Source organism: Lutra lutra, chromosome 15 (assembly GCF_902655055.1).
Source record: "Lutra lutra chromosome 15, mLutLut1.2, whole genome shotgun sequence".
Lineage (NCBI taxonomy): Eukaryota > Metazoa > Chordata > Mammalia > Carnivora > Mustelidae > Lutra > Lutra lutra.
Genome location: NC_062292.1, coordinates 24,550,029 through 24,622,117, shown reverse-complemented (window position 1 = coordinate 24,622,117; position 72,089 = coordinate 24,550,029). Strand labels below are relative to the sequence as shown.

The following is a 72,089-nucleotide window of genomic DNA, read 5'->3' as shown; positions in this document are numbered from 1 at the left end:
ATTGGGGTGCATGTGCCCCTTCAAATCAGCATCTTTGTATCCTTTGGATAAATACCTAGTGGTGCAATTGCTGGGTTGTAAGGTAGTTCTATTTTTAACTTTTTGAGGAATTTCCATACTATTTCCCAGAGTGGCTACACCTGTTTGCATTTCCACCAACAGTTTCTCTTAAACTTCCCCTTTCCTGAGTAGTTAATTTTAGCTATTCTGATAGGTGTGAGGTGGTATCTCGTTGTGGTTTTGATTTGTATTTCCCTGATGCTGAGTGATGTTGAGAATCTTTTCATGCGTCTGTTGGCCATCTGGATGCCTTCTTTGGAAAACTAATCTTCAACAAAGCAGGAAAGAATATCCAATGGAAAAAAGACAGTCTCTTCAACAATTGGGTGTTGGGGAAACTGGACGGAGACATGCAGAAGAATGAAACTGGACCATTTCCTTACACCATACACAAAAATAAACTCAAAAATAGATGAAATACCTAAATATGAGACAAGGAACCATCAAAATCCTAGAGGAGAAAACAAGCAGCAACCTCTGTGACCTCAGCTGTAGCAACTTCTTACTAGACACATCTCAGGAGGAAAGGGAAACAAAAGCAAAACTGAACTATGGGGACCTATCAAGATAAAAAGCTTCTGGACAGTGAAGGAAACAATCAACAAAACAAAAAGGCAGCCTATGGGATGGGAGAAGATATTTGCAAATGGCATATCCAATAAAGGGTTAGTATCCAAAATCTATAAAGAACTTATCAAATCAATGCCCAAAAAACAAATAATCCAGTTTTAAAATGGACAGAAGACATGAATAGACACTTTTCCAAAGAACTATTTGTTGATTTGAGTAGCATTAAACTGAAGTGGATCTGGTTCGATTAGTCTGAAGAAATCGAAAGAAGCTTTGTTCTCACTATACCCCATTCCAGAAGATACCCCTTGCATTCCCCAGCCCGGCAAGTTGGTGACTGACTGAAGCCTTTCCACAAGTCAGGCCTCTACCAGAAATCATGAAACTTACTCCAAAGCTGGCCCAAATACATTGTTTGCCCCAGTGAACCTGGCTTCCTATACTCCCCAGTATAACCCATCTTTAGACATGGGTGTTCTTGATCTTAGTCCCAGCGAGGACCTAGACAGTAGTCCTAAGACCATCACTTAAAACTTTTGACAGACCCAGTGAATGCATGTTTCCCAATTAAATCAGTGAATAAATGTAAATCAGGTTTTGACACATGCCCTATGTATTCTGCAGTGTAAATGAATAAAATTGTTCCCATTCCTTCTAAGCTTATTCCTCACTACTTCAGTGGGGCTGCGGGGAAGATAGAATTCCTCTGTTCTTAGCAAAGTATATGGATGGAATTTGCGATAGCTATTTTATTGACTTTTTTTTCATGTGAGTGATAGTCTATATGGCCAATCTTGCCAGAAGGCAGGTCCTATTGTCTATATATTGTTATATGAAACAGAATCATTAAGATTTCTTGAGTTTTTAAAGGGTCACTTCCCCTTTCTTGTCCATAGCCTTTGGGAAGTTGCACAATGCTGTAGCTTCCCTAACTGGTCACAAGGCTTCGTTTCTCCCTTTATCCAAGCACTTTCCCCTGTGACTTTAGCTCCTCCCATCAAACAGCAGTCTATTTCCCCTTCCCTTGGGTTGGGCTGGCATTGTCATGTGCTTTGCACAACAGAATGCAATGGAAGTGACAGTAAGTTAGTTGAGAACCTAGGCCTGAGAGACCTTTTGCACTTCCGCAGGAACTCTGCTAGCTACCCTGCAAACGAGCCCAATCAAGCCTGCTGAGTGACACCATAACTCCATTCCGGTTATCTATTGCTGCCTAACAAGCCATCTCAAACTCAGTGCCTTAAAACAACCATTATCATTCATTTTCCTTACAAATGAGCACTTGGGGCAGGTCCTGGCAGAGACCGTTTATCTTTGCTTCGCACAGCATTAGCTAGGGCAGCGCTAAGGCTGGGGGTGACTCGTCTGGGATCTGGAATCAGCTAAGTGTTACTCGCATGTCTTCTGGCCTCTGTTGGCTATCAGCTGGGACCTCAGCTGGGTCTGTGGGCTGGACACCCAGCCACAGTCTCTCCTTATGGCTGCTGGACTTCCTCCCAACATTGTAAGTGGGTTCCAAGAGCAAAGTCATGGTGGGAAGAAAATGGAAGCTGCCAGTTTCTCAAGGCTAAGCCCGTCATTACTTCTGATCTATTCTATGGTCAAAGCAGTCACAAAGTTCTTCCCAGATTCAAGGGGAAAGGGAAAGTGCAATGTTCCATTGTAAAAAGAACACGTGAGACAGGATATATTGTGGTGGTCATCTTTGGATAATGCAGTCTTCCACACCCCATAACCTAACCAACAGTTAACCAACTGCCAGACATGTGATGAGGCCATCCTGAACCAGTCAGACACACACACACACACCAGCCAACTGGCCAACCGACTGCAAATGCATAAGCTAACTCAACCAAGATTAGCTGAATCTGACCCAGGTCAGCAGGACTCCCAGCTTCCCTGTCCACCAATACTGGCTATCGACTTAAGAGCATTAATAAATGACTGTATTCATAGGTCATCATGTTTAAGGGTGGTTTGTCCCACAGAAATAACCCTGGCTCTACCATCTATTAGCAAGTTAACCACTTTGAGCCTTAGTTTCCTTGTTTATGGATATACCTATGTCACAGGTTCATAAATTATTAGGACTCAATGACACAACAGGACTTACGTGCCTAGCCAAGTGCTGGCACTGAATTCATATATGACAATTCCCTTCCCTTCCTCACACATTCAAAGCTGTAATGAAGGTCACGTTCTCATCATTCCCTATGCCGCATAAACCAAGGTCGTAGAATCTTGACTGTATGTCAATCTCAGTTCTGCTTTGCAGAGGGTGACTTTCAAAAATGACTCTCCTCACTAATCAATTAAACTAGTGAGAATTTTCAAAATCACTCAACTATTCCAGGAGAAAGGATAAAGGGCAGGACAAGAGGTGAACTGTATGATCCTCTAATGAAAATTTCAAGGAGTCTTGGTTTATAAACACTGCAAAAATCCATTCTAAACAAAAACATCAGCTTTTCACTGTGACTTGGATATTAGCCAGCAATGAAGGAGAGATTGACCTGATTTAGGGTTGGTTGCACAATATGAAAAGTGATTTTTTTTCCCCTTTCCCTAGACCTAGAGCTAATAGCTTTGTTTGTGTCCCTGATCAACAGAACACTGTGCTTGTCCCCTCTAAAACCTGTAAGTGCACAAATGGAACTTTGCTTACAGTTAACTCCACATGTGCTTTGGAGCTGCTGCCGTTGACATAAACTCAACTAAAGCAGGGGGTCCAGAATAAATGCATCACATTCTGGTACTCTGTGCCTAAACTCCTGAGGGGAGGGGACTACAAAATAGAAGAGCAAAAGATGGTTGGTTGTCTCAGCGTTTGCCCCTGACAATAACAACACAGGCTTATATTTGCAGGGAAATTTTCATCTGGCAGAGGACTCTGGGTCCCTGATTTCCTTTTAACCTGGACAACAGCCGTACATGACTGGAGAGTAAGTGCTCATATTCTCCTTCTACAGATGAAGACAGTTCTGTGATTTGACTACTTGTTTAATGGTTGCCAAGCTTTTAATGAACTCTCAAACTGGGGAGTTTGTTAGAAATTCAGGTTATTAAGTTCTATCTCAGATATTTGGACTTAATAAAGTATGGGGTGGGGTTCACAAATTGGTATTTTGAACAATATCCTAGATGGTCCTTCAATAACATTGCCTCAGTCTGATACTCTTCCTTCCATGAAAAATCAAAGGATGATTTTTAAGAACTCCTGCACACAAATAAATCCTATTTTTTTCATGGCTTGTTACTCTTGAGAATTTGGAAATACCATGGGTCACATCATGCCCTCTTGAAACATAACTATTACCTTCAGTGAAAGCCTCATAGAGCACAGTTAATGCATTAGGTCGGTGCTTGATCTGACTGCCAACACCACAGTATTTGGCTTTGGAATGCAGATTTTTTTCCAGTAGATTTGTCTTCCTAATTATGTCTGACTTCAGATAACATTAAAACTAAATTGCTTTTCCTTTTTCTTGGGCAAGGAAGAAGTAAGGAGGGCTAGATGGCAGAAAAAACAAATGATCGACTCAAAGAGCCGTAGTGATTATCTGGATCCTGCTTCTCATTGACTGAGGCAGAGAAACAAAGGAATAAAGATATTAAAGGTCAAGACAATCCAGCCTTGACCAAAATAGTACCAAGCCATACAACATATAGCCCAAACAGCATTTGAAAACTCTATGAGGGCAGTCTTGAGTTCTTCCTTTGAAAGTTAATCAACACTCTACCATATTTGCCCACACTCTCATGGAATTAGTAACTCAAATGAAAAGCCAACAGCCATCTAGCATGATTGTTCCTTTAGCACATTGTCTTGGGCCTTTATAAACTACTCTTATTGAATAGATTGTTTCATGAACTGAAATTTTCTACCCCTTTGTAAAACCACATTAATATCTGAAGATACAACCAAAAAATTATTCTTACTGTCTCTTCCTAGTAGACACTCAACAGCTGATTGATGGAGGAATGAGTGAGTAAGGGCAAGGCAAGAACCATTTTTGATGATCCAGACAGACTCAGATGTAAAAGTTGAAGCATGTTAAGAGAAAATTCTAGAGAAGAGATGGGCAATATCAAGTTAACATCAAGTTGAATTAGATTAGCCGATGAAAGGGGCTTTAATATTCTCTGGAGTGGTCCTGATGTTAGTAGAATATCTAGCAAGCATGAGGTTACTGCCACTTCTTCAGCAACGTGACCTGAGGAAGCAAAAATGAGTTCCTTATACCCCAGTGGATTAGGGTCCACCCTACTCAAAGAGGTCCTCACTGCTGTACATATTAATGTACATATTCACATTCTGAAGTACAAAAGGCTCTTGCCTTGGTCCAATGGCCAAGGTCTCTGAACTTCCCTTGTGTCAAACCACCCTATAAAGCCTTACCCAATACAAAAACTCTTTGATTTCACATCAATGAAAGTCATACATCAGAGGTTAACTAAATGCTTGCCAGTCCCTTTGTCCCATCATGGGAATACAGGAAACCTACATCTCCTAGCTTCCTTTACAGTTGGGTTGGGGCCTTGTGACCAGGTTCTGGCCAGAGGAATATAAGAATAAATGATGACTGCTACTCCCAAGCTAGATATAAAATATCCCACACAATCAACCTCATTCTGTATCTTTGCTCATCAGCTGAGGAAAGCTGAAGTTCTAGTGGAGAACATCGAAAATGTCCAGGAAACCTAGGAATCACAGGACAAAATGGCTCTAGGTCCCCATAACAACATGAGTAGAGCCCTCCAAAGACGTGCCTGATCTCTGGGAGGCTCTGGCACAAGGGAGGAGGGAACTTCTGCCAATATAATCCCCAATGAGGGATGCCTGCATGGCTCAGTTGGTTAAGTGCCTGCATTCAGCTCAGATTATGATTCTGGGGTCTTGGGATCAAGTCCCACATCAGGCTTCTTGCTCAGCAGGGAGCCTGCTTCTCCCTCTTCCTCTACCTGCAGCTCCCTCTGCTTGTGTGCTCTCTCTCTCTCTCTCTCTATCTGAAAAATAAATAAATAAAATCTCTAAAAAAAAATAAACTTTGATGAGAGGTAGGAGATGTTGACTACAGCACATGGTGAATTCTAACTAATACGGATCATATCCTCATAACACAAGAATTGAGTCTATAATGGGCATAGCTATAAACCAACAGAAAACAACAGAATCAGAAGATGAAACAACTTTTGTGGACTTTTATTCTCTCTTCTGGAGAAAAAAAAAAGAGATTTAGTACACCAAACTTTGGGGAAAAAAAAAAAAGAGCAAACTGAATGTCACTCCCTCTATTGGTAGAAGTAAACACTTTCTCTGTCACACTTGTACTTCCCTTATATCTGAAAGTCAGTTATTTATTTTTGTGATTATATAATCAAATCCAGTCAAGAGAAAATCTGAACTGCTGTCTGTTATTAGCTTGCATGAGCTGGTTTTATCTTACAACTTCTCTTTATTTGAAATGCTCATTTTCGTGTCAGACTCTTGGTGCCCTCAGGAGAAAAAAATAAATATATTATTACCAGATTCAGTAACATTTACTGAGCATTTACTGTGTACCAAGGACACTGCTGGCCTTCTCACAAGCACCCTATGAGGTAGGTCCCAATTTACAGATTAGAATACTAAGGCAGAGAAAAGTTCTACTTATTCCAAGGCCACCTAGATCATAGATTATTTAGGCAGGTTCTATCTGTTCACTCACATGATAGAAGCTGCTCTCCTGAGACACCTGGGTGGCTCAGTTGGTGAAGCATCTGCCTTCAGCTCAGGTCATGATCCCGGGGTCCTGGGATCAAGACCCGCATCGAGCTCCAGCCCTGCATTGGGTTCCTTGCTCAATGAAGAGTCTGCTTCTCCATCTCCCTCTGTCCCTGCACCACCCCCCAGCACTCTCTCAAATAAATAAATGAATAAATAAACTCTTCTAAAAAAAAAAAAAAGAAGAAGAAGAATTATCTTTCCTAACCACCTCAGCTTATTTTCTTCCTTGATACAGTTTTGGATGCTCATTTTCTCAGGGTTGTCTGTGACTGTCACATAGTAACCATTTTCCTGGAGACAGAATTCCAAATCAACTATGGAGCCAGTTACTTTAATTATGATCTGGTCATCTTCCTAAATGTACCTCTGCATTGGCCCTTATTTTATTGCTCTAAGCTCTATGTATTTATGAACATAACTAATGTTCTTTTGAGTTAGGAATTCTTCAGACTTGGACCAACTACTTTTCAAAGGCTTGGGGCTACTCCCACTCCTTAATGACTTAAAGGGAAACTTTCTCTCCATTACAAATTTCAAGCCTGCTTACCTTTTAAATATTTAATATTTAGGTATTATAAGAGCAGTTGGATTATTTGATGTCCTAATTGCCTCGGGCCTTGTTTTCAATGCCTTTGTAGCAAAGGGGGATGCCAGCAGTAGCATTCATCCTGCTGCTTAGTTTAAAGAACATCCAGACAGCCTGCCTGATGTGAGACCCAGGGTTGAACTCACAGGAATATGAGGGTATAGACTAACCACCCTCTGGAGAGTCATATCTACGCCCCCCCCCTCCCCACCACACACACACACCTCCTGGTAAAATGAAATCACAGTTCACATCCAGGACTGTATGAAGGAGAAAACAAAGAGGGCCAGTGTGAGGCACAAACGCCTTACCCACTTTTTCTTTGTTACTGGGTGTTCTGCACATTGGTGATGTTTATAGATAAATGTACACCAGCGTGCCCCTTTGTGTGTGTCTGTACAGAACGTGAAAATGGGGCTTTAGGCTAAAATCAGGAAACATAGGTACAATTTTGCTATGGCATCATATTTCAAAGGAGGGAAACAAAAACTATTCAACCCTTAATCCCTTCACTCACATCAAGGGTGTAAGACTGCAAGATTAAGAGATGGGGAAGACACACACACGTGTGTATGTGTGTGTGTGTGTGTGATGCAGATATGTGTGTAAATACATATCCTGTTGGTTCTCATTCTCTGGAAAACCATGATACAAAGGGGAACAACTAATAACTAGGCCCAGGCAACAAGCAACTGTGACCAGCCTGAGGAAACCAGGATGCATGGTCTCCTTCGTCAGAACCCAAGAGTTAGCCAAATGTGGAAGAAGGATTAGAAGTGCCAGGGAGGAGAGGGGAGAGAGGGGAGTCTGAGAACATTCCGTTTCCCCGACTATGGCTTAGGCCCTGGAATAAGCCTCAAGTGAGAGAAAGGGAGAATTTTTTTTTTATTTTAAAACAAAATTTGAGGATTTTCTTTTTTTAGTTTGTTTTTGTTTTTTGTTTTTAATTTAAATTCAATTAGCCAACATAGAGTACATCATTAGTTTCTGATGGAGTGTTCAGTGATTCATCAGTTGCATACAACACCCACTGCTCATTTATTTATTTGAGAGAGAGAGAGACAAATTATGAGTTGGGGGAGGGGCAGAAGGAGAGAATAAAGGATAAGCAGACTCTCTGCTGAGTGGGGATCCTGACACAAGGTTGGATCCCTGGACCCTGAGACCATGACCTGAGCTAAACTCAGATGCTTAACCAACTGAGCCACCTAGACACCTCCAAAATTTGAGTTTTAACTACAACATGGGATCAGATATACCAATTTCCATCCTGAGATGATGCTGGAGGCTTGAAGTGATGGGAGAACCATTTGAGTTACTCTGGCTTGGACAGAAATGTCCTAGGGCACCTGTGTATTTCACTGGCAATAGGAGACAAACACAAGTGACTACCTGCCATTCTTCCCTGGCTACATGTATGTATATATCCTTCACCTTGGTGGGAAGTACACCTGAGGTGTACCCAGCTACCAGCCCCTGCAGCACCAAGGCCCAGCCCTGGGGCCTGGGCAATCACCTCATTCTTCCACACTCAGGGGCAGCTCTGGTATGCTCATGACCCGGGATGAACTCAGCCACGACTCATGTTTTGGCACTCAGCATCTACTCTACTCACACCTCAATGAACAGGATTAACCCACCAGGGCCCCTGGTAACTGCAAAAGCTGTTGAACACATTCATACATACTGTATACGTTCAGTACGTATATACTGAGCATCTCCCTGTGCCTGGTGTTATTGGATAGAAGTACAGATATAGAGCTTCTAGCTTTAAGAAACTTGCAATCACATGTAAACTTTGACATATATACATATATATGTCAAATATATATGTCAAATGTATATATGTCAAATACTATGTGTATATACTATATATATAGTATTCAATGCTAATCCTCTTATGTATCTTAGTCAACATAACTTAAATTTTGAGAGTTCTGAATTTGATTTACTTGTTTTTCCAAACTTATCCCTGTAAGTTCTGTTCCTGGCTATAAAAATCAGAGCATATACTAGTTCTGTGGTTTGAATGAGAAACCTAACAGAAAACACCACAAACTTTAGATTAGGGAGACTTCTCTTTTACTAGAGACTTAGAATGTGTGCAAAACCCTTTTACTGTGTATGGTACACAGAGACACACACACATACAATCATTATTTTTAGGTTTTTCAGGTTGCATTTAAGCAATCTACTCTTTTCTCTTCTAAATGCTGAAAGAGGGCCTGAGGACTAAAATAAATTGCTCTTCCTAAGATATGGAAGTAGCACTGAAATTATCCTTTTGAAAAGCAGAGGGCCAGATGGCCAATCTATACAATTCTTTGGAAAAAACTTAATTCCACAACAGAGAGCTCATGAAATGGCCTCAGATTTTCTTTCAGGAAGTGAGCTTAGATGAAATTTAGTGGCTAACATTCTTAGGCACAAGATCCATGCTCTGACGGAGGGAAATGAGCAGGGGCCAAAGCTTTGTTCTGCGATACAAAGTTCAGATGCCATTCAGTAAGGAGAGAAACAGAAGCAGACAGAGGGGTCCCCAGGGCTTGAGAACATGTTGGAATGAGACCCTCTGGGCTACGCTGGTCAGAAGGACATTGTTCTAAGTGTGGTGTAGGTTCTCAGCACTCACTGACTTATCGCATGGAAGAACGAGGTACTGATACCCAGCTCCCATGCCACCAGCCCCTGCCATGCCCATGAAGGTGACCTTTAGTTCACATTTTAGCCAAAGCCAGCTCCACTGCCAGTGAAGCCTCACTCTGCACCGGTATTTCCAGAACTAAATCGGGGACCATTTGGAGACCCATTTCATAAAGGAATGGGAGGGGCAGTGCTATTGCTTTATCTAAAACCAAATGTATTTCTTTGCTCCCTGTCTGACATTTGGTTATTGTCCATAAAATCAAGCAAATTTCCTTGAACAGACCTTTGCTTGTTTTCTGCGAAGCCCGCCATACCTGCCCCAAATAAACCAAACTGCCCTCAGCCTGCTCAATGCCATAGGCAGCTTGCCTCCCCCTTGTCCCCATCACCATATTTCACGAGAGTCACCCAGCCTTGCTAAGACTTACTCCCCTCGGAATTCAGTTAATTCACCTCTTCCCCTCAAGGATACACCTGGATTCTGCCTCCTGGAGTATCCTTGGCGCATCACTGGCCCACGCCTGTTTTGTAGCACCAGAATCTCCTGAACTTGATCAGAGATGATACAGATGTAATTAAACCTGAATTCCACTCTCTCCTTGTGACAACTCAGCGGACAATTAATGATGATAAAAGAGCCTGCCAGCTGCTGTCTGACATACCAATGTGAGTTTCCAACTCCGATGAAGATGGAGGGTGAAGGGCAGGTCCCTCTGGCGCCATTTCAATCTGTCTTTTATCTCACACTAGCTAAAAATTAACACTCACTTTGGGGAAATTTAGATTCTTCCTTCTTCCTTCTTAAAAGCACCAAGTAGACAATCTGGGGTAATGCAACATCTATGAAATAAAGAACGCTTCCGGGAAGAGTAACTGACACTTTATCACCAGGGACGGTAGATTAGAGCCTTAAACCCAGAGAAGTGGGCTGTTCATCACTGACCCCCCAGGAGAAGAGAGGATGTGCCCACTGCCTTTTGGTCATGGTCCTCGGGATGTATCAGATGGTAGGGAGGGATTTGCATAAGGAAAGCACTGCATGGGTTTTTCCACTAATGCTGTTTTCCTTCAAACTACCTTTGATCTCATTGGTCCCTCTCACTCCCTCTCCCAGATCTCAGGTTCAGCCATGACTGCTGCCTGGTGCAATGAAATGCTTGGAGTGCGACCAAGGCTGGAGGGAGACATGGGCTGTGGAGGGACATGACTAGAGAGAAAAATAATCAAAACAAGGAAGATGAGAGGGAATAAGAGAAGCCTGTTCCCCAATCACACTTCAAAAACACGTGCTAGGGCACCGTGGCAACAGAACCACACTGCTGGATGCCTGCGTTGCTTTCTGTTTAACAGTGTGGTGTTTGGGGGGCGGGGGGGCTTGATAAATTCCCAGGAGAAAAAATGCAAATGACTCATAAACATATGACATAAATGTTCAACATCCCTTATAATCAAAGACATGCAAATATAAAACAACAAGATAACATTTTCACCTATCAAATTAATGGAGATTAAAAGGAATTCTGATGAAAGTCAACAGGGGCAGTGAGGTAGCCTGTCTCGCTGCTGTCGTGCTGATTGGTGCAACCTTTCTCCTGGGCAATTTCGCACTATGTAGCCAAAGTCTTAAAAATATTCCTACTTCTTGGCCCAGTAATTCCCCTGCTAGGTTCTACCCTAAGAACATAAGCAGCAGTCTGAGCAAATATATCATTGGCATGTTGTTTACAACAAGAAAAAGCACTGGAAAAAACTCATACTTCGTTATTAAATACATACTATAAATAGAAAATATATAATAGAGAAAAATAGATTACAATACTCCACTAATATCGTGCAGCAAATGTATATATTTTAAAGACTATTGGTATAATATGAATTTTAAAAGCAATATTGTATATAAATTGTGACCTTAGTTTTTAATATTTAACATATAGGTGTAAGAGAAAGAGAGAGTGAAGTAAAATACATCAAAATGTTAACAGAAATTATTTCTAAGTGATTTCAGTGCATGTGTATTTCTGAAACTTTCAATATTTTCAAAATTCCTCATGATGAACATATGATAATCAGAAAATACGAGCATTTTAAAAATGTGTAAATAAAGAATTAAAAACATATTATACGCCAGGATGGGATTTATAACAATCAAACTCCAAACCTCCGTCATTCCAAACAATAAAGGCTATAAATCCACCAGAGACACATCCCCACATTGTGTCACTTGGGAACAGAACGAACAGAGCCTCCATCATCTGGAGCACCATGGTCACTGTGACAAGGGAAAGGACGTGTGACAAACCCTGACAAAACCTGTGAACTGCCTCTTTCATTCATCCACAGGTGAAGCCTGTCACTTCCACTTATGTTTCATTGGCTGAAGTCAGACATATGATGAGTCTTTTCTAATGCAGATTAGGAAGTTCAATCCTACGATGTGCCTGGAGGGAAGAGAATCAGAAATATTTGTGAACAGAACCAGTATTTACTACCCCAAAAAATGTTCGTTGTTTTCTCAAGAGTTAATTAGTTGTCAGAGCGGAAGTCTTTCCTCTCTGCTTCATTAGCAATCAAGATGGGACATTCTACACCATTCATAAAACACTAAACACTTGGTTCTGCCTCTCCATCCAGGGTATAGAATGTAAACCATTTGGGAGATGTCACTATTGCAAGCAAGAGGCTACTGAAAAAGGTAAAAAAAAAAAAAAATAATCAAAATAAGCAATGTTGGAAATGTCTCTCCTTTTCTTCAATGTTGGAGAATGGGACCTAAGTATATATACAAGGTTATTAACCCTACCACTGAGAACATTTTTCAATTCACGACAGAGGGAGAGACCACAAAAGCAGGGGGAGGGGCAGATGGAGAGGGAGAAGCAGGCTCCCCCTGAGCAGGAAGCTGGACTAGGTGACTTAGGACTCAATCCCAGGACCCTGGGACTATGTCCGAGACCAAAGGCAGAAGCTTAACCAACTGAACCCCCCAGGCGCCCCACCACTGAGTACACTTTTCTAGTCAATATAGCCTGTTTTCTTTTTAAATCTGTATTCTGCAAATGTAAGAGATTAGAACACACCAATTCCAAAATACAATATCAATGTTAAAGAAAATGCCATTATAATCCCCTGCACATTCAAACAATTTATCACACCCTACTAAATACCATTTTAAATGTTTCTGGGTTAACAAAAAAAAGATGTGACTTTATGAATAACAAGAAGGAAAGGCGCCATCATTCGGACACTAATTCACATTGTTTTGTTAAAATATAACTTGAACCACAAAAAAAACAAAAGTTAATTGTATGGAACATTAGCTTGTAGCTTGCATTGGTAGACCTCTCTGAGGGATTCGGGTAATTATAGAAAATTTCATCCAAGCCAGAACCCTTAAGGTTATCATGGAACCTTGTCATCACCCACTCTATCTAACTGGTCTTCAAATCTTACAGATTCTAAACTTCCTAACTATCCTTCTCTCTGATTCTTGTCTCCATTCACAGTTGCTACATTCCCGGCTTCATCGTCCTTCACCTGAGCTGTTGCAATTGCTTGTTTCCTTGTCTTCTTCCCTCAGACTACCCTCCCTCAGCCACCCTCTGCACTGCCACCAAATAGGTAATCCTGACAGTTCTTCCCTTGAAATCCCTCCGTGCCCTTCCACCTGGAGGATAAAGTCCAAACTCCCCAGCAGAGCATGAAAAGTTCTTCGCCTCATGGTCCCAGATTACCTCCCAAACCTGTAGTGGCCTCCTTCAAGATACGTCCAATGGAATATCATTTCCATAGTTACGTAGAGGAATGTGGGTCCCATGGTCAAATAGATTGGAAAAAGACAAGTTCAACCTATTTCGTTTCTTCAGGTATGGTCAGAGTTGAGAATTCAAGTTCAACTCTCAATGCATCCCAAGGCTTAGCCCTGGCGCTCTTCTCTCCCTCGCCTACACGTCACCCAGTCTCCCAGCCTCAACTGCTGATATATGCTGTCAACCCTTCGGTTTATATCTGGAGCTCTCACCTCTGCTCTCAGCCCTAGTCTGCTGATTCCTGATCTCCAGTGAGACATCTGAGTGACATCTGAAACTTGATGTTCTTTCAACCTCCTCCCTCAGTCTTGCTACTCCATGTAACAGCAACTTCATTCCATCAAGTTACTCAGGTCAAAAAGCTTAATGCCATTCTTGATTCCTTGGCTTCTCCCACACCCCACATTTTGTTTATCAGAAAATCCCATCAGCTCAACATTCAAACTATAGCCAGAATTCAACCACTTCTCATAGCCCACTCTGCCATCTCAGTCCAGGCCACCATCATCCTTCACCTGAAGTCTCAGAAGGACCTCCTAACCAGTGTCCCTGCTTCTGCTCTTTCTGATGGCATCTGTTCCCAACACAGTCCCCTGGGTAGTGTGCTTCATTGACTTTAACAGGTCGCCATACCCCTTTCCTTAAAACCCTGAAATGGCCTCTCCTTTTACTCAGAATGGAAGCCAGAGTCCTGACTATGACCCCAAACCCTAAATACTGCTCCTGCATGACCTCTCTGTCCCCATCTCCCATCTTCCCCCTCCCACCCTGCACTGTGGCCACACTGGGCTCGGTGCTCCTTTGTAAAGCCTGGATGCTCACAGCTCCCTCTCCTCTGACTGCTCCTGAACCAGAGATGCACCCTCCTCACTCCCTCTCTTCTTCTGGGTCTCTCCTTAAACCTAACATCTGGTGAGAATGTCCCTGAACTCCCTTTCAAAATTCCAACACTCTCTTCCCCCCACTTCCAACATTCTTTCCCACTTTATTTTTTTCTCTCCGTAGTAGCTAATGCCTTTCTCTAAAATACTATATGCTTCAAGTTCTTATTTCATCAATTGCCTATCACACTAGGTAGAATGTAAGCTCCATGAGGAGAGGGACTTTGATCTCTGCCAGTCACTGCTATGTCTCCTATGCCTACAACGATGCCTGGCACATAGTAGATGTTTAAAACATATTTAGTCAATGAAGGGATGAATAAATAAAAATGAACAGAAAAGAGTAAACAGCATTTCCCCTAAATTCTAACTATTCTAACTATTTTCATTATTTTGTCCAACTATCCTTATTATTATCCTAACACAGATTTCTTTCCCATGGAGCATCTCACAAGACAAGTCATAAACAAGCCACACCTTTCTTTGCCAGAGCTGAAGTTACACACCCTATTTCCAGTAACACTCAGAGTCTGAGTTGGAGAGGAAAATGCCAATGAGGTGCAGCCCTTCCTGATGCTGGCCCCCCCCTCCCCCGCCAATGTGCTCTAATTACATCACCTTCCCAACATCAAGCACACGACACATATGAAATACCTCCCATATGGCATTGAGACAACAATGGGTCCAGTACTAAGTCCTAACACTTTGGCCATGACTCTGCTAACGCAGCACTTAAAATTCCTTAGAGCTGTAGTCCTTCATGGAGTCAGCTTCCCACTCTACTACTTTGTGTATAAGTCAGTCATAAGCTTCTTGAAATCAGGAATCATGTCTTATGCATCTGCAAGTCTATCAGGAACATCCCGTGATGTCTGGCACACAGTGGGTGTTCCATAAACATTTCCTGCATTGCCAGTACTGGTGCAAGGGTGGTCAATCAGAGGTAGCCATCGAGAACGGGCTTCACTAAAACTGTTCAATGGCCCATGTGAGCCTCACACCTGAACTGCGCTGTGACTCCAAAGGGGAACACTGAATCCAAAGGAAATTGGGATTCCCAGACTTCCAATGGAGGGCAGCACATTTATAACATCTAGACATAATCTAATGCCTAATCAGTGGTCTGTGATGGTAGGAAATGTGCCCCAGCCCAACAGACAGAAGGAAAACTGCAAAGAAAGCATTTATGGCTATAAACAATTTTTCTTTATTCCTCATCTGGGTCCTCAGGCCTGTGATTTGGCTTCAATTTTTCATTTGTGGTTGTTTGTTTCAGATAATAAAACTGTTCCTTTAAAATAATGGAGACTATATTGAACCTAAAAATAAATATCAGAAGACCAAAGTCCCTGAGTGGGAGCAATTACTGCAAAAGGACCAGCCAAGCTCAAAACAGCTGTGAAGGGACCTGGGCCCAGGCTGACCTGGCATCAACGTGAGCAGGTTGACAAACCAAGATAGACAACATTTTAACATATTGAAAACAAGCCCACTGACCACTAACTCCTTGCAGTATCGTTAGGACACTTCACAGAGAGAATGAGCATTCGACGTGTGAAGGGAAATGACAACCACCACCACCACCACCAAGAAGACACAGGAAGAGCTACTTGTGAGTTTCCAAGAGAAACAGCACCAGGGTCCAATTTGGCTGTTAGATATAATAAGACCCCACACGTCAGCAAATGAGAAGGGAGCCGGACTGATGCGACTTCATCGCAAGGCTCTGGCTGTGTGCTCTCTGAGGCATTCAGAGAAAAAACAGTGACAAAAATCATTCCGTAAGTTCCACACGCAATAGTTACCAGGAGTCTGCAGCAGGTTTTTTAAGATTGATTGATTGATTGATTGATTGATTTGAGAGAGAGAGCGAGCATGAATGGGGCAAGGAGCAGGGGGAGAGGGACAAGCAGACACCGCACTGAGTGCAGAGCCCGATGCAGGGCCAGATCCCATGACCCTGAGATGGTGACCTGAGCCAAAATCAAGAGTCAACACCTAACACATTGAGCTACCTACGCTCCCCTACGGCAATTTTATTAACTTTTTTTATAAGATTTTATTTATTTATTTGACAGAGAGAGAGAGACAGAGAGAGAGAGAATACAAGCAGGGGGAGAGGGAGAAGCAGGCTTCCGGCTGAGCAGGGAGCCCGATGTGGGGCTCTATCCCAGGACACCAGGATCATGACCTGAGCTGTAGGCAGATGCTTGACAACTGAGCCACCCAGGCAACACCCCCCCCCCCCAGCCATGGCAGTTTTAGAAATGACTTTCTTTACAAGATCTGGGTCTAAACAATTCAAAAGCATAACCTATATTCATTTTTCAAGAAACCTCTATGTAAAGACAACTGTCTTAGAAAGTAGAGCATCTCTAGGAAAACACTGTCCCGTTCTTAAGAGAATGTTTCAATATTTATGTTGTTTAGGGATGTATTCCAACCAGCAATCATTTGATCAGTTATTTTTAATAATAGATTTTCTCATGATTCGTTTCTTTGAGAAACATTTACTGAGCACCTACTAGGTACAGACACTCTACTAAACGATACCAGAAAAAATATGTTTCGCTTCTGTCCTCAAAAAGCTCAGGGTCTGGTAGAAAGAGACATTAAGGGTTAAGCAAGGTAAGTATTGTGATTTGGAAACAGAGGACTGGCACTGAACCCAGCCTGGTGGGCAAGGTCTGGGATCAGAAAGACTTTCTGGAGAAAACAAAAGAGGGATCATAAGAGAGGTCTCCCTTAATCAGGTGGCTTTGCCAGGACCTCTGGAGAAAATAAGAGACTTATTGTCACGTGCTCACCGAAAACAAAAACAGAAGCTAATAATGATCAAGAACTTACTCTATGCCAGGCATTGAGCTCAGTATTTTGAATATTAGATCTCATTGAGCAGACATTATTAATACATATAGAACAACAGGCCATCAACATCTGGTTGTGGTAAGAAGACTAATGCCCCCGAAGATGTCCACGTTCTAATCCCTGGAAGTCGTGACTGTATTACGTTGGCACAATATGGTCATATGCAAAAGGAGCTTTGCAGATGAGTAAGGCTCTGGACTTTTAAGATAGGGCTGTGGATTATCCCAGATTAACCTGGTGGGCCCAATATAATCAAATCCCATTGGCCTTTAAAAAGGGACTAGGGAAGCAGAAAAGGAGATCAAAGTAATGCAGTGTGAGAAGGACTCTGCCAACTGTTGCTGGCTTTGAGGATGGAGGAAGGAGGCCTCCAGCCAACAAGGAGATGGGACCTCAGTCTTACAGCCCCATGGAACTCAATTCTGCCAACATAGTGAATGAGCCTAGAGGCAAATCATCCCCCAGAGCCCACCAACACCTTAAGTTCAGTCTTCCAAGATAGGCAGAGAAACCAGCAGAGCCCACTGGACTTCTGACCTACAGATCTAATAGATAATAAGTGTGTGTTACATAACAAAATTTGTGGTTATTCATTATGACAGCCCAGAAAAGTAATACAATGGCATCATCTGATTAAGTGAAAAAATAAAATAAATAAGAAAATATTCCTACCACACCTATGACGTGTGTAGGGTTTCTCCAATATCATTCCCTTTAATCCTCATGAACAGGCAAAGTTGACGTTATTCTCCCCATTTCACAGATGACAAAACTGAAGCACAGAGATGTTTAAACAACTCAAGTCACAGTTAATAAGTAGCAGAATTGGTATCTGAGCCCAGGCTTGTCGGATTCCAATACTCCTGCTCTTTCCACCCTGCCATGCGGCTCCCAAGTAGTCATTCTTCGTAGGTACAGATGTGGGGTCGGAAGCACTCTCAGTGCATTATCTTAATTGAACCCTGCAGTGGTCTGTGAGACAGACCAGGCAGGAATCATTTACCCCGTTTTCCAAATAAGGACACCCAATGTGAGCATAAATTTCGAGCTGCCTGTAGGTACTCACATGTGAGAACCCAGGCTTTCCAACAGCCAGCCCCGCCCTCTCTCCTCCACCACGGAGTGGCGCCAAGTGTACGTGACTTACACCGTCCTCCACGGTGACCTCAGACTGTTCAGGTTTGCCTGGGATAGGCAGCCTGTTCTCACAAGCAGTGGGAGTGGGTCAGTGCTGGGAGAGAGAGAGTTGACTGGGCCCTGGGTGGGAAGTCAGTACTCTCTGTGAAACTGAAACATAACAGCTCCGTTGCTAGAGTTATATAAGCATTCTCTGTTTCAGCTGGGATGACAATTATCAGCAAATGCTGGAATATGACTTTAGGGCTTAGACCCACGTCTTCAGTGTCCTCCACACCTGTGCTAGGGACAAGTGATGATTCTCTAAATGTCTCATTTTTACTCAGTTATTTAATATATGTATTCCTAGAGTCCTTTTGCATTCTGTGTTTAAAAAAAAAAAATCCTGTTTTTGAGAAGGTTCCAAAGAAATCTGCTTTCTCTGTAGCAGAATCCATTTACCCAAAGGTCTTTCTGGAATGCCTCTATGGGCCAGGCAGGGTGCTAGGCACCAGCAATGCTAGTCCCCACCTTCATGGAGCTTACACTCTATCAGGAAGACAGATAATAAGCAAGTCGGCAAGTGAATAAAAGAATTATATTTGAAAGATACAGGGAAGGCAATAAAAAGGATCTGAAATAGATGGGAGGTGCCAATTTTAAGAGCATATTAGGACAGAGGCTCTGACCATGAGGGTTAGAAGCCTGGAGCAATAGGGCTTCTGCACATAGTAGTAATCTCTGATGGCTGTGCCCTAGGAGAGGCAGGGTCTAAAACAATGGAGAGATCCTTCATAGAGAGACTGGTGTTGCAGGAAGGTAGGGGTAGATGGGCTAAGTAATTCAGTTCCTACAAAATATACCTGATCTGCTTCTCTTTCCTTACCATGTGAAGCTGAGCTCTGTGTTGACCTCTGCTGGGCCTCACTGTCTTCATAGGATGGTGTCAATGCTTGTAAATCACTAAATAGTGTTCAAGACATAGAAAGTGCTCAAGAAATACAAACAGTTCCTGGTACATAGTTATTGCTTGATAAATGGTAGGTGTCGTGAAGGCATGACTGCCATACTGGGTGCACAGTGAACATATATGAACATCTCTCATTATCACCCCCATAAAATGATGCATGCTCTTATGGGTTGAATTGTGTCCCCCAAAAACAATATATTGAAGTCCTAATCTCCAGCAGCCCAGCATGTGACCTCATTTGGAAATAGGGTTATGGTAGATGTAATAAGTTAAAATGAAGTCATACCATAGCAGAGTGGGTCTCTAATCCGATATGTCTGGTGTCCTTATAAAAAAGGGGAAATTTGGACACAGACATAGACATGCATAGAAGAAAGACAATATGAAGAAAACATGAAGACACTGGGAGAAGATAGCTATCAAGAAGCCTAAGAAAGGAGCTTGGAACAGATTCTTCCTTACAGCCCTCAGAAGGAATCAATGTCCCCAAACACTTGATGTCAGAGTTTTAACCTCCAGAACTGCAAGGCAATAAATTTCACCCAGGTTATGGGACTTTGTTAGGCAAGCCCTAGGAAACAAACACACATTCCTTAAAGGTAAGAAGTATATATTGTCACCTAGGAATAAACTTAACCAAGGAGGTGAAAGACCTGTGCTCTGAAAACTACGAAACACTGATGAAAGAAATTGGAGATGACACAAAGAAATGGAAAGTTATTCCACACTCACAGATGGAAAGAAATAATATTGTTAATATGTGCATACTACCCAAAGCAACCTACAGGGTTAATACAATCCCTATCAAAATACCAACCACATTTTTCAAAGAACTAGAAGACAGAATCCTAAAATTTGTATGGAACCGCAAAAGACCCCTAATAGCCAAACCAATATTGGGGGAAAAAGAACAAAGCTGGAGGTATCACCATCCTAAATTTTTGTAGATCTACTACAAAGCTGTAGTAATCAAAATAGTATGTTACTGGCACAAAAATAGACACATAGAACAGACTAGAGAGGCCCAAAATAAACCCACACTTATATGGCAAATTAATCTATGACAAAGAAGGCAACATTATACAATGGGGAAAAGACAGTCTCGTCAACAAATGATGATGGGAAAACTGGATGGCGACATACACAAGAAGGAAACAGGACCACTTTCTTACACCATATACAAGAATAAATTCAAAATGGTTTAAAGGCCTAAACATGAGACCTGAAACCATACAACCCCTAGAAGAAAACATAGGCAGTAATTTCTTTGACATCAGCCATAGAAACATTTTTCTAGTTATGTCTCCTCAGGCAAGGGAAACAAAAGCAAAATTAAACTATTGGGACTACACCAAAATAAAAAGCTTTTGCACAGCAAAGGAAACCATCAATAAAATGAAAAGGCAACCTATAGAATGGGAGAAGATATTTGCAAATGATAAGGCGTTAGTATCCAAAATATAAAAAGAACTTTTACAACTCAAAGCCAAAAAAACAATCTGATTCAAAAATGGACAGAGAACCTGAATAGACATTTTTCCAAAGAAGACATCCAGATGGCCAACAGACACATAAAAAGATGATCAATATCACTCATCATCAGGGAAATGCAAATCAAAACTACAATAAGATATCACCTTACACCTGTTAGAATGGCTAGAATAAAAAAAAAATGAGAGATAACTATTCTTAGGGAGGATGTGAAGAGAAAGCAACCCTTATACAGTGTTGGTAGAAATGCAAATTGGTACAGCCACTATGGAAAACAGTATGGAGTTTTCCCCAAAACTTAAAGACAGAATTATGTATGATCCAATAATTCCACTAATGGGTATCTATCCTAAAAATGAAAACACCAATTTGAAAATATGCATGAATATTTATATTTATTGCATTATTTATAATAACCAAAGTATGGAAGCAACTCAAGTGTCCACTGGTAGATGAATGGATAAAGCGTGCTATATCTGTACAACAGAATATTACTCCATCTGAAAAAGAATGAGATCTCGCTATTTGCAACAGTGTGGATGGACCTAGAGGGTACAATGCTAAGTGAAACAAGGCAGTCAGAGAAAGACAAATGCCATATAATTTCATATATTCCACACATATGTGGAATTTAAGAAACAAAACAAATGAGCAAACAAAGAAAAAAGAGACAAACAGCTCAGGAAACATATTGAGAGTTGTGAGGGAGGAGAATGGCGGGGAGGATAGGGTGGCTGGGTTATGGACGTTTGGGAAGGTATGTGCTATGGTGAGTGCTGTGAATTGTGTAAGACTGATGAATCACAGACCTGTGCCCCCGAGGCAAATAATACACTATATATGTATATATATACATGTATACATATGTGTATATATATGTATATACGTGTGTGTGTGTGTGTGTGTGTATGTTAATGAAAAAAGAGAGACAAACAAAAACCCTGGGGTGGTAGGGGGATGGGGGAGATGGGTGAAATAGGTGATGGGGATTAGGGAGTTCACTTCTTGTAATAGGTGCTGGGTGATACACAGAATAGTTGAATCACTATTCTGTACACCTGAAACTAATATGACACTGTATGCTAATTATACTTCAATTTAAAAAAAAAGGGTAAGAGTGATAAAATGGAGAAAAAAAAGAAATATGTATTATTTAACTTTGAGTCCTCAGCAGCTAAATGAGGAGCTGGCACATACTAGGTGTTCAACAAACATGTATTAAGTGACTGAATACATGAATAAATATCTAAATAAATAAATAGGTAATTATGGCTCATATTCTCAGCAAGACATACCAGAGGAGTGATATTTAAGGCCTCTATCCAGGCTGCTGTTAAGAAGATGTGGCTGAGGGGCGCCTGGGTGGCTCAGTGGGTTAAAGCCTCTGCCTTCGGCTCAGGTCATGATCCCAGAGTCCTGGGATCGAGCCCCGCATCGGGCTCTCTGCTCAGCGGGAAGCCTGCTTCTCCCTCTCTCTCTCTGCCTGCCTCTCTGCCTACTTGTGATTTCTGTCTGTCAAATAAATAAATAAAATCTTTAAAAAAAAAAAAAAAAAAGAAGATGTGGCTGACTCCCAGATACGGGGATCGGCCTCACAGGAGACTGGCCGTCACCAATCAAGAGGCAGACAGGTGCTTGACACTGTGATGAAGAAGAAATCCTTGGAAGCCCCAAACTGGCCCAGAAAAGGCCTGTGAGATCTGCGCCTGAGAGAAGATGTCCTCCTCACAACCAGCTAGGCTGAAGCCCAGGCTCTAGTGAGGGGAGCTGGCAAAAATAAGCAGCATCCCCGAAGGAATAAAGAGCCTGAGGAGTCAACATGGTGTGCAAAGACCATCTTCAGAATGAGGAATGTTCTAGAAGCCCAGGCCCACAGTATGAGACCAATGGGGATGTGGGCTCCCGTCTGGGAAATGAGGTGACCATTCAGGGGTCGGCCTGGCACGAGGGGCTGCTCAATTCTGAGCCCACTGTCCCAGGGGGAGTACGTCCGTGAAGACTCTTCCAGAAAGCAGCGGAGACGGGGGCTGGGAGGGCAGAGGAGCTGCGGCCGTCCAGGCCAGAGTGGTCCGGGGTCAGCAGAGGCAGAAGGATGGGAAGGAGTCTCCGCATAGGGCAGATGGAGTGGGAAGAGTTAAGGTGATAATTCTACAGACCAAAAGAAGAAGGGAGAAAAAAGGATTTTTGTAATTGAACTATTCTAATTGACTGCTGACTCTACACTGTTCGGATTCACCAGGTAATTGCTCAATTCCCCATTTCATTTCGTCGGCGGCGCTGGAGCGGCAGCCACTAGTCGGAGGGGGGAGGGCGGCTTTAGGAACTGATTAGGGGAAATCACTCCTTGCAGGCCTTAGGTTATTCTTGTTAAAAATGATGCCAGGAAAATCATAATTAAAATGGGAACATGGTGAATAACAAGTGCCCCTTTCCTTGAATGTGAAATAAATTTTAACAGCTACCTTAGCTAAGGAACCCAACACATTCGACCTTCCAATAAGGGTAAGCAGAGTTTTCTATCAGAGTGAAATAGAAACTATAAATCAAACGTTTCATATCTAAAGTCCAAGCTGGCTCCAGTGAGTAAAATTCCACTCTCCAATAGTCTTAGTGCTTTTTTCTTTCTTTCTTTCTCTCTCTCTTTTTTTCCCCCTCGCTCTGGCTGGCTATCATACTTCTTGACTCTGGAACTATATGGATACTGTTTCTTCATCTTAAATCTGTGAAAGTACCTTCAAGAGCTATAGTCTTGACTACGTGTAACATACTACCCAAGATAAAGAACTTGGTCAAAATAAATGCGCCTGTGTGCGAGATTCTATCACGTGGGTATGTTGAGATGGAATCATCCTCGGGAGGAGAGCAGGAGAGAGGGAGTGGGGTGGGGAGGGGGAGGGTTGTAGAAGAATTCCAGAGGAGGAGGTAGGCAGCAAGAAGCACAGAGTAAGGGCTCAAATGTGTGTGTTATTTTTTTTTTAAGATTTTTATTTATTTGGCAGAGAGACAGAGAGCGAGCACAAGAAGACAGAGCAGCAGGGAGAGGGAGAAACAGCCTCTCCACTGTGCAGGGAGCCCAACATGGGGCTCGATCCCAGGACCCTGGGATCAGACCTGAGCCAAAGGCAGACGCTTAACCAACTGAGCTACCCAGGTGCCCCTAAAATGCATTTTAGGGAAGAATTTAGAGAAGAATCTGTAATCTAATTCTCCTGCTTCGAGAACAATGATAATTTTCCTTCCCTGAGTCCATGTCTTCCCTGGTCTCCTCAAATTCAGTAAGGGACCCCGAAATACCCTACACTGAGGAAGGGTTTACATCCTGAAGGAAACAGGCTGCCTGCAGAAACTTCAGGTAGCTTTTCTAAGTTGCTATTTGGTAACCAGAAGAGTGCTCAGAGCTGTGTGACCGCTACCCCCACCCTGTTGAAAATACAAGTGAATCATCCCTCAGCGGTTTGGTTCAGGGCGAGATGAAATATGCTCCCATGGTCACAGTCACACTCCACAAACTCTTCAGAGGCTCTCACAACTCTCCAGTGACTCTTTGATCATCTTAATGGACTTGACAGTGAGAGTCCCAGGGTGCGGTGCAGCAGCTGAGGGGAGCCAGATCTCAAGGGAACTTGGGCAGCCTTTGCAAGGGGCACTGGAGCCTTCTGCTGACCCAGCTCAGCGCCTTCAACAAGACCAGATACCTCAGCGCCCTTCCCCTTCCTTACATCTCTCCCACCCCCACACCTAGTCTCAGGCTATGGGAAATCTCGAAATTGTAGCAATGAAGTAGTTGAAAATTCAGTGCCGCTTCCAACAACTAACGCTTACCTCCTTCCTCTGCAGCCAACCTCCCAGTGCCTTCCCTGTCCCTGTGCTGGGCTGTCTTCAATCCAGGCTCAGAGAGTTCTCTTGGAAAGAATCCTGGAAGCCGAAGGGGTAGCCAGCACACTTCTGCACTCACGCAGATGACACCTGCTGCTTATCACCTCTGGCCAACTGCGGACCAAGGCTCCTGCCAGTTGCCACCCACCTTCCCATCGACAGATGCCTTTGTCCGGCCCTTTGCACCCCCAGATCCCATTAGAATTGCCTGGGGAGTCCTTGGAAAGGAAAATTTCAACACCCAGGCCCTGCACCCAGAGATTTTGATTAGATCCGTCTGGAGTGAGGTCCAGCCTGGCAACCGTGTGTTTTCCAAAAACTCCCCAAGAGAGGCTAAGCCACAGCCAGGTTAGGCTTCCAGATACCCACCTCCCCCACCCCCCAAGCCCCTCACACCTCCCCAAACCCCCCACTCCGTCCATGTCCTCTGGGTCATTCTTTACAAGGACAAGTGACCGCTCTAAGGGAATTTCTGACAAAGGTGGTCTCACTTATTCCTTGTTTTCCTGAATAAATGCTCAGAGATTAAACAAATCCAGAATCCGCCAGTCATGGAGGTCATCCTCAGCATATGAATGAGAACATAAATCATCTATTTATCCAGAGTAAGCAAATATTTGGTGAATGCCTGCCACACACCAGACAGATGCAGGGCTGGGAATCAAGGCGGAAGCATCACGTCAGTGTCTCCGCAGACTGTCCTCTCCTTCTGCCCCTTCCAATTCAGAAGCCTAGCTCTCTGTTTTGAAACCCTTCTCTCAACTTTTATACATGACACATCGACACAGACACATCCACTTATAAATCTTCCGGTTCACGCTCACCAATAAAGAGCTAATCCCCAACATATTCCTGAGTTTCCGTGTAATTAGAATCTGAGGAAACCCCCGCCCCCAGAGGATGAACACCCCTCCCACACTCTCCTTTCCCGACTTCATCTCCTGATCCAGTTTCTATTATATTAGCCTAAGGATCGAACCCATGTTTAAATATTCAGGAAGCCCAAATAAAAGACTGTGTCTACTCTCTCTGCCCTGCCCCTTTCAAGTGTGAAAATTGGACGAAGTTGTCAGGAAAAGCACAATCATGAAACTCCCAACCAGATCTCATGATTCTCGTGTATGCTCGAAACCCAGGGGAAAGGAAAGAAAATCCTGCTGCTATAAACACGGTCCTATCCACGCATAAAAGACCAAAGATCTAGGACCACAAGCGTGAATGGCCTTCGTTAATTGCGAGTCCCTCTGCCTCCAAGATGAGGCTCCACCGTCTGCCTGCTTTTGCCTTTGTTTCCCATTTCAGTATGTCTCCATCTGTCTTCTCTACCGGACAGCGGCTCAACCACGAGCTATGACTTATTTTTTGCTGTACTCCCACCCCTCCAGCCCCACGAGAGAACGCATTAATCACAATTCACATGTATTGCACACTCGCTATGTGCAAAGCACCGCCCTGACGCTTCTCACATTACTTCATCTTCAACTCCCTGAGTTTCATACTTTCTCTGTGGACTCCAGAGTTCAAGCAGCTCGCTCACATTTATGCAGGACCCAGGCGACAAAATTCCGATGCAAGTCGAGGCCATCAACCTGCTGTTCTAACTCTCTTAGCCATTACTATATATACAATGCTGGGACTTAGACAAATAAACGAAACAGAACACCAAAACAGTGGTTTCCAAGGTTTTTGTTTCGTCAGAGGTGGCTGCAGTGATTACCAGACACGACCTTGAGAAAATTACTAAGCCGCTGTAAGCTTCAGTGTCCTCTTCTCGAAAATGGGAGTAAGAGTGACACTGAGCTCCTGGGGTTACGTGATGAATAAATTAGATGATGCATGTAAAGTGCTTAGCACAGTGCCACGCATTTTTTTTTAAAGATTTTATTTTATTTACTTGAGAGAGAGAGAGAGCATGAGAGGAGAGAGGTCAGCAGGAAAAGCAGACTCCCTGCTGAACAAGGAGCCCAATGTGGGACTCGATCCCGGGACTCCAGGATCATGACCCAAGCTGAAGGCAGTCGTCCAACCAACTGAGCCACCCAGGTGTCCCGCTGTGCCACACATTTAGTAAGTACTTGAAAGCCGGATGCAGTTGCTGTTACTTGGTTGTGGGCTTCTACGGTCAGGAGGATCTGGGGTCACTCCCCAATCTGAGCAACACTGCCTTTCCACGAGAGCTGCGGACAGTAGCCACTAATTTTCTTATAACTTCATTGAGATGTAATTCACACTCCATACCACGCACCCATTTAAAGTATACAATTCCGTGGTTTTTAGTGTATCCACAGGATTGTACAACCATCATGGCAATCAACTTCGAGACCAATTCTTTTTTAGCACCAAGTTAGAACCAAACTTAGAATCACTTCTGGGGGGGCACCTGGGTGGCTCAGTGGGTTAAAGCCTCTGCCTTCAACTCAGGTCATGATCTCAGAGTCCTGGGATCGAGCCCCGCATCGGGCTCTCTGCTCAGCATGGAGCATGCTTCCTCCTCTCTCTGTGCCTGCTTCTCTGCCTACTTGTGATCTCCGTCTGTCAAATAAATAAATAAAATCTTTTAAAAAAAAAAAAGAATCACTTCTGGGGGACTTTTCATCACCCAAAATGAAGCTCTGTGACCATGAGCAGTCCCTCTCTGTTTCTCCCACATTATCTCCCCACTAGCCCCTGACAACCAGTAATGTATTTTTCTCTATATTCTGCACATTTCATGTAAACGGGCTCGTGCAGTATGTGGTCCCTTATGACGGACTTATTTTACTTAGCACAATGTTTTCAAGGTTCCCCCTGGCTTAGCATGGATCAATATTTTGTTTCTTTTCACCACAAATAATATTCTATCGTGTGGGTAGACCCCACCTTATTTATCCCTTAATTAATTGGTGAATTTTGGAGTTGCTTCCACTTTTTGACTATGATGAACAATGCTGCTATGAACATCAGCGTACAAGTGTTCGTATGGACATGTTTCCATTTCTCTTGGGTCTATCCTTAGGAGTCATATTTCTGGGTCATTTGGTAATTCTGTGTTTAATCTTTGGAGGAACCGCCAGACCGTTTTCCAAAGTGAATAGCCACTAATCTTGCATTTGCTTTGAGGTGACCTGAAACAAATTCCTCAACCTCAACAAGTCTCAGTTTCCTCTTGGGCAAAATAAGGACATCATCTACCAGAGAAGGGATTGTCAGTACAGCGCCATCTACTGTCTGACACAGCATCGGTGCTTAACAGAGGGAGGGTACTCTGCTGCCCCAGCAAATGGTTCCCAGCCTGTTCCTCCCTCTCTGTTTTGGATTCAGATTGGAAGACCTGTACCATGGGAGGCATGAGTACAGCCCGATGCCGGTGTTAGGTGGAAAAATCAGAGACCAAGTCACACTACTTTCCTGGACCATGTCACCCACCTCTAAAATAAAGAAAATAAAGAAAGAAGGGAATGACTCTCCATTCAAGTGTGTGTATGTTCTCTTTGCTTTTGGAAATTGGACTTTTGCCCAGAAACCACAACAAGTAAAGAAGAAATCAATAATCCAAGTTATATATGCTAATGTAATTTGGTGAAAAATGTACTACAATGAACTTGGTTAAAGCAACATTCTCTCGATTGCCAACATTTCTTACCGGCTGCATCTCCAGAAGGACCTACGAAAACAAGATTCAGCAAAACCGTTGTCCACGTGGGCCTAAGCCAAGCATGGAAGTGCCAGTCCTCCATCCCAACATGCTGATGGCCCGATTAGCATTTCTGTTTCTGGCAGAAAAGACTGACATTCCATCAGTCCCGAATAACAATAAGATAGTTCTGCAAAAAGAAGCTCTTCAGTTCTTAGGGGAGTTAGTGTTTTTTCAGGGTAAAAAATATCCCTTGGGCAGATTCACTTCATTGCAGAAGTTGGTTTCAGAGTTCCTTTGCAAAACCTGGGGGGAGAAGAAAGGAAAAAAAAAGCAGAAAAAGTTGTGTGTGCAATATTTCACACTGGGAGGAATCTTTTTTTGCTTTGGGGACAATAGACAGGACATTTAGAGAGAGCCCTCTCCTAGCATAAGGAAAAATAGGAGGAATTTTATCTTTAGCTGTAAAGATAATACTAGGACAGACTTGAAGATTTTGAATCTTCAAGAAGCTGCCAAATTAATGGGTGTGGGGGTCACACACAAGCTGAAGCCATGGTCCCAGGCTTGCTTTCATGGGTTCCAGCTTTTGACTCCCTTTGCTACTGTAATACTAACTATGGGGTGAGAAAAATTCATCTTTCCTTTTTCTAAACACATTAATCAAACCTATCAAAGGAAAAAAAGCAAACAAAAAACCTCAGCTGGGGATTGCAATGAAAGATTTAAGAGAAAAAAATATATAGAGAATTTGCTTACTATTACCCATGTGACGGTTAAGAAGCAACATGATAATTAAGTGAGTAAAAACCACCTGGGATGTTCTTTATGTGTTTTCTACACACACACACACAAAACATGTAAGCTGAGTATCATAGCCTACTTCTGAGCACTCAGTTTTCACTGAGTAAAGATACATGCCAGATAAACAGACTGACAGGCCCACAGGTGGTATTACTCTTTGAAGGCTAAATTCTGTATGAAGCAGGTGTGGCATAGAGCCCATCATTACTAAAGGACTAACCGATCTTATTAGGAGTCAGCATCTGAGAGGCCTGGAAACACTACCCATGTGGGCAGTGTGGGGGAAGGAGATGGAATGTCTGATCTTAGAGCCAGAAAATAAATAGAGTGGTCTCTTGAATGAAATTGAGTATGGTGGTGGAAGGAGGGGTGAATTTCTTTCCTGGAATATTGCAGCTTAGGATCAAAAGAAACTCTGGTCTCTAAATCTAAAATGTTCTCTGTGGTCTCCAGGTCTTTGTTTGGGTCATTCCATCTGCCCCACCCCATGCTAACCTACTCATCCTATGGTCTCTGCACAGACACCACTTACTGTAGCCCAAGTTCCCTGGCTCCCCAAAGCTGTTATGTGACACCACCATGTGCTTGCTGAGCACCCTGTGATCATATCCTCCTAGAAACTGTTTACGTCTTCATCTCCCCGCTGGATTGTCAGTTCCTAGAGGAAACAAAAAAGGTATATCTTATTTACAGGGTATCCTTGGGGCCAACACAACATGTATTTAGGGGCTCAATAACAGTGCTGACTTCGCAGAAGACTCTAGCTGAGTGGGAGAAATAGAGCATCTGAACCCGGGAGTGGAGCAAATCCTGAAACAGCCCCCCAGCCAAGGTAAAAGGGGTCAAGTACTAGGGGACAGAGAGGTTCTAGAGGGCTGGTTCTAGAGAAAAACATCGGAAGGACAAGATTTTTCCCCTTGCCTATCAATATCTACTGGAGCTTCCTTTTAAGAATCTGTGGCCCCACTTACTGGACATGGGCAAGGGAGCAAAAGCATCACCACTGTAGCCTCCAGAGAAGACAAGGGCATCGCTGCCTCTGCCACTGCTGTCATCTTCGCGTGCAGCAGCTAGCCAGAGATTGAATAGGAGAAGAGCAGCATTCTAGGAAGGAAAAGCAAACAGTTTCTGGAAGGTAGGATGTGTGGAGAAGTGAATCCGAGACAACATACAGGAAGATAGACCACGGGGGAAGGGTGGATCCCAGCAAGCGGTAGAGCAGTGGAGCACAAAATCGGAACATTTGGAAGTCTGCTCCACTGAAGGACGTCACTCCAGAAGCTAAGTGGGGCATGGAGCCTTCGCGGGGACAGTGTGGTTTCAGGTCCCACGGGATCACAGAAAGACCAGGGGTATCTGAGTATGGCAGAGCCCCCAGGTTTAGGAGCAGAGAAGATGGCGGCAGAGATGGAGCCAAGAAGGGAGCTCTCAGCTTGGGGTTACCTTAAACAATGATCCAATGCACAGTTGGGACACTACTTTTCCGGCAGGGACCCCACAAGTGGCAGATCCGAGGAGACTCACCTTCCTTCCTCCTCTGGGAGGAGCAGCACAAGAGTGTGTGGCAGGAATTTGCTGGATTTGGGGACTCCAAACGGGGCCGTGACCAGAGACAGAAATGCTCAGTCACAGGCCAATGAGCTTGGAGAGCAGCCGGAGACCAGGGAGACAGGAGGGATTTACTGCTTTTCTCTGAGGGCGCACTGAGGAATGGGGGCCCAAGCTCTTGGCTCCTCTGGGCCAGAGATTGGGAGGCCACCATTTTCATTCCCATCCTCCAGAGCTCTATGGAAAACGTTCAGAGAACAAAAGCTACCGAGACTGAACCCAAGCAGATTACTTAACCTGGCCCCTGGAAAGGGCAGTGCAATTCCACCTTGCAAATCACTGCAAGAGGCCCCTCCCCAAGAAGATCAGCAAGAACATCCAGCCAAAACCAAGTTCACTGACCAATGAGAACTGCAAAACTTCAGAGCTACGGAATACAGCACATAGAATTCATGGCTTTTTTCCCATGATTCTTTAGTCTTTCAAAGTTAAATTTTTTTAATTTTATTTTTTAGTTTTTTTAAAAATTTTTCCTCTTTCCTATTTTAATGTTTTTTTTTTAACTATTTGATCTTATCAATACCTTTTAAAAAAATCTTTTAAAATTTTCATTGTTATGGTCATTTTCTATCCCTTCATTGTATTTGACCTTATTTTTTGAATACATATAAGTTTTTCTTTCTTTAAAATTTTGGGATACAGTGTCTTCTAATAGATCAAAATATACCCTAAACCTAGCGCATGGCTTTGTTCGAGTCTCCAGCCTGATCATATACTTTTCTTTTCTTTTCCCAACCAATATCTTATATTATCAATTCCTTCTTTAGAATCTTGTTTAATTTTCATCTTTACAGTCATGTTCCATCCTTTCATTGTGTACCCTTATTTTTGTAAATATATATGTTTTTCTTTCTTTAAAATTTTGGGAGGCAGTTTCTTATAATATACCAAAATATACCCAAAATTAAGTGTGATATCAAAATACCATCAACTTTTTCAAAGAAATGGAACAAATAATCCTAAAATTTATATAGAACCAGAATAGACCCTAAAGAGACAGAGAAATGTTGAAAAAGAAGGCCAAAGTTAGCAGCATCATAATTCCAGACTTCAAGCTCTATTACAAAGCTGTAATCATCAAGACAGTACGGTATTGGCACAAAAACAGACACAGAGATCAATGGAACAGAATAGAGAGCCCAGAAATGGACCCTCAACTCTATGGTCAACTAATCTTTGACAAAGCAGGAAAGAATGTTGAATGGAAAAAAGACAGTCTCTTCAACAAATTGTGTTGGGAGAATTGGACAGCCACATGCAGAATAATGAAATTGGACCATTTCCTTACACCACACACAAAAATAGATTCAAAATGAATGAAAGACCTCAGTGTGAGATAGGAATCTATCAAAATCCTTGAAGAGAACACATGCAGCAACCTCTTCGACTTCAGCTGCAGCAACTTCTTCCCAGAAAAATCTCCAAAGACAAGGGAAGCAAGGGCAAAAATGAACTATTGGGACTTCATCAAGGTCAAAAGCTTTTGTACAGCAAAGGAAACAGTCAACAAAACCAAAATACAACTAACAGAATGAGAGAAAATATTTGCAAATAAAGTATCAGATAAAGGGCTAGTATCCAAAATATAAAGAACTTATCAAACTCAACGCACAATCAAGAAATGGGCAGAGGGGTGCCTGGGTGGCTCAGTGGGTTGAAGCCTCTGCCTTCGGCTCGGGTCATGATCCCAGGGTCCTGGGATCGAGCCCCATGTCAGGCTCTGTGTTCTGCGGGGAGCCTGCTTCCTCCTCTCTCTCTCTCTGCCTGCTTATCTGCTTACTTGTGATCTCTGCCTGTCAAATAAATAAATAAAATCTTAAAAAAAAAAAAAAAAAGAAAAGAAATGGGCAGAAGACATGAACAGACATTTCTCCAAAGAAGACATCCAGATGACCAAAAGACACATGAAAATATACTCAACATCACTTAATGTGCATCAGGGAAATACAAATACAAATCAAAACCACAATGAGCTATCACCTCACACCAGTCAGAATGGCTCAAATTAATAAGTCAGGAACGGACAGATGTTGGTGAGAATGTGGAGAAAGGGGAGCCCCCCCCCTTCACTGTTGGTGGGAATGTAAGCTGGTGCAGGCACTCTGGAAAACAGTATGGAGGTTCCTCAAAAGGGTGAAAATAGAGCCATCCTATGACCCAGCAATTTCACTACTAGGTATTTACCCCAAAGATACAAATGTAGTGATCTGAAGGGACACCTGCACCTCAGTGTTTATAGCAGCAATGTCCATAATAGTCAAACTATGGAAAGAGCCCAAATGTCCATTGCTGATGAGTGGATAAAGATGTGAGATATATATATATACACACATACACACACACACACACACACAATGGAATACTACTCAGCCACGAAAAAATGAAATCTTTCCATCTGCAACAACATGGATGGAACTAGAGGGTGTAATAAGTGTAATAAGTGTAGTAAGTTAGTCAGAGAAAGACAATTATCATATGATCTCACTCATATGTGGAATTTAAGAAACAAAACAGGATCATAGGGGAAGGGAGGAAAAATAAAACAAGGTGAAATCAGAGAGGGAGACAAACCATAAAAGACTCTTACTCATAGGAAACATTGCTTACTCATAAAAACAAACTTACTCATAGGAAACAAACTTACTATAGGAAACTCTTACTCATAGGGTTGCTGGAGGGGATAGGGTAACTAGGTGAGGGCATGTGATGTAATGAGCACTGGGTATTATACCAGACTGATGAATCACTGAACTCTGCCTCTGAAACTAACAACACACTATGTGTTAATTAATTGAATTTAAATTAAAAATAAAAATAAATAAAAAATAAATTCCAAATATTATTTTTCCTAATGCCAAAAAAGAAAAACAAACAAAAAAAGCCAAGGCCCATCTATATGCTGCCTACAGGACACTTATTTCAGACCTAAAGACACCCCACAAAATGAGAGAGAGGGGATGGGGAAATATTTATCATCCAAATGGAAGTCAAAAGAAAGCCAGAGTAGCAATACTTATATCAGACAAAATAGACTTTAAAACAAAGACTGTAAAAAGAGACAAAGAAAGACACTATATAATGATATAAAGCGAGCAATCCAACTAGAAGATCTAACAATTATAAATATTTATGCACCCAACATAGGAGCACCCAAATACATAAGACAGTTAACAACAAACATAAAGGCACTAATCATTAGTAACACAATAATAGTAGGGGACTTTAACACCCTACTTACATCAGTGGACAGATCATGCAAACAGAAAATCAACAAGGAAAGAGTGGCTTTGAATGGCACACTGGCCCAGATGGATTTAACAGATATATTCAGAACATTTCATCCTGAAACTGGAGAATACGCATTCTTTTCAAGTGCAGATGGAAATTTCTTTAGAATAGATCACATATTAGGCCACAAAACAAGTCTCAATAAATACAAAAAGGTCAAGGTCATACCATGCATCTTTTCTGACTACAATGTTGTGAAACAATAAATCAGCCACAAGAACAACCCTAGAAAAAGCACAAATATATGGTGGTTAAATAACATGCTATTCAACAATGAAGGGTCAACCAAGAAATCAAAGAAGAAATAAAAAATTACATAGAGTCAAGTGAAAATCTAAACATAAGGGTCCAAAACCTCTGGGATACAGCAAGCGTGGTCCTGAGAGGGACCCCCTGAGAGGGAAGTATGTAGCAATAAAGATCTTAATCAAGAAGCAAGAAAAAGCTCAACTAAACAACATAACCTTAGCCCTAAAGAAGTCAGAAAAGGAAGAACAAGCCGTAAACCAGCAGAAGGAAGGAAATAATAAAGATTAGATAGGAATAAAATGATATAAAAACTAAAAAATCAATAGAACAGACCAATGAAATCAGGAGCTGGTTCTTTGAAAAAAAAATAAACAAAACTGATAAACCTCTAGCCAGACTAACCAAAAAGAAAAAACAAACAAACAAGTAAAAAACAATAACAATAAAGGACTCAAATAAACAAAATCATCAATGAAAGAGGCAAAATCACAACTAATACTACAAAAACACAAACAATTTTAAGAGATTATAAAAAATTATATGCCAACAAACTGAACCTAGAAGAAATGGATAGTTTCCTAGAAACATATAACCTAACAAAACTGAAGCAAGAATAGAAAATTTGAACAGACTGATTACCAGCAAGGAAATTGAAAAACTCCTACCAAACAAAAGCTCAGTACCAGACAACTTCACAGAGGAATCCTACCAAACATTTAAAGAAGAGTTAATATCTATTCTACTCAAACTTCTCAAAAAAATAGAAGAGGAAGGAAAACTTCTAAATTCATTTATGAGGCCAGCATTATCCTAATACCAAATTATTAGCAAACCAAATCCAACAATACACTAAAAAAATCATTCACCACAATCAAGTAAGATTTATTCCTGTGATCCAAGAGTGGTTCAATATTCACAAATAAATCAACATAATACATCACTCAATAAGAGAAAGGACAAAATCCATATGATCATTTCAATAGATGCAGAAATAGCATTTGACAAAGTACAATACCCATTCATGATAAAAACCCTCAACAAAGTAGGTGTAGAAGGAACATACCTCAACATAATAAAGGCCTTATATGAAAGATCCACAGCAAACATCATCCTCAATGGGGAAAAACTGAAGGCTTTTCCCTTAAGGTCAGGAACAAGAGAGGGATGTCTACTCTCACCACTTTCATTCAACATAATGCTTGAAGTCCTAGCCACAGTAATCAGACAACAAAAAAATAAAAAAGTCACCCAAATTGGTAAAGAAGAAGTAAAACTCACTATATGCAGATGACATGATACTCTGTATAGAAAACCCTAAAGACCTCACCAAAAAACTACTAAGAGGTGAATTCAGTAAAGTCACAGGATATAAAATCAATGTACAGAAATTGTTTGCATTTCTATATACTAATAATGAAGCAGCAGAAACAGAAATTAAGAGAACAATCCCATTTATAACTGACAAAAATTATAAAATATCTAGGAATAAACTTAACCATAGAGGTGAAATACCCGTACTCTTAAAACTATAGAACACTGCTGAAAGAAACTGAAGAAGACACAAAGAAATGGAAAGACATCCCATGCTCATGTATTAAAAGAACAAATATTGTTAAATGTGTATATTACCTAAAAACAATCTACAGATTTAATGCAATCTTTTTTTCAAAATACAATGGCATTTTTCACAGAACTAGACCAAACAATCCTAAGATTTTTATGAAACCACAAAAGACCCTGAATAGCCAAAGAAATCTTGAAAAAGAAAAGCAAGACGAGAGGTATCACAATTCCAGATTTCAAGGTATATTACAAAGCTGTAGTAATCAAAACAGAATTGTACTGGCAAAAACACAGACACATCGATAAATAGAACAGAATAGACCGCCCAGAAATAAACCCACAATTATATGGTCAATTCATCTATGGTAAACGAGGCAAGATTATACACTGGGAAAAAAGCAGTCACTTCAACAAATGATGCTGGGGAAACTGGACAGCTGCATGCAAAAGAGTGAGAGGGGACCAGTTTCTTACACCCGACACAAAAATGAATTCCAAATGGACTCAAGACCTAAATGTGGACATGAAACCATATAATTCCTTGAAGAGAGCATAAGCAGATAGGTCTCTGATATCAGTTGTAGCAACATTTTTCTAGATATGTCTCCTGAGGCAAGGGAAACAAAAGCAAAATTAAACTATTGGGACTATACCAAAATAAAAAACTTCTGCAGAGGGGCAACTGGATGGCATAGTTGATGACCTTCAGACTCTTGGTTTCACCTCAGGTTGTGATCTCAGGTTGTGAGATCGAGCCCCCAGTTGGGCTCCGTGCACAGGGTGGATTCAGCTTGGGATTCTCTCTCCCTCTCCCTCTCCCTCTGCCCCTCCCCACCACTCTCTCTCTCTCAAATAAATAAATAAATTCTTAAAAAGTAAAAATAAAAACCTCTGCATAGTGAAGTAAACAACAAAACTAAAAGGCAACCTACAGAATGGGAGAAGATATTTGCAAATGATATATCTGATAAAGGGTTATTGACCAAAACTAATAATAATAATAGATAAAGAACTAATACAATTCTATGATAGCTGGGTGTTAAATGGAATTGTTGCATCCCTATGTTGTCTACCTGAAACAAATATAACACGGTACGTTAACTATACCAGAATTAAACCTTAACAAAAAAAAAACCAAAATGATACAACTCAATAACCAAAATACAAATAATCCAATTAAAAAATGAACAGAAATTTCTCCAAAGAAGACACCCAGATGGCCAACAGACACATGAGAAGATGCCTATCACCACTCTTCTTCAGAGAAATGCAAATCAAAACTGCAATGAGATATAACCTCCCACCTATCAGAATGTCTAAAATCAATGACACAAAAAATAGCTAGTATTGGCAAGGATGTGGAGAAAGGGGAACCCTCCTACACTGTTGGTGGGAATGCAAGTTGGGGCAGCCACTCTGGAAAACAATATGGAGGTACCTCAAAATGTTGAAAATAGAGCTATCCTACCACCCATCAGTCGCACTCCTAGGTATTTACCCCAAAGATACAAACATAGTGATCCAAAGGGGCACATGCAACCCAACGTTTATTGCCACAATGTCCACAATAGCCAAACTATGGAAAGATTCCAGATGTGTGTTGACAGATGAATGGATCAAGAAGATGTGGTATATATGTACAATGGAATATTATGCAGCCATCAAAAAATGAAATCTTGCCCTTTGCAACAATGTGGATGGAACTAGAGGGTATTATGCTAAGTATATTAAGCCAATCAGAGAAAGACAATTATCATATGATCTTACTCATATGTGGAATTTAAGAAACAAAACAGAGCATCATAGGGAAGGAAAGGAAAAATAAAACAAGGTGAAATCAGAGAGGGAGACAAACCATGAGACTTTTAATCACAGGAAACAAACTGAGGGTTGCTAGGGGTGGGAATGGGGGGATGGGGTAACTGGGTGATGGACATTAAGGAGAGCATGTGATGTAATGAGCACTGGGTATTATATAAGACTGATGAATCACTGACTTCTACCTCTGAAACCAATAATACATTGTATGTTAATTGAATCTAAATAAGAATAAATAAAATTTTTAAAAAGAATGAAATCTTACCATTTGCAATGACATGGATGGAGCTAGAGACTATCATACTAAGTGAAATAACCCAGTCAGAGAAAGAAAAATACCACATGGTTTCATTCATATGTAGAATTTGAGAAACAAAACAAATGAGCATACGGGGGAAAGTGAGAGAGAAGCAAACCAAGAAACACTCTTAACTCTGGAGAAAAAACTGATGGTCCCCAGAAGGAAGGGTGTTGGGTGGTTGGGTTAAATGGGTGATGGAGATTAAGGAGGGCACTTGTTACAATGAGCACTGGGTAATGTATAGAATTGTTAAATCACTAGATTGTATACCTAAAACTAATATAACACTGTGTGTTAACTACATTGGAATTAAAATAAAAATTGAACTTAAAAAAAAGAATGTGAGGGGGTGCCTGGGTGGCTCAGTTGGTTAAGCATCTGACTCTTGGCTTTGGCTCAGGTCATGATCTCAGGGTCATGAGGTGGAGCCCCTCACTGGGCTCTGCACTCAGCGGGGAGTCTGCTTGAGATTCCCTCTGTCTCTCTCTCTCTCTCTCTCTGCCCCTTTCTCCCCTCGAACACTCTCTCACTCTCTAAAATAATTAAATAAATAATTCTTTAAGGGGAAAAAAAAAAGAATCTGTGGCTCCTTCTTACTCTATCTTTGAGCAAAGAAGCCTCTTGGCTGTTACCTTTAAAAAGTTCAAAGTGCTTTGCAATTGTGAAGTGTTGTTGGTTAAATAAGAGCTTAGATCCAGAGAGTAGAAGCACAGAGGCAAATGGACCTGAGTTCAAATCCTGACCTTGCTTAATATCTCAGTGCCTCAGGGATTTTTCTCACTGATGCAGAGTTGACACACACAATGTTACATTAGTTTCAGTGTGCCTCAGTTTTCTTAGTGCCAAATAGTGATGATAATAGTAGTTTCATTGCAGAGTTCTTAATGCTGATTAGAGTAAGTAATATAAGATTATATTGGTCACCCAATGCAGTGAAATTTATTGGTGACGGATGGGCCTGTATGAAGATGTGTTTCAGCAGCATGTAAAGGTATGATCCCTATATGTTAACTAAATCTGTTCCTGTTACGTCAAGCACTATAAGGATAAACAAGCTGTTATTAACCTACCCTGGGGGAGGTCATAGTGTACTGAATTCCACTGACCCAGGACCAGCTAGAGCAGAGAGGTTCGACACTTGCCTGAGGCTCCCATAGGACACAAATGGGACAAAAATATAGGTCTAGTAATTCCCAGACACTGCTCTTTCCAACAGCTCCCATTTCACATGAAAGGGAAAGGGCATTTCTTTAGCTTTCATGCCCCCTCTGTTGGGAGAGTAAGCAAAAGAATGAATAATATGATGTCAGATGGTATCTTAGTCCATTCAGGCGGCTCTTATAAAAAAGACGTTCATCTCTCCTGCTTCTGGAGGCTGAGAAGTCCAAGATCAAGGTACCAACAGACTGAGTATCTAACCAGGACCCACTTTCTGGTTCATAGGCAGCTGTCTTTTCCCTGTGTCCTGAGTAGAAGGAATGAAGGATCTCTCTGGGATCTCTTTTTCTAAGGGCACGAATGCCATTGTTGAGGGGTCTATGCTCATGACCCAATCACCTCCCAAAGACCCCATTTCCTAACGCCAAATTGGGGGTTAGGATTTCATCACATAAATATTGGGAGGACCAAATATTCAGTCCCTAGCAGATGGCAAATGGGGTGTGTTTCCTAATAAAAGATGCACGGAGGCTTAATGCAAAAAAAAAAAAAAAAAAGTATGTGAGTTTTATTTAATAATGTTACCTCATGAGTCACCCAGAGAAAACCTGGACCAGTGAAGACCAAGGAGCTATTTCTCAGCTATAGAGAGAAATATAGAGAAGCAAACAGGCTTCCATTTTTCACCCCCTACATTTCCATGACTCCTCTTTCAAAAAATAAGTAAATAAAAAAAAGCTTCCTGTTGCAAAAGCTCTTCCCATACCTGGACAGGGAAAAATTTGTGTGAGAAAGGAACAAAATCATTTATTAACAGTCTACCTCCCACTTCAACCTGCCACCACCCTGAAGACTAGATCCTGATAGCCAGAAGGTTCTCTGTTGAATGGGTAGGGTAGGGGTGCTGCGAGAGGGGTTGGGTGCCATAGATACTGTGCATGAGAAAGGAAGAGTTATTCCCATGGCAGGCAGCTGTGCAGTGTTCCTGGAGCAGCTTGTACACAGCCTGCAGGAGCCAGGGTGGGCAAAAGTGACCCTGTCCTTCAGATATTGTGAATCAGCACTCTGATCACTGAATGCTACTTTTAATCTCAGAGGTGCAGACAAAATGGTGGGTGGCCATTGTTTTTGTGCCTCCCTCCACTGTTGCAAGCCTCTCCCCTCCAGCAGAAGTAACTTCCAGGGGATTTAAAGGGCTGGCACCCTTCTCTCTCCCCTTTTACTTTTCTCTTTTTCCAATTTTTGGAGCCAGACATCAAAGACTAAGATATTCAAAAGGAACTATGTATAAGGGGGGAAAAATCAGAGAGTCATTGCACATACCCAGGATGAGAAAACACCTGAGAATATCCTAAATTCACAGCTCAGGCTGGTCCTCAGCAGAGGCAGCCAACAACAAACAAACATTTAGCAAAAACAAAAACAGTAAACCCTGGAGAGGAGGAGGAATCTGATTTTTAGAGTTACCACCTTACCAGATTCAAGAAAGAAAAAGAAAAGAAAAGGGGCACCTGGGTGGCTCAGTGGGTTAAGCCTCTGCCTTTGGCTCAGGTCATGATCTCAGGGTCCTGGGATTGAGCCCCACATAGGGCTCTCTGCTCAGTGGGGAGCCTGCTTCTCTCTCTCTCTCTCTCTCTGCCTACTTGTGATCTCTGTCAAACAAATAAATAAAATCTTAAAAAAAAAAAAAAAGAAAAGAAACAAAAGAAGGAAGGAAGAGTTATTGAGAGGAGCCTTGAGAAAAGTTCTCAACCTAAAATCCTCCTAACAAATGCATACTGAGTGTCTACTTGTCTTTGGCATTGACTAGCTGGGTTCACACACGGTCCTCACTGTAAGTCACAATGTGCCATGAGTCACAAGCTAGGCGTCATTGTTGTGTATCATTTTTTTAAAGACTTTTATTTATTTGACAGAGAGAGAGATCACAAGTAGGCAGAGAGGCAGGCAGAGAGAGGGGGAGAAGCAGGCTGAGCAGAGAGCCCGATGCAGGACTCTGAGGACCCTGAGATCATGACCTGAGCTGAAGGCAGAGGCTTAACCCACTGAGCCACCCAGGCACCCCATTGTGTGTCATTTTTTAACTGAGGAAACAGGCTCAGAGGTAAAATTATTTCCTGAAGGTGAGATGACAATCTGTAAACACAATGGTGGGAATTTAGCTTATACAAAATTTATGTTTTTAGGGCTGAGCACAGAGCTTGGCAGGAGTGGGGAAGGAGACTGAAATATTTGCTAAGGCACAGGGAGGGAATAGGAGGAGTTCCAGAGAATACAATGAAGTTAGGAATTCCAGGGCATTGGGGGAACTCCTTAGAGCAGGAACAGGAGCTGGGAAAGCAGAGGAAGAGAGGAGCCTTCTGGAGGAAGACCAGGGCTGGGGCTCCATCAGGATTTTTATCAGAGACCAAATCTGGATAAGAGTTGTGTGACTAGAATCAGAGGACATCAGTTTTCATCCTAGTCGTGCTGAGTGCTTGTGATCCGACCCAAGCTGGGGACGTATCTGAATCCCCTCCAGTTCTGCTGTTGTCTCATCTGCAAAATGGGCTCATTTGCTTCACTGCAATGACGAGTTACTGGTCTTGCAGGTGGTTTGAGAGCTGTATGGGTCTCAGGAACATGGCCTGTAGTGAAGCCTCCAGATGGTTTCTCAACCACCATCTCCACTCTGCCTGATGCCTCACCCTCCTTAGGGGAGACCATCTACATCTGGAGCTTCATTCACTCGGAGTCCAATTATTCCAGAATGGTATCTGACCGAAAGTATACCACACTGTATTATAATCATATTTGAATTAAAAAAAAAAAAAGAATTGTACTTGACCACATTTATTTCCTTCCCTACATAAGAGAGATGCCAGGTAGGAAGCAGACCTCTCACCCACACTGCAGACCTAATCACCACCGAACCCTTGTCCTAGTCCTGGTGGTGCAAAGTCATTGCCTCCTTTTGACTGGGTTTTCTTATCCTTAAATGAGAGGGTTGGGACCAATGATCTCGAAGGTCCCTTCAGGCTCCAAAGCTATGTAGTGGTTGGAACACCCCTCCTGAGACTGTCCTGCCAGCCCAGTGTTCCAGCTCTTTCTACTGCCCAATTAGTAGCATTTATCCAACTTTTTTTTGCCAGGTATGCGCTTCTATTCCAGGCATTCTGAGCCAAGTCTGCAAATCAGACTTCTTGGAAGACTCAAATGTTTTAACAATCTTCAAACACATGACATCAAATGTGCCATTTTCCCTTCATCTACCAACTTTGTACTTTTATCCAAAAAAAAGAAGAGAAAGAAAGAAAGAAAGAAAGAAAGAAAGAAAGAAAGAAAGAAAAGAGATACTGAGTCCATCTGGCATTATTTGCTTTGAATAAAAGCCCATCTGCTTATTATTTCTAATTTCATTGTCCTCTACAATGTTTACAGAAGTTTCTTTCAATATTTAATGCACCGTGTTTCTAATTACGGATCCAGACCATCTACACAGACTTGGTGGGGTGCCGGGCTGGGAGGTAGGTGTCTCTCCGTTTTCATCTGAACGCTGCTTTACTCTGGGGGCACCATGTGGCCCTCGGCCGTCATCACGCCACCCTGGTGCAAGGCTGCGGAGGCAGATTCTGACAATCAGCCCCTTTATCATCACTCTCCCTGGGGGCTTGCGAAGCCGCCTCTGATGAATTTTTGCCTGCCTCGACACCATTATTGTCACAGGAAGGATGGAGATAATTACCTGGTTTATTATCCTGAGGCTGGCTTCATCTGGGGGCCGGTGATCACTGGGAACAGAAGGCTCGTCTCTGTCTTCGGGAGTCCTAAATAGATGGGTAAAAGATTCACATTCCCCCTCTGGTGGTGTCTCTGAAAGGCAAGGGATGATCTCTTCAATGCAAATACTTCCAACTAGACCCTTTTTAAATTACCTCCACCCCAAAATACCCCCCAATCCAAAACGCTGTTTTATTTTAAGATTATTTATTTATTTATTTATTTGACAGAGAGAGAGAGAGATCACAAGTAGGCAGAGTCAGGCAGAGAGAGAGGAAGGGAAGCAGGCTCCCCGCTGAGCAGAGAGCCTGATGCGGGGCTCGATCCCAGGACCCAGAGACCATGACCCGAGCTGAAGGCAGCGGCTTAACCCACTGAGCCACCCAGGCACCCCCAAAATGCTGTTTTAAATTAAGCTCTTTTCCACCCCAAATAAGTTCCCATTTCTGATCTCCCCAGTTCTCTAATGATGCTTTATTCTTCTCATCTCATGATGCCATTACCCCCCACAACCAACCAAATCCCATTACTCCCTCTCTGTGGCATCTTTCCCATCTGTTCTACTCCATCGACCAGTTTCCAACCAATATCCCACTGTCTCCATTCCTGGGGGACCTCCTTCCTGTCTCCTAATCTCTCCCCGACCCCACCCACCATGTACCTGAATCTGGAATAATCCACATAAAAATCCATCAAAATCCACACATGGATTTCATCATTCTCCAACTCAGCAATACTGTGTGAGTACCCTCTGCCTTCAGGAGGACGTGTCCATACCCGCTGACTGGTAGGACCTTCACCATCAGGCCTCACAGCCCCCCACAGCTGGGCATGCCCTGAATCCTTCTCCCAGCCACATAGGTGTGCTCCGGCCGCCACAGTCTCAGCTCTTGCTCACACTGACTTCCCAGGCATATGGAAAAGTCAAGAAAGAAAAAAAAGGCACTATTGAGGAGCACCTGGGTGGCTCAGTCGGTGAAGTGTCTGCCTTCAGCTCAGGTCATGATTCCCAGGGTCCTGGGATCGAGTCCAGTATCCAGCTCTCTGCTCTGCAGGGAGTCTGCTTCTCCCTCTCCCTAACTCATTCTTTCTCTCAAATAAATAAATAAAATCTTAAAAAAAAAAAAAGACAGTATTTGAGGTGATTCTTAGTGCAGACATTTAAGACTTAAAAGTGAACTCTACCCTATTTTTGTATGTGGTATATCATGATGCTTCTGATTCTGATACTCCCCCAGATCCCAGAAAATTGTTTCCACTGTGTTGTCCACTAAATAGGCCATAGCTCTCCCACAATGATTCACAAGGAAGTTCTAGCCAAAAAAAAGGAAAGAGAAGAGAAGGCAGGATACAGAAAAGGCAGTGAGTATGGGTTTAAAAGCAGGGATTTTGAATCAAGTAGAACTGGATTCAAACCCCAGTTCAGACACTTACTAATGCATGGCATTAGTGGAGAAAATCACTTACCCTTCCTGAGACTGCCTCCTTATCAGCAAATAGGGCTAAGACTGCCTTGCAGGGTTGGTATGGGAGCTAAAGTCAGCGCACATGGAGTTTATTTGTTAACCCAAGTGAGAGCTGGTAAGAATCTGAACTAAGACCTATGTGTAGGATTGAAAGGAGTGAAGACATTTCAGAACTATTTAGGAAGTGAGATCATCAGGATATGGGACTGGTTAGGAAGAGAAGGGAGAGAGGCCACGAAGAATGCATCCCAGATTTCTGTCATGGATGAAAAGTCAAGATTTAATTTGTAAGTTAGAAATTCTAAGAGTTTTGGGGCACCTGGCTGGCTCAGTCGGTGGAGCATAAGACTCTTGATCTCAGGGTTGCAATTTCGAGCCCCACATTGGATGTAGAGATTACTCAAAAATAAAATCTTTAAAAAAGAGTATTTAGATTTATATGATACTTTTTCTGTGCAACATTACAGATATTTGCAATTTTCAGACAATGCTAAATTGAGGTTCCATCATACCAAATGGATAACAAAGAAAAAACTTAATTTCTAGACCCGGAAGCCTCAGATGGACAAGTTTTTCAGGTAGCAATAGATCTTGTATTCAGCTGAAGCAGTTCCTACTGAAGTTCAGTCCCCTGGAAATGACAACCTCTATACAGAAGACCAGATGGCAGGGGTGAGGGACCCATCTGGGAGCAAAGACTGTCATACTAGTATGGGAGAAATGCCTGGGGTCCCAGTGGTGGGACTGTGATCAGAACAACACCACAACACCGGAGAAAGTGGGCAGGCGCGCTATTGCTAACAAGTCCCAAAACCAGAGCGACAAAGAATTACACCTTGGGACTGACCCTATTTGAAGCTCTTCATTAAAATTTCAATCACAAAATAGCTTAACATGAATTCATTTCCCATCTTGGTCATTCTGGATCATTCACATTTTTGGTTTTTTTGGTCAGGCTCTACTCACTAGAACCAGAAAAGTCTACATGAGAAAATGGAAGATAGGGGGTTGGAAATGTGTTTTAGAGGGAAGGCAAATGTCAGGCTTAGGGATGTGGTCTGCATTTGTAAGAAACAGGGAGTCACTGAAGGTTTTAGAGCAGAGCCATGATGAGATGAAAGCAAATTTTTAAGAACAACAGTCTGGCAGAGCTGGACAAAGTGAACCCACTTAAAATCCACTCAAATACTGAATTATTGTTGTCATTCTAATTAGACCTTACACTTTCCCCCATTAATTGCATCTTTAAACTCTGGTCCCTCTAAACACCCTGACAATAGTCTTTCCCGAGGGCTTCTAACTCTCTGTCTCAGCGATTTTCAACCAGAGGGGAGGTACAGGATTTAGAAGTCAGTTGGCTTTTCTTATTGAGATAATTGCTATATTCACAAGTTGGGGCAGAGAGTGAGGTAGGTACACGGGGGTTTATTTCCACAGAGGTCAGTGATGCCAAGTGTCCTCAAAACACTAAAAAAACAGGTGTAAAAATTCATCCTGCCCAAAATGGCTGCAGTGCCCTGGATGGGAGGCATGATATCAGATCTCTTTTGCTTCCCCAATCTTTGTCTTCCATAAATTTTCTCCTTCTGTCTATCATCAGGCATCCCGCCAGTCGCCTGATTAGGAGGTTAAATGGTCACTCAACTGTCATTGAACTCCTCCCCTGATTCAGGAGCAACTGGAGGAAAGCCAACATCGATTATTGACCTAGTTGCACAGCACTTAAGATTTCCACAGTGCTTCGCAATGGTTTCTATTAGCTAATTCTCATGTCAACACATGCATTGAGTTAGTTTTGTTATTTGTGGTTTGTAAGTGGAGAGGCTCAAGTACGGAAGATTTGGAAACCTGTTCATGTCTCTTACATTTAATTCGTAGAACCAAATTGTGGGAAGCTCTTTTCAAAGTCACAATAATTCTCTCATACCTCTAGGACATTCACTTAGTAGGGTGCCATTGGTGACAAAATTTTAATATAAATGTCCCTTGCTTTTTGGCATTGAAATACTTTGAAGGCCTAGTGATGAAAAGTGAATCACCCTCTCCACTGGTTTTCATTATACTGAAGATATATTCAAGGTTTTTTTTTTTAATCTCTGAATGTTTTATTGCCATCTCTATGGACCTCTCTTTTGATGTCTGTTACATTTCATTTTGTATTACCAGTCCCTTGGCCCCTTTGGGGCACTGTTGTATCTTCCTAACAGATGGAAAGTGTTTTGAGGGCAAACTGTCTTTTTCTTTGTATTTCTCCAAACACTATAATAGTGCCTCGCCTGCAATAATGACTTATTAAATATTTGCTGATGGATTGGTGCTCAATCATTGTTGGCCAATTCCACAACATGAAAGGTTTTACTTCCTGGGAATCTACTCTGAAAAAAAAGAAAAGAAAAGAAAAGAAATCCTCAGAAAACATTCTGCCCCTATGATGTCCCTATTGTGATTAGTTACATTTCATCAACACCATCTCTAAGCTCTGGATATTTCTCTCCTAACAAAGGAGTCTTTGACACCACAACTGCCAATCCCATCATCTTTTATCCACCCAGAAATTTACTGTGCCAAACATGGCTAATAACTTACCCCATGGGGGTAGGGTAGATAGATGGTCACAATGGGCAAAATGGTCACAATCTTCCACTTGTCACTGTGTCCTTGACCTTTGCAATGTAACTGGGCCTCTACGCCTATCAAGACGTAAGGTCTATTTTCCCATTCCTTTGAATCAAGAATAAAAAGAAAATCCCTTGGGTTGATAAAGGAGAAAGGAGATCTGCCTAAAAACCCAGAGGAAATCTCAACATAATCAATGCATTTTTTTCTAATTTTTTTGAGTATAGTTGACACACAATATTGCGTTGTTTCAGGTGTACAACATAATAGTTCAACTTCTCCATACATTATGCTGTGCTTACCGCAAGTATGGTAACCAGCACAGGTGTAGCTCTTTCACCATACAATGGTATTACAATATCATAATCAGTGCATTTTAAATGTATTCCTTTTAATACCAGAATAAGACAAAGGTACTCACTACTGCTGTGGCTGTTCTACAGGGTTCTCGATGCCTTGGCGGATGAAATGAGACATTGTAAGGGCCCATTTAGCCAGAGCGGCTCCATCTCAGTTGAACAGCCATTTTGTTGTTTATGCAGTAAAACTTAAACTGACCCTGCGCCCCCCCACCAGGGGACTTACTTAAAAGCAAGTCCAGAAAGCTAGTAAAATATGGTCGACCAGTCCCTGATAACAGAGCCCAAATACAAGGGCGGGTCAGACCAGGTGGAGACATCCAATCACTATCTCCCTAAAAGAATGTGGGCCCCGTCTTTTGGGAGCCTTTTGGGTGCCAATTCTGACCAAGGTGATACGCTAGTGCAAATATCTACTATAGAGTAAATTGTAATTCAATTGGCCACCTATGCATGACCTAGCATGACTGTGCAGCTTTCTCTGTGTGTTGCAATCTCATTGGCCACCTGTGTGCAGCCAGGCTCAACCACATGGCCTTTGCTCTATATAAGTTAGTCTGTGAGGCTGGGAGGGGTCGCTCTCTCTGTAAGAATCTGTTTGATTCTCCATGCTTGGCACGAAATAAAGCTTTGCTTGACCTTCGCTTTGTATCAGTCTCCCTCCTTTGATCACCGGCCCTAACAACATGAAGACTATAAGAAAAAGCAAAACTCTGAATGTTTTCAAAAACAACACACAAGAATTTTATAGCGAAATATTAAAAATTTTATGGAGAAATTTTTAAAACGCATTAAATCATACAAGTTCTGGGGCACCTGGGTGGCTCAGTGGGTTAAGCCGCTGCCTTCGGCTCAGGTCATGATCTCAGGGTCCTGGGATCGAGCCCCGCATTGGGCTCTCTGCTCAGCGGGGAGCCTGCTTCCTCCTCTCTCTCTGCCTGCCTCTCTGCCTGCTTGTGATCTCTCTCTGTCAAATAAATAAATAAAATCTTTTAAAAAAAAATCATACAAGTTCTGAGGAGCAGAGAAAAACCCACTGCTTGTGGGGGAGATTATTTAACACCGTGAAGGTATAAATTCTTCCCCAAATTAATTCATAAATTTAATGGAATTACAGACAAAATTTCAGTAGGCTTTTTTTAAACATCTCATCAAATTGATGCTAAAATGAGTGTCAAAAAACAAAAGTTCCATGAATATTAAAGACAGTTTTGAAAAACAAAGAGCAGAAGCCATCAATACCTGTATCAGTTTCCCGGGGCTGCTGTTAATAAATTACCACAAACTGGCTTAAAGCAACAGAAATCTCTTCTCTCAGTTTCAGAGACTAAAGGTCCAAAATTAAGGTGTTGGCAGAGCCACATTCCCTCTGAAAGCTCAAGGGGAGAATCTGTTCCTGGCCTCGTCCAGCTTCTGCTGGAAGTCAGCATTCTTTGGCTTTCCTCAGCTGGGGCTGCCTCACTCCCTCTCTGTCTCTGCATTTACATGGACTTATTTTCTGTATGTCTGCATCTTCCCCTCCTTTGTCTCTTGTAAGGATACTTGTCTTTGGATTTAGGACCAATCTAGGTAATCCTGGTAAATTTCATCTCAAGATCCTCAATTTTTTGTATCTGTGAAGAAAAGACCTCAAAAACACAAGCCATATGGTCAAAAAAAAAAAAAAAAAGCTATTTTGATTACATTAAAATTAAGAATCCCTTCTTCCTTAGAGAATTCCTAATAATGTATATAGATACTCAACTGTCTAGAAGGTAAAGCTTAATTCCCCTCCCCTTCAGTATGAGCTGAACCTCATGACTCACTTCCAAGAATAACATGCAGAAAAGAAAATATTTAACTTTACAATGGAGAAAACTAGCAGATATCACCCAAGTGGTCTAGGTTAACATTGTTAAGTCATACTGATATTGTAAAACCCTTGATACATGATAAGTGCATTTTTACTCCTACAGTGTTCTTCCAAGAAATGCATAAGCCCAGTCTAATCATAAAGAAAACAGCAGTCAAACTCAAATTGAGAGACATTCTACAAAATGCTTGACCAGTACTCTTCAACACTATGAAGATCATGAAAAACAAGGAAAGACTGAGAAACTGTCATAGATCAAAGGAGACTAAGGAGATAAAGTAATTGAATGCAATGTGGTATCCCAGATTGGATCCTGGGACAGTAAAAGGACATCGATGGGAGGAAAATCCCTGAAATCTGAATATGTGGTTTTTTTAATAGCATTAGACCAATGTTAATTTCCTGGTTTTGACAAATGTGCCAAATTATTTAAGATGGTTAACATTAGAGGGAGCTCAGTAAAAGGGACATGGAAACTCTCTGGAGTATCTTTACAGGTTTTTGTAAATCTAAAATTATTCTAAAATGAAACATTTGCCACTTATAAAATAATCTCAGCTAAAGATATCAGAATAAATTCATATCAGCTAAAACCTACAGAAATTAACATCTAAAATATACATAGAATTCTAAGAAATTAATGAAAAAGACAAGAAAGCCAGTAGTAAAATGGTCGAGCTTATGACCGGACAAATCCAAGAAGGGGAAATCCAAGTGACCAATAATATATCAAGCGATGTATTACATTATTAATAATCAGAAACATGGTAAATTAAACCAAAGAAACACATCTATATGAATCACCTTGGGAAAAAAAAATTTACACTGATGAGAACGTGGGGATATGGGAAACCTGGTTCACTCCCAGCAGGAGAAGACAGTGGAACAGCCATCCTGGAGGGCAAAATGGCAGTGCTGCGTGGGATGAAGTGTGCAATTACCCTATGACATGTGATCCCACTCCAGGGATAATGCCCCAGGAACACTCACCTAGGGTAATATGGGGGCATTTAGAAAAGGGTTGTTTATGACAACAAAGCCTTGAGCCAACAATGGGGTTGTAAACAAAACATGGTGGACATACTCTGAAAGATGACGTAGCAGAAGAATTGACCAGAAGCACATTCGCCAACATGGATAAACTCTAAAAAATTACACAAAACAGAAACAGTAAAAAGAAAAAAAGAAAAGAAAGGGAAAGGAAAAAGCATATACTAAAGTGCTATTATGTGAATCTAATTATCATACATTTCAATGACATATTCTAAACACATTAATATGCATGTTTACTGTACATGAAGAAGACAATAAGACATCAGGATGGACATGAAGGTGGGAAATACTGTAATAGACTAACCCAAGTGAGAGACCATGAAGAGGTGGGTGCCATGAGCTCCTTAGGACGCGGACTTCAATTCTTTGCATCTGTGGCCCAAACCAAAGAGAAAAGAGCAGAGGACAGACTGAGCAAGGATTTGAGATCACCTTTGAGCTAAGAGCATGAGTTTTAGTGTGGGTAGACATGGGAACATCTATAGTTTCTGCTCAGCAACCCCCCCCCCTTTACTTTACAGACTGATCTCAAAATAAGTCATATCTTAATGTCCAGATAAGAAGGGCATTGTACTACTTGGTTTCATTACTATAAGACATACCCCACCCCATAGCATGACACTCAAAGAGTACTTCTTTCCAAGACCTTTATAAATCTCCCCGATTCACAAAGAACCACTAGATCACCTAAGTCCCCCAGCCCCCGCCCCCAACATGAATATCTGATGAGAGAGAAACACTGTTTCTTTGAGCCCCTGGGAGCAGGGTGTTAGACTCTCTCACCAGCCCTATAACCCCACGCGACACTCTAACACCCCGGCCAGCAAGTGCAATTCTAATTCATGCTTCAACAAAAATACAAATTATAATATATTTTGAACCTGGAGGGTCATTTGCAAATAATGAGAAATGCAAATTTTAAATCAGTGTAAGTCCAGGGAGTGCTATACTGTGATGGCCGCTCTGGTGCCCAGAAGAGTTACAGCAGCTTTTTTAAGTATTTAATATACTCTCTGAAACAACAGAGGCTGTGAGCAAACCCTGATCATTTTCATTGACCATTTGGCCCATGGCTCAGACCACTGCAGCACGGACTCTGAGCAAATCACGGGAGATTGAAATTCTAAAAGAAGCTGTTGATTTCAAAGCTTTTAATGATTCAAATTTTCAATCAGCAGTTTTTTTCCCAGTTCATTACCCACGGACTCTGTGGATCAACCAATGTGTGCAGCCCATCTCCTCCTTAATTCCTCTCCTAATACAATCCTGTCCATCATGTTACCCAGCCCTGGAAAACAAAGCCAAGATATACATGTTCATTTTACCTTCGTTTGCTTTGGCAGCATTCCAAAAGCATGGGAAACAACGTTTAAAACCCCACCCTCTCAGAAAGCTTCTAAAATGAAGCTGCCGATCAAGCTGTGGGTTCCTTAACTGGACTGGACTGACGGGAAATTGAATGTGTGCTGGCAGCTTCGGCTGAGACAAGGGAGAGCTGCCTGTGAACAAAGAGGGGAAGAGGAGAGAATCTTCAGCCTTAAGTCAGAATCGTGTCCATCCCACAGTGTCACTCCATCTGGGAAGTCAGGAGATGAAAATAACCTGGCTTTGAAACACACACAGGGTATTCAGGAAAGCAGCTGACAATTACAAGTACGAAGCGGGTACGGGACTAGGTTCCTACTGTGTAAAATTGTATGTTATGGAATTGATTGAGTTGTCATTCACAAAAGGGGATCCTTGAAGCTAGCGGGGAGATAAATAAAGCAGAAATTCAGATAAGATTCATTCAAGTCCTGCCGCCAGGATCTGTGAATTGAAAGTGTTGCAGCTTGTGAAGTAATAGGATTAAACAATGGGGTTGAAGGTCATTCCTTATTACCCTTTTCTATAAATTATCCCATTTTCTCTTTGGCTCAGTGACTGTCACTCAGCAGGGTCACTTGCTCACTGAGTCACCTGGAGCTGCAGGCAGCCAGGACTTGGTAATATTAAGTTACATGCGACTGATGAATCACTAAATTCTACCTCTGAAACTAATATTTAAAAAGAAGAAGAAGGAGGGGCGCCTGGGTGCTCAGATGGTTAACCGACTGCCTTCGGCTCAGGTCATGATCCCAGAGTCCTGGGATGTAGTCCTGCATCTGGCTCCTGGCTCAGTGGGGAGCCTGCTTCTCCCTCTGATCCTTTCCCCTCTCCTGCTGTCTCTCTCTCTCTCTATCTCTCAAGTAAATAAATAAATAAAATCTTTTGAAGAAATCCCCATGTTGTCTTAAGGATTTCTTACAACCCATTTCCCAGCCATCACCCACCCTGGCCTCCAGCCTTCTCAGTGTCCCCAGCAAGCTGTCAGGTCCCATGACTGACAGTGAATGCGAGCTGTAGTGGTCCCTGGCCCAGCCTTAGGGCATCTGGTGAGCTAGACAGTGGTAGCACACAGTGTGGTTTCTAAAGGCAGGTGGCAAACTCCTGTTTCATTAGGGTTGCCTTGAGAACCAAGGGAAATCAACTCTGGATTGTGTCTTGTATGTAGTAGGTGCTCAATAAAAATGAGTTCAGCGAATGAAGGAACTGACAGTTTCTGGCAATAGCACAAGTCAGAGGGAATAAGTGTCAATCAGCATTCACTTCTGGCAGATTGGTCCAGAAGAATCAAACCCCAGCTGAGGGTGGGAGAAGAAGGAACTGACCTTACTTCCTAGGGGAGAGAACAGGCAGGGAAGTAGCAGGTGTCCAGGACTTCAGCCACAGAGACCCAGGGTCAGAACAAGGCTCCAGTCCCAGCAGGAAATGCAAAAATGGGACGAGATGAACTCTGCAGAGAGTGGAGGAAGTGCGTGCACGCGCACCGTCTGAGGGTGTCTTGGGTAAGGTCAGCCCAGGAACAAACAGGGAGCACTGCAGAGGAGGAGGGGACCTCAGGACCCTCCCCACCCCCCAGCTGAGCAGGACCCTGGAAGACTGCTGAACTGACTCTCCCATTCACATCTCCACCTTTCAAGACTGGCTCTCAGGCTGGAATTCATTTAAGCCGTGGACTTCCCCGTGGAAGGTATTTAATGCAAGAGCCTGCTCTAGTGGAAAGATCACAAAGGAGGCAGTTCTGCTGTGACCTTCCTGTGCCCTCAGACAAGCCACTTAACTTCTCCAAGTCACAGGTCCCTCCTCATAATTGGGGGCAATGATCTGACTTATTGGAGCATTTGGGGATCAAGAAGAGCCCACATGCGGAAGCACTCTGCAAAGAATGTAGCTATTTCGGTGTTTCGCATTGATTTCAGTGTTGAATTTGTCCAATTGAATTTTCTGGAATCATAGAAATAAAGCTTTAGTTCTGAGAAGTTTTAAGCATCCAGCAGGCAAAAAGAACATTGGAGGGAGCCAGAGAGGTCTTCTCTGGGCCCCCAAAATCAGAGGCTGCAATTGGCACCTACCTGTGGCAGCTCCCCTCCGCCAGGCTCTGCTTGAAGCCGCAATCCAATCCACAGCCTCGCGCAGAGTACTGCTAAGTATCTGCTGGAGGGCATGTAAATAAAACCTTCACCCAGGTAAACAGTTGCTCGGTTTTACAGCCTGTTCACACGTAACTTTTATGCTCCATCATGATCTATGGCTCCTCTGCCTTTGCAAGTCCTGGAACATGGTTCCATGTGATGTCCTCTAAGTGACAGGCAGATAAATGGTTATTTACTCACCAGCTTTCCAGGTCCATGAAAGCCTTTATTTAAACTGGGATGCTGTCCCTAACTACCCATTAGTGGTCATGGAAATTCTTCCTAACTGGAGACGAGCCAGTTATTCTGACAGCCTTAGTGGCCCAGGGCAGAAGGTTGGGTGGGATGAGGAGGGGCCCCTGGTTCCACCTTGTTGTCGGAACCAAAGGCCGTGTCTGCCATCGGTGCATCCCACTGTGAACCGACAGGGCGTGCCTGCAGTCTTCCTAGCACATGGCCTGTGTCACAAATATGAGGTTCCAGGAAAGAACTTGGGTGCTATAAAAAGCACCTGCTACTGAGTCAAGTGACTGCTGGTTTCACACCGAAAGGACCATCCAGCCGCCTGACGCAACGGTCAGGCCCAGACCAGAAAGTCAAGTACATTTGGTCCATTTTCTGTTGACACCGTGGATGTTTCTATGATGGGAGGCGAATCCCTTCTCCATTCTGAGGGAAGGAACAGTCCACAGCTTGATAACGGAATGGATCCAGATTTTACTCCCAAGATTGGTAGTTGGAATCTGCAAAGTATTTTTAATAGAAGTAACATTATAAATAAGAGTTTGAAACTGTTACCATGGTTATCGTAACAATAGTTCCCAAGGATCGAGTGCTTATTACTTGTGAGAAACAATGCTAAGCATTTGCCATGGAATATTCATGAGGTACTCGCAGTGAGCCCACAACCTGAGGTTTACCCTTTCTCTTCCCAGCTGAGACGACTAAGGCTCAGAGAGGCTAAGTAAGTTGTCCAACTTCACAAAGCTCGAGTTTGAACCCTGTGCTCTTGACCATTCTTCCATGGTCAGTGGAGAACCTTGTGTTTTTCAATCTTCCATATTCCCTAAATTTAAAAATGAACCGTTTGAATTGGACAGTTGGGAAGATATCTTGTCAGCTTTCTAGGATAACCCTCAAAACTCAATGTTAACTGTACATGGGTGACTTAGGAGGACACACGTCCACGCAGAGGACCAGGTGAAAGATGAGAGCGAACACAGAAGCCAGGGGTAGAGGAAGAAGTCAGAGACAATGAAGGAAAGTCGATGGAAATGGGAGAGAAGAGTGCTTCGTGGAAGAGACGGTAAACAGAAGGGTATTCCAGGCAGAGGGACGGTTTGAACAGAAACGTGAAGAAGGCTGGAGGGTGGGGAACTTGGAGATCTGTGGAGAGAGGTCAGAGGTGGAGGGTGAAAGCTTTGAGAATCCAGAACTCTGGATTCTAGCCCATCTCCTGACTAGCACCCTTTTCCACCTCATGTGGATTCCATGAACAAAAATATAATGAACGCTGGAACTGCTGGCAACTGGAAGACAAAAGGAACAGTTGTCAGCACCTATGTAGACCTTATATTTTTTTTTAAAGGGTGAAATTTCTTTTTTTTTATTTTTTTTAAGGGTGAAATTTCTTAAAGTCTTATTTATATTAAGAATCACCTCACCCTTTGAAGGAATGAAAAAGATGATTTTCACATTTTCAAAATACGAATGATAATCCAGCACACTAAATCATTACAAGCTCAGGGTATGTGATCCTGGGCCAGGTTGTCTAGGATGTTTTTTTTTTATTCTGTAAGCTGGCCTCAACAACCCGGCCGGGTCTCTGCACTCAGCAGGTGCTCAGTAAACCTGGGAGACCAGTGTTTCTGGGCAAATCTCCAAGCTTGGCAAGTAACGGGAATATTAAGCAGGGAAACTGAGGCAGAAGCCCAATTATGAACAAACTCGGTGGCATTTCAAAAGACAGCCACCTGGAGCTTCCTCGGCTACTCAGGGCTCAGCCCACCCCAAGAAAGAATTGAATGCCAGGCTCTGCTCCGGGCACAGCAGAGAAACACACCCTCGATGAGGGCCCAGCCTGTCAGGCACTCGAGAGACTCTGTGTCCTAGCACTTCCTTCACGGTGGAAATTAACCCAGGAACCGGTGGGGCGGAGCTTACAGGTTGAGGTCATGCATGAGTCCCGGGCTAGGAGGCTAATGGGGAAGGAGGGGAGGCAACAGGTACGGGGACCAGAGCAGGGACCCTCCAAGACCAGACACATGTGGTCTTCACTGGTCCTCCGCAGCTGTGCAAGGAGGGAGCCTCCTCTCGACACCTACTGCTAAGAAACAGGATGTTTATTTTAGCTTTGATTTATTTTGACCTTGTGCCATGGGAACACATGGCCCCTTTGCAGCCCAGAAAGGGACAGCCCAAATGTTTGGACTTCATCCCATCCCTGCTTACCCATCCCGGAAAACTTTGGTTTGTCAAAAGCTGCATTTGGTCCTCTGTGCGGTCTCCTCCCTCTGAGGTGCATGTTCCTCCCACCTTGTGCCCCTCTCTGCCTTCACCTGCCGGCTTACACAGGACTTCCCAAGGGAAGCCTTTCCTCCCAGACCGGGTTGAACAGCTTGGTCTGTACAACCCATAGGACCATTGCCTCCCCTTTGCATAACTCTTAGCACACTTGTCATTACTTATCTCCCGCCTCCCTAGACCCTGGAAGCAGGGCTTGTGTCTGTCTTGTTTCCCACTGTGTCCTTTGCACCAAGCACAGGACAGGTGCTCAGCAAATATCTGAATGAGTGAGCGTGTGGGCCTGAGTCCCATTTCTATGGAAAGTAAGTTTCAGGGAATTTGCATCGGCCTGTTGTGAATTGCTATCAGTCTGGGACAGAGCCTGATCCACGGTGCCTGGTTTGCTGCTGAAACTTTATAGAAACTCAACTTAAAATTAGGGGACGGGGGAAGGGAGAGCAGGAGATACAATTCCCTCACACTGACCCCTCCCCTCTGTCCAACCCTAGAAGACCAACTTGAAGTTCATCTACCACAGGAAGTCCCTTCCCATTACAGCTTCCTCTTCTGAAGACCTAAGGATCTAGATGTGCCATCCGTTTGGCACTCGTCACCCGTCTTCTTTATGTCTCTTCATGAGCTCCTTAAAAGTAGAAGTTGTATCTTCCCTTTCCTTTAGTCTCTTGGCTCTTAATCCCCTGCACAAAGTCTGTGCTCGATCTATCTTCATTGGGAACTAATGAGAAATTGAATGTGTTCCCAAAAAGATTTTTATAAGCTCCTTCCCTGGCAGACTTGGAAAAATAGGGTAGATTTTTAGGTGTGTGGGAAAGCTGAGTGAAAGGCTTTCTGAACAGGTGAACTATGTGAGTCCCTCTCCAAGCCTACAATCCTATGAAAATAGGTGTCCTATCAATACTATAAAAATGAGAAAATGCTCTTTTGTCTTCCTTCATTTGAGACAAAGCCTGGCTTGTCAGATGTGCTCAGGTTTCAGAGGGTTCTGGAACAATGGGTGGCATTCTTCACTCTGACTTAAGGTAAACACAGCAGGCTCCTGTCCGATGGAAGACAGATAAGCAGCCAGCTTGCAAATGCTGAGGACGGGTTCCCTGTAACCCAGGAAGGATCAGCAGCACCACAGACGGGGCCCTGTTGCTTTGCAGATGGGGCCTGGCTTCCCCAGGTGTCCTTCCCTGAGGCCCTGTCCCCACACCAACTGGCTCATGGCCCCGGCCCGGGGATCATGCCGGAAACCTTGCTGGGCCTTGGCCCCACAGCTCCCCCCAAGGGACTCTGCAGGCTTCTCCATGCCTTCCCTCATGGGCAGAGACGGGAAACCGCCCCCCCCGCGACAGACCCCCGAGTGTGCCTCAAAACCATCCGCCTGCTGCCATGTCACATTTAATTACTCCCTCACTACAGAATCATCCGTGCCGCTCCTCGAAGACTAATGAGTTGCTGCGCAGCCCTCCAACTGGGGATTACGCCATACAGCATGTGGAACCAAGGTTGGCAGGGATCATTCTAAAGCTCTGATTACTACACGGTCACCTTCTCTTTAACCTGAAAACCTTAATTTCTCATCTTTCAAATGGAAAAAATTATAGAGTACTTCGGAGGAGGCAAAGGGTGTTGCTTGGTTGTTTGTTTTAACTACATGAAAGCCTTTGCGATCAATACCTAAATCCTCAAAGCTGCATTGAGGCCAGCTCTGGCTCACTCATCTCCCAAGGAGGCAGGCTGACCTTTGCCTCCAGAGAGCAGGAAACGACAGCCTCCTGATGGCATTTTGCCCGGAAGTAATGCGAGGAGTTGGAAAGATGTTGTTGGAAATATACCTGTAGCCCTACCTAGCTAGTTTCCTCATCCAAGAGACCCTGTGCAATCCTTTTATCCCAATTCCTCATTGTTGGATCTGCCACCAGTGGTAGGACCCTGAATCTCACCCAGAAGATGTTGCGTCTCACCGGATTTGCTGCACCCACAAAATAGAAGTCATGGAGAGCCACCTCGATTTTACTGGACACTCCCTATGCCTGGGCTATGGCTGCTAGGCATGTGTGGCAGCTCAACAGTTGAAATGTGACTGCCCTGGGTGCCTGGGTGGCTCAGTGGGTTAAGCATCTGCCTTCGGCTCAGGTTGTGATCCCAGGGTCCTGGGATTGAGTCCCACATCAGGCTCTCTGTTCACCAGGGAACCTGCTTCTCCTTCTGCCTCTGACCTTCCTCCCTGCTCATGCTCTCTCTCTCAAATAAATAAATAAAATCTTTAAAAGAAAAAAATAAAGAAAAGAAACATGACTGCCCTAAATGGAGATGTGTTATAAGCATAACATGCACACTAGATTTTGGAACTTAGAACTTTAAAATACGCAAAATATCAGATTCATGATTTTTTTTTTTTTATTTGATGATAGAATACAATGAAACATTTTGGAGATATCCGGCTAGATCAGGGTTTCTCAACCACGGCAGTAATGACATTTGGAGTCACATCATCTTTTGTTGCAGGGGACAGCCCTGTGCCTCAGGGAAGGCTTAACTGCGTCCTGGGCTTCTACCCACTAGAGGCCATCAGCAGCCCTCCAGGTGTGACAACCACAAACTGCCTGATGACATTGCCAAGTGACATTGCTAGATATTCGTAAATGCCCCCTGGAGGGAGAAATCTTCCCTGGTTGAGAACTACTGGGATAAATAAAATATATTATTAAAATTAATATCCCTTTTCCATTTTACTGTTTTTAATGACATTACTAGGTATCCTACAATTACATTCGTGGCTTGTGTTGTTCCTTGTTGGACGGGGCCATCCTAGCCTGACCGTCCTGAGAACAGTCTCTCGTCTTTTCGTTCCCTCATCACCAATGCTGAGAATGGGGACCCCCCCCAACCTGGGCCTGGCGGTGGGCAGAGGGGCAGGGCGGACCCACAGTGGGTAATGCTTCCAGGGAAGGGGTGGCAGGTATGGACCCACTGAACACACCCAGGAGAGTAAGAGGAAGGAAATGGGACAAACACCAGAAGCATTCAGATCAAGCCTTCTGGTGACAGAGGGACACATTTACAAGTCCTAGAGACTGAGGAGAGGAGAATTCTTAATAACTCTTGTGAAATCACTGGCTGCCTTGGATCGCATACACGCCTCTGGATAAAGGCCACTTCAGGACCCCACACTGTCTTTTAATGGACAAAAATGTTACCAGTGTGAAAACGGCAGAAAAGAATGTATCATTTGGGGACATAATATCTTGTTCAGCACACAAGCACTGAAGGCCCCTCACCATGTTTTTATTTTCTGTTTTCCAGTTCTGATCCCCCCAGCCCGCCTCTCTTTGGCTGTTCTTTCCAACCCTGGGCTCCCCTTCCCACCCAACATGGCCTGCTCAGACCACAAAGTCCTCAAGAGTTTGGGGCTCTTAAGTTACCCAGCACACCCTCCATCCACCCTATGCTCCTAACCTACTCCAATATGGTCGCATCTCCCAGCTTGTGAGCCCTTTGCTCCCACGGCCTCCACCCCTCCCTAAAGTCGTTCCCTTCCTGACTCTCCTCCCATTAGACCTTGACCTAGGTACATGGCTTCTGGCTGACTACAGTCGCTAACACCAGGTATCTCCCATCACCTCAAATAAGGTTCACACTCTTGTCATGGAAACTACCCTGATATCCCCATGAGGGGAGAGAAACTGTAACACTGTCACTTTATCCATTAAGTACCCTTTGACTGAAAGTAACAGAGATCTCCAACTCAAAGTGTCTCAGCAAATAAAGAGATGTACAGCTCCAGTGATTTTGTCAACCCAATGACATTATTAAGGACTTGGATGCTCTTTATCTTTCTTGTTTAGTCATTCTCAGGATGTCCCCTTTGTCCTTAGGGTTGCTTCCTTCATAGTCCCCTATCTCTGCTGTGGTCCCCGGCACTCCACCTGGAAACAGGGTCCAGAGGTAAAAAGAAAGCCAGCTCTTCCCTGGGTTACATTGGAGGAGTGGAGACGCCCACTTATGATCCCATAAGATCCCAGCCGACGACTCACATCTCATTGGTTAGCACTGAGTCAAGCACCTGTACCTGACCAGTGACTGGCATGGAGAATGGGACCACCATGACTGACTTCGACAGTAGGGCTCAGAGCCTGGTCTTCAGTCCAGCAGTAGAGCATCACGGGATGCAAATTCTCTGACCCCATCCAGACCTTCGAAATCAGAAAGTCTGGGAGCAGAGCCCAGCGATTGGTGTTTCAAAAAGCCCTCCAGGAGATTCTGGTCCACATTAAATTTTGGAAACCACTAGCTGAGACCAAGAAAGATCTGCTTCTTCTGAAAGCCTACCTCCCTAGAAACATGTGGTTATGATGAAGGAGGGTGTATGTGTAAACAAAATCAGGGTTCTTTCATGAGATGAGAGAACAGAGCCAATGTTATCTGCTATGATCGATGTGGCAATTTTTTCCCCTTTTGACCAGAAAAGTACCCTTCCCATATAATCAGATTTAATTGCATATACCCTGTAGCCATTTTATGGGTGGTTTAAAGAATGTTCTTGGATACCCTGAGAAAAATTTTGACTAACTCAATTTCTACACACTATCCAACAAAACAACAACCCTTTAGCAATGCAAAGGTTTTCTATTATCCTCAGGACAATTCTATAAGGTACAGAGCCATTGTTACTACATTTTCCTTTTACAGATGGGAAAACTCAGGCTCAGAAAAGAGAATCACACAGCTAGCAAATTTCAGGGCCAGGATTCACATTATAGATCTTTTGGTTCCAACTCTTTCACTCCTTCCACCATGACACCAAGCTGTGTCCCAAGTAAACACGGGTAGGCAGAAATGGCTATGACCCAGTGTAACCTAGGTCAGAACTCTGTGGGGCAGGAATGGCCTCCTGCAGTGAGGTCTAAAGCCAGGAACGTTCCAATGATTCATCTGTAGGGTCTCATCTGGCATAAGAGGTTGAAATTCCAACTATAGGAAAATCTGACAGCTGGAAGAAATAGCAGATTTCCCCATCACTGTTAATTGTATAGCAGAGAGATTTTGCATGCTTCTGCCCAAGAAAATGAGCATTTTCATTAATATCATAGATTTGATGAGTGACCTAAAGGTCAGCAAAACAGATGCTGCCTTGATCACATCGAAATTACCTAAGAAGACAGTTTTCTTGAGAAAGCCCAAAGATTTTATTTTATTTTTGTGAGTTAGAGATATGAGTTTTTAAGTCCTACATTTTTTTTTAAAAAGGCACACACAATACACATTCAAATACATTCTAACAGTGGATTTTCAGCTAGGGGACCCAGGCTGCAATGTTCTCGAACAGCCATCAAACCAGGAGCTCAATCCCCAAAGACCACATGGGGTTTCCGGGGCAACAGAACTCAAGAAATGGAGCCATCATGTTTCTTGACCTCAGGGACCCCAATGTCCTGATACTGTAGCCATTCTACAATCCTGTCAGAAATTCCCTCCAGATCCTGGGACCACTTCTTCCAAAAATAAGACTGCCTGAGACGGGAATCCCATGAGCTCTGTTATAGCCCAGGTCAGTGCCAGGAGATCCTCAAGAGGGATCCAGAGACCCATGGAGCAGAAAATGCCCTGTAATTGGATATTTCCCAGAGAAAAGGACTTTCACTGAGAAGCCATGTAAAGATTTCAGTGGAAACTCGGAATAAATGACAAGGGTGTCATTTATTGACACCCTTGTGTCACAGGTGACAATGACAAGTCCTAGGATTCTCCAAGGGAAATGGTCACCTCCAGATTTTCTACTCCTGGTCCTGCTGCTGCCTTTCTTCTTGCTTGCATGGCCTCAGTTTACCCAAAATGATGGTCTCTGAGTTCTACAGTTCTACAAATCTGTGCCAGACCAGCTCTCCAGCTCCAGACTTTAGCATCACTCCAACCTGACCCGGTTCAAATGAGATCAAATGCACCTGCTCACCAAGATGCTGTCGACAAGGAAAGCTTTCTTTCTGATAAAGAAAAGACCCCCACTCCGGCTCCCCTGGATCCTGGCGCATCTGCCGGTTACTGTCCCTGATGGAAGTCAAACATCTCCATGCCAGAACCCAGGTGGAGGAGACCACCTTCCGCCCCTGAGCCCCGCAGGAGCACTGGAGTTCAAAGTCCCAGAAAGAACTCTGCCTAAGCTGAGTTCATAAATGCTTTATCATTGTTCTGCTACACAGTTACCCCCATGCCAGGCGAGTCAGAACAAGCCTTCTAAGCCGTGGTGATGGATGTTTGTAGGAAACCCATGGGAGTTATTAATATTCATGTTCCTGTCACACTTTTGCAAGTAATGGGAGTTTGTTTTCTATAACACATCATTAGGTGAGGAATACAAGTGACCTCCCAGAGTTCTGAAGCACAAAGGGTGGTTGCCCAAGACCCAGAAGAGAGTGAGGGCAAAGCATACAAGGTGAGGAGGTGGAAGGTGTTAAACTTTTCTCATTTTGAAAACTCCCAGCAGACCCTTTCAGTGACTGCAGACCTTTGCGGATGCCTACAAAGTGAGCAGTCGTGGAACGTGGGCTGGTCACGCTCTCTCCCCTCTCACAGAGGATACTGGGACCCAATGCAGGTATGTGTCTAAGTGCCACATGAGTCTAAGGTCACAACTTCTGCGAGTGCAGCATGGGGAACTGGGACATCTGAGCTGAGCCATCGTGCCTGCTTTAGAGCCCTGGAGGGGCCTCGGAGTCAGGATCCAAAGGGCTGGCGGTCACCAGGGTCAGAATGAGAGCATTTGCGGAGCTCAGGGGAGACCAGGTGCGCAGCAGCAGGAATGGGAGTGTGGGAGGGTTGAGGTGACCGGCAACCAAAAGAGCAGGTCAGTGGAGACAGGCAGCAGAGTGAGGAGGACACCCAGGTCTCTCAAAGCTGCCCCTCCCCACGCCAGGAATACCCACTTACCATGGGACCTGCTGTCATGCCCCACTCACACCTCAGAACACTCCCCACGCTGTGCTCCCAGTCTCTTCGTGCCTCTGTTTCCTCATCTGTGAAATGAGCCAAAGAGCAATCCCTCATTTTGTTAAAGAGTTTGAAAAGTTACTACTACGTACATGAATGTGCTTACGAGGACAGCGGGCGCACAGTTCGCTCCCTGAGGGGTGAGCTATCATGGCCATTACTGTTTGTATTATTTATGTGTCCTTTTCCCTCGGTGGACTGAATTCTCTGGAAGCAGAAACCACTCTCACTGTATCAGCTGCCCCAAAACCCAGCACCATGCTGGACACAATAAATACCTAGGGAATGAATGCATCAGTGAATGAATGGTCCATTCCCTAATCCCGCCATGTGAGGGAAGACCTCCCTCCACCCTCCAGCAGCACAGAGTTATTGCTTCCGAATAGCATCGAGGTTAACTGATTCAACAGACAATTCTTGATCACGTGCTCTGGGCCAGCTGCCTTTCTGGGTCCTGAGACTACAGCAGGGGGCAGATGTCACTAGACCCTAGGCCTTGTGAAGCTTGCCTTTTATGGGGAAGATGAAAGAACACACGAAATAAATAGGTGAACTATGTCATCTTAGATGTGGATCTGTGCTCTGGAGAACAACTGAATGGCAAGAGTTCAGGGAGCAGGAGTGCCCAGGGGAGACCTGCCTCAGCGGGGGGATCCTTGCAGTCAGCCAAGGAAGGAAGGATGCCAGCCATGAGGATGTTGGGGAACAGCCTTCCAGAGAGAGGGAACAGAACGTGCAAAGATGAGGTCATTTTCACTGTGCTCGAACTGGTGATGCCCCAGGAGCAGCGGTCACAGTCTTAGTCAAATAAGAGGTCAAGCACCTGAGTGGTCAAGGTCAGTTTACGGTGCCAAGTTTTCCACAAAGGTCAAAGCACAACCCAAGAGCAGCGGCCCTTTATTAACTAATGCATGTTCGTGGAGTGAAACCAGGTTTCTCGATCTGAGGAGGAAGGAAGGGACACTCTGAAACATGTATGTAGATGGTGGCCGGTACCAGACCTGGCACATTGCAATGCTTTAAATGCTTTTTCATGTCCTTCCAATCTGATTTGCTCACTGTCCTCAATTCCCACTCTACCAAAATGCCACAAAGAAGACACTGGAGGAGGTGGTGGTGCTATCGCTACTTCGGAGCATGGATGGAGAGGGAGAGGAACGGGATCATTGGCCACGTGTGTAGACATCCTGCACCCTGACTATGAACAGGGGGAGAGTACCAATCTCCAGCCTCAGGAGGATGCCCAGCAGAGGACTTGCCACGTAGTAGGTACTCAGTAAACGCCTGATAGGAGAATAAATGGAAATGACAGGGCGGGAACTCACAGGTCATGGGCCACGGTGCTGTCCTGTGCTCGTTTCCTCGAGCCCTGCCAGGCTTCTGCACCAGCATGAGCTGGTGACTCCCACAGAGTGAGCCTTGACCGACACTGAACATCTCGGGAGCTCAACTCTCTTACTGACTCGCGCGTGCACTCCCTCAGATGCCACCTGGTGTTCCGGGTGGTGAGTGAGTGGCAGCCCACGGAGGGGGGCTGGGGTGATTTTACTGCAGTTTAGCTTTGTTGGCATTTAGATAAATCATCCCCTTCTGTAATTTTAAACTTTAGCTCAGTGTTCTCAGAGAAGATATAAATTATTAAACAAAGGAAAGCAACTCTGGCTTCAGATCAGATGGCAATTAGCATCACCTAGCACTGAGAAAAGTCCCTTCATGTGGTCCACATGTCAGGATAAGGAGCTCACAATTTGGCAACCATGTTCAAGTTCTGGCTGATATTAATCTCAGATGTGCCTCGAACCTGGAAAAACTAATTGACATTCACCCCAACTAAAAGAGAAAAGAAAACAAAAAAAAAAAAAAAAGAAGAAGAAGAAGAAAAAGAAAATCTTGATATAAGAACAGAGAGAATTTACATTAACTGCTCATTTTCTATGTCCCATGTAGAATACAGGTGTCTCATTTTAATTTTTATATCATGAGGAAGGTACTGCGCTCTTTGCTTTGCATACAGTGAAACTGGGGTTCACAAAAGCTGAGTAACTCACCCAAGGGCGCACAGCAGGAGCGGGAGGAGTGGACTCTCCATTTGCCTCAGACTGAGCGACCTGCGAAGAAGACACAGGACCCCACAGGCAGCCGCAGAGTACACCCCAAAGGGCTCATGAGCCATGACCAATGATGCCATGGGACAGGTTTAAATCTGGGCTCCCCACTCTGAATGAGTACACTAGGAAGGAGAAATGAGTCTTTATACATCAATGACATCAGAATTCTTTCCACCCCGGGAGAAGGAAAAGGTTCCTTTATTCCAAACTGAGCAAAAGTCCTGAGGTCCTAGGACACCATTTCCTGGTGTGTTCTTCACTCTGATCTCCCACGTCAGCCTGTATTATGTCTTTCCGATTAGATTAGAATCTGTGTTATATGTGTAGGAATAGCGATGGAAATATAGATCTTATATTCCCCTTCAATGATTGAACCAGTTTCGTCCCCAACACACACTAAGTCAATATTTGAATGAATAGTCTTATGTAAGACATATCATGGAAATAAAAGATTATAATTGATCCACCAAAATCGGGTTCAAAAAAGAAGGCTTTAAGCATTGATTTTTTTTTTCTGATTCCAAAAGTAAATCCCCTCTTGGAATTCAGAAAGTGGCAGGATTTATTGACACTGGAATATGGGGAGAGGGGAGGTTGAATTAATCAGGTATCAAGACAAAAATCTTTATTTACCTAATAGTCCCTCTGCCCCTTCCAGCTGCCTCGTACAACGAATGATCTTCTCAGAAATGGGGGTGGGGAGATGTGGTTTAAAAAGGCAAATAAAAGAATTTAAAGGACACCATCAGAAAGTCACGTAGGGTTCCCAGGTCAGAGTTCCAACTGGCCAGACAAGTGTTAACAGGACGGAGGAAGAGCAGAATGCTGCAGAGCAAGAGACTCTCAAACCACCCAGACAAAAATGAAATCCTGAACAATGAAAGCCGGAAAAGCAGAGAGGAAAATACTGCTTCAAAGCTTCCTAGCAAAGCCCTTTGACCCACCCAAAGAGGCCACACACACAAACTGACAGGAACGTTTCCGGACCTTGCAAACCTTCTAGCAACCATGGCTGCCAGCCCCTGCGCCCTTGGTCCTGGACCACCTGCTCGGGGCGACACGAGCCACAGATTCTAGCTGAGCCTCCCAGGACCATCAAAGTTCACATTATCTAGGAGACTTCTGAGCCCAAGGAAAGAGCCAGCTCAAATATATCACTTGGGGTCATGCCAAAAAGCAGTTGCTCAGATAACAGCCCCATAACCCACTCCAGTCAGATGGTCCCTCCAGATGAGAAGGGTCATTCACGCTGCCAAGAAATGGGCCACGTGGTGGTGAGAAATAGGTTAAAGACATTGACAATGTGAGAAAGTCTCTATCTTTCTTCCTTGGAAATTTCAAACCTTTTCGAACAAACACCTAGAGAGGTCCTCTGACGTAGCTACTCTTGGCCATTCTGTAACTGACTCACCTTCATAAAAGAGCTAGAAGGTATCCAACATCACCTACGTGCCCAGCACTGTTGTAAGTATTTAGAAGTATTAACTCATTTAATGCAAAAAAATTCTACAATGTGTGAAATATTATTACTCCCATTTATGGATAAGGAAACTGAGGCCCCAGAAGGTTAACTTATCCAAGATCACGGAGTTCCAGAGTCTTCACTCCTACCTGCTCCATTATACTGTATCTTCTATTAGGATCCCAGGGAAAGACTCTTAGATTTTTCTGTCACTTGCTGCTGTTGACAGAGTAACTTGTCTTTCCATTGGGAACATGGGTGTGTTCCTGAGGATTTATCCAATTCTACAGAGCCAATGAAAACGTATTCAGCACCTGCCAGGGGGGAAAATCAGGGTTAGATGCAAGGGCAGGTTCCACCTGGTGGTGGGACAGGGCTCTGCCCACTGCAGCTCAGTCTGCAGACATGGGACACAGCTCCAGACACCCCATATCATGGGGTATCCTGTGCAGTGAACAAGAAGTTAGATGCTCTTGCATCCTTGACCTGCTTTCTCTCCTCCTTATTTAGTCCCTGATTTTATTTCCAGATTGTATCCTCTTATCCTGTTAAGTGTGAGGAGTTAAGCCTCCAGCTTCCTACCAACTCCCTTCTCCCAACTCTCTCAGGGGCATGACTTAGAACAGCTCTGCTCTAGGCCATATTTCTCTAGACCTTCTCAGTGTTAGATTCAGTTGTCCTGTCCCTCTACCTTCACAGAGAGTAGTCAAGACTTGGAGGTGGGCCTCAGAGAAAGGAACCTAGGAAGCTAGATTTTAGTCAAGTTTTTGAGCTCTACAGGAGGCAAAGAAGACACTGTGACTCGTATGTGGTGAAGCTAGCTTCCCCTGGCCATGAGTTCCTCATGGGGGTTTTGGCCAATGCCTGTAGTTATCAATAGTGTGCTACCCTCTGGCCATGTCCTCCATGCAGATCTGCCTCAAAACCAGTAGTGGTGAAGAGGTACTGATTGAGAATTCTGCTTTTCAGAATTTTGAAACCTGCCATGTCTACACCTCCATCTTGGAGACATCTTAGTGATATAAGGATCAATGAGCCATGGTCCTTCTCTACCATCAAGGAACTTAAAATCTAGAGGGGATACAGATTTAAATGCAAACAGCCAGGTGTAAGTAGGCAGAGAACACACAGTCTACTGGATAACACAGAGGAGGGCATAATGGACTTCAACGACAGTAATCAGCAGAAGCGATCAGGATTAACAGGATTTCCTAGGCAAGGGAGGGAAGCACATTTCAGATCAAGGGAACAACAGGAGTAGGGACTCTGAAGCATGAAAGGCATAGGGTTTGGAGAATATCAGTGATTGAAGCATTGATTGTAGGAGAAGCTCAATGACAGATGAAGCGAAAACCAGGATGTAGAAGACCTTAAATGAGGGGCACCTGGGTGGCTCTGTGGATTAAAGTATCTGCCTTCGGCTCAGGTCATGATTCCAGGGTCCTGGAATCGAGCCCTGCATTAGGCTCTCTGCTCAGTGGGGAGCCTGCTTCCTCCTCTCTCTGCCTGTCTCTCTGCCTACTTGTGATCTCGGTCTGTCAAATAAATAAATAAAATCTTATTTAAAAAAAAGAAGAAGACCTTAAATATCATATTAAAGGACATGGTCTGTGTCCTTTGACAAATAAGCAGACATTCTAGGTTGAGTATTTATTCTCTGAAGACCTTCACCTACTTCTCTCTCGAACTTGGGACTAGCAAATCCAGCTGCATGGACTTGGCACATCCCCACTTGTAATTCCCATACACATCTCAGGCCTAATATGTCCAAACCAAACTCTGAGCTTTTCCGCACACCTGCTCTTCCTGTGGTCTTCCTCATCTTCCTGTTAGACCCCAAAACCTAGGTTTTACTCCTGTTTCTCTCACACCCTATAGCCAACCCATTAGCAAATTCTAATAGCTTGACCCTGAAAATATATCCAGAATTCTACCACTTCCCACAACCATCTCCATAGCTAACACCTCGGTCCTACCACCATGATTTCTTACCTGGATGGTGGCAAGAGCATCCTGTCTCCCACCTGGAGTCTAGTCTTCACCCAGCAACCAGAGTAATCCTTGGAAAATGGAGGTCATATCATGTCAGTCACTCCTCTGCTCAAAACATCAGGAGTTTCCCTCTTATTTGGAGTAGAGGTCAAAGACATCCTACATGACCTGCCCTTGCCCCCTTCTCTGAGCTCTTTTCCTACTGCCTCCTCCCCTTGCATTCACCCCCCCCCAATCATACTGGCTTCTTGACTGTTACACACCAAACACACTCTACCTCAGGACCCTTACACTTGCCACATTCTTGGCTGGAATCTTGAGATGGGAAATTATTCAAAATTATCCAGGTGAGGCCAATGTAGTCAAAGACTTCTTAGAAGGAAGAGACAGAGAGAGAGAGACCTTCTAGAGAAAAGGGGAAGGTCATGTAATAATGACAGCTGAGGCTGGAAGGATGTGGCCATAAGCCAAGGAATGCAGACAGCCCCCAGAAGCTGGAAGAGGCAAGGAACAGAGTCTCCCTAGAACCTCCAGAAGGAACTGACCCTGCTAACACCTTGATTTTAGCTCCCTAACACTTACCAGGCTTCTGGCCTCCAGAACTGTGAATCCATTTGTTGTTGGTTTGAACCACCAAGTTTGTGGTCATTTCTTAACAACAGCAAGACAAAGCCCATATAACCCGGAACCACAAGTGTCTGTCACAGGTGGAAAGGACACTGGACAGGGATTACTGGATCTCCTTTCACTCTTAAAATTCTTAGAAACGAAAGGGGCTTAAAAAAAACAAAATTGTGTAGCCTCTACTGCTTCTGGCTCCTATCACGGCAAGATGGCAGAGGCGGAGCCCCGCTCCGTGCCAGTCCCTTGTCCACTCAGCTGGGCCTCTTTTGTAACGGGAGCTTTAGCAAACACAATTTCCAGACCTGACATAGAGAAATCGTCCTATTTTTTAAAAGCATTCGCTTTCCTAGCTTTTTCTCTCTTTCTTTTTTTCCCTGATGGGAGGAGGAGAAAGAGAAGACTTCATGCCCTGAAGTAGAAATAATTACCTTCCGGACTAGAAGACGGCATTCCCACTGCTTATGCCATTCTGATCAAAGTCAGTTATGAATTAAGCACAAACTGTAGCCTTCTATTCACTATTTCTTTAAATAATCTTTCTGCGTCTCCCCTTTGAGGAAAAAAATTTAAAAACTGAAGACTAGCATTAACCATAATGATAATGTTTCACATTTATATTCTCAAAGAGCATTAGCATCATTAGCCAGTTAATGCATATGACACTTCTCTCAGCGAAGCAGGTCAGTCCTGTCATTCCCTCTTAGCGACAGGGATCTGGGGTCTATGAGATTCAGCCCTCACTCGTCCAGTGTCATCCATCAGTCACAGAGCCAGGGCTGGAAACCGGGTCAACAAAAACTCACATCTCTCCGTCATGTGGAGAACCATGAGCGGCCAACAACCCCCAGAGGAGACTGTGTTTTCAGAAAGGGTGGGGGCAGCTTCTCAGTTATCAGTTGTGTGGTTCCTAGTCTTTAGGAGAGATAAGAATAAAAAACAGAACAGACGACAGCATAAAAACCCAGGGCTAGGCTGTCCAGCATAAACTGAGAGAGCTGAGGAAATTCGGAAAAGGGAGACATTGACAGTGAAGGTGTCTGTGCGAAGCTTTCTTTTCCCACAGTTCACATCAACTAGAGTCTGCACAACTCAGATTGGGGCTCTGCATTTGCACAGTCGGGGAGCATATCCGACCCATGGAAAGATAAAGCAGTGGCTACGTCTACAGCAGAAAAGAATGTGTTAGGCATTAGTACACCAGCCTCTATGTTCCTCTGTTATGGTGAGTGACCCGGATTTAAGAAATCTCCTATAGCTTAGTGATGGCATTTCCGTAAGATCCATGTGACCCAGCCTGGATCCCTTCTCCAAAGAGACGAAAAAGAGAGAGAGAGACAGACTCTAGTACTTGACTTGTCCTATCATTTGCTGAAATGAGCCAATATTTTAAGTAGTCCAGCGTCTCCCTTAAGGCCACTAGGTGATTTCAGTGCTTTTTTTTTTTTTTTTCAAAGGGATAGAGATGAGTTAAACCAATGGTTCCAGACTTTGGGATTTCACAGAGCAATTCAAGTTCCCCTCCCCTCAACCAAAAAAAAAAAAAAAAGTGAGGGACTCGGGAACTTTTTGTTTAGGCAAGTAAAGGTATTTTTTTTTTAATGCTATTGTCTGTCACCATAACTTTATAAAAGAAATGGCATTTCATTGTCAAATGACGTAGAAGGACTCAATCTCAGAAATCTAACAGAAAATGCACAGAGCTCTATGAAAACGCACTCCTTTGTGTTTATTTTTCCCATTTCACTGAAGGCTGGTGAAAACTTCACAATGCTCTGGCCACACCTGCAGCCCCGTTTCTGGGAAACTCTGCCTTAAACACTCCTTAGATCCCTGACAGCTTTCAAAGATGTCATTTGTGGCTTGGCCATTTGTATGCAAATTCAAGGCCAGTCGGGCCATCTACTTTTTTTTTTTTTTTAAGATTCTATTTATTTATTTGACAAACAGAGATCACAAGTAGTCAGAGAGGCAGGCAGAGAGAGAGAGGGGGGAATGCAGGCTTCCTGCTGAGCAGAGAGCCCGATGTGGGGCTCGATCCCAGAACCCTGAGATCACGACCTGAGCCCAAGGCAGAGGCTTTAACCCACTGAGCCACCCAGGCGCCCTGAGGCTATCTACCTTTGTTGCTCCTTGAAGCCACAGTGACAGGAAGACTGTGCCTGGAGAGGGTGGTCACTGAGGGGACATTTTTTTTTCTTTCCTTTCTTGAAGTACACTTGGGGAACACACACTTTCATCCATTCCACAGTTACGGAGCACCTCCTGAATAGACCGTCCAGGGTGTCTATTTTAGCAAATGGGGAAGCAGAGAAGAATCTTCCAGCCGTTCGGATACAGCCCTCACGAAACAAGAGAGACAAAGTTGCTTTTAATGCAGCAACACAGCCCATCGCCGCGCCTGCGTCTCTCCAGGCAGAGTCAGAGATGAAGGGTTTGGGGTGTGGGGACGTGTGCACGTGCGGCACCCACCAACACTCCATTTCCATTGTGCACACCCGGTAACGCCGCTGACAGCAGGCATATCTTCAGATAAGGCAGACAATGATACATCCCACTGTTCTAATTCTGGAACCGCTATGCCACCTCATTAATATGTGAAAATGTGTTAAAAAGCTGCTGATAAACAGCTGCACAGAGGCAGAAATAGTGGCTCCCATCGCATTTGCAAGCTTTATTGGCTCTCAAACATGGCATGAGAAACGAAGCTTTGCCTGCATGTATAAACTGGGTAATTTGCTGTAATACTCGGCTTTATTGACACACATTT

The 72,089-nt window shown here is 43.4% G+C and overlaps 2 long non-coding RNA genes across 3 annotated transcripts; both read right to left on the bottom strand.

The window, feature by feature from the left end:
• Nucleotides 1-28,196: 28,196 nt before the first annotated feature.
• On the bottom strand, nucleotides 28,197-30,138 carry LOC125086042 (uncharacterized). Its single transcript, XR_007123081.1, has 3 exons — nucleotides 30,026-30,138; nucleotides 29,587-29,712; nucleotides 28,197-28,556 (listed from the first exon to the last, which is right to left on the bottom strand). It is a non-coding gene; the product is annotated as an uncharacterized LOC125086042 (long non-coding RNA).
• A 12,334-nt stretch (nucleotides 30,139-42,472) lies between these two features.
• LOC125086212 (uncharacterized) lies at nucleotides 42,473-54,035 on the bottom strand. Of its 2 annotated transcripts, none has more exons than XR_007123123.1 (4): nucleotides 53,840-54,035; nucleotides 53,579-53,660; nucleotides 42,764-42,891; nucleotides 42,473-42,635 (listed from the first exon to the last, which is right to left on the bottom strand). It is a non-coding gene; the product is annotated as an uncharacterized LOC125086212 (long non-coding RNA). The 2 variants fall into 2 exon arrangements; XR_007123124.1 differs by having other exon boundaries at nucleotides 53,579-53,657.
• Between the last annotated feature and the right edge of the window lie 18,054 nt (nucleotides 54,036-72,089).